Raw genomic sequence first — 72,089 nt, 5'->3', positions numbered from 1 at the left:
ACTAATATATTATACACTTTGAATTTATGCCTAAATACTCAATTACTATTACTGTTATTTTTTAAATATATTATTTGTCCCATCGTGCAAATAACATATTTTTAAATTCTATGGAAATCGCATCATCAGAAACAATAGCACAAAATAAACACTGAACCTGTAGGCTGCGGAATACAAACTACTAACTGCGGAACAAGAGTGATTAGTGAAATTTTTTTGAAAAATGAGTTTAGTGCTTATTAATTTTAATTATAAAATTCTGCACATTATGCACAGACAATAAATATTTAATATTTACCCTGCTAGATTATATTTAATATCAATATTCAATATACATATTATAATATGTACCTACATTATGTTGGTTAATTTATTCGATATTATTTATTATTAATGATATTTTTTATTAATACAGTTGAAAATAATTATTAATTCCCCTGAAAATAATTTCTCTAATATTCATAATGATGTACAATATTATAAATATTGTTTCTGTTCAAAGGCCATAAAAACTGTAAGCTGTTCATTACTCACGGAGGATATCACAGTCTCGTGGAGGTCTTGCACTATGGTTTGCCGTTGATTGGATTCCCGTTTTATACCGACCAGTTTTATAACATGAGGTTTGTCATTGAAAACGGTTTTGGAATAGAAATCTTACTGGAAAACCTAAACGTAAAAGTCCTCGTCGATGCTATAGGAAAAATCTTCTCCGATATAAGGTAAGACAATATTCATAATTTAATATAGGTATACATGGATATAATATAATAATACATATTAAAGACGCCTACGAGCTACGTGAATACGCTTTTGTCCAGAGCTTGAAATATAGTCGAAAATTGGTTTTAACATTAGATTTAACTTAATGTCTGAAACTCTGAGAGTACCTACTTTTATCAAATAATTTTTTTTTTAAATAACCATGGAAGTCTCTCGACTGTATAGTGTAATAGTGTATTGCGAGTGTATACTTCGTAGTTTGTCATTGACCATTTACACAATGGTCACTGTAATAGATTTGTTACATTTGAATTAAATAATAATAATAAATCATTTCATACCTATATAAAAGAATACCCAATAAAATATGGCAAAACTAATATTTCGTTTTTAGTATTCATTTTTTAAGAAATTTGTTTTCAAAACCAATTTAAACTACTTTAAGAAATCATTTTAATTTTTAAATCACTCGATTTTTACACCTTGCTATGTGGTAATCTGTACATTCTTGTAATACATGTTATTGATATGTTTTATTTCAGTTATAAGAAGAACGCACAAACAGCTTATAGCAATATTTTCTTAGACCTACCAGTTTCCGCGATGGATACCGCAGTGCATTCGGTCGAACACTTAATCCAAAACGGTGTTGCAGATTACAATTTGCCCACGTCCACGAGTATGAGCCGATATCAATATTTTCTGATCGATATAATGGTTTTGATTGGCGCTATTGTAGCTTTAACCGCGTCAATTTTATATGAACCCATCGGTTATTTATGGAAGATAATTAATTTAAAAGATAAAAAGTCAAAATAAAACAAAGACACAAATTTCCCGTTTTTCCTTAATTTGTATGTTGTTTTTCCGAGCGCCTTTAAAAACTATTGGGAATTTTAAATTTTGACCTCCTCAATGCACCAACAATATTCACTTTCCCATCGAACAACATATTGAAGTTTATAATCAAAGCATTTTTTAGACTACTTATCGTCTACAAAGACACAAAAAAAAAAACACACATCATGGTAAAATCAATATACTAATCCACTCAGAATCTAAAAATAGAATTACTAGGCCATGTTATTTCACAAGAAGGTATTAAACCATTAAACACCAATATTAAAGCCATAACTAAATTTAAACAACCTAAAACACAAAAAGATGTCATATCATTTTTAGGCATGTATTCATATTATAGAAAACACATTAAAGACTTTGCACAAATTGCACATCCCCTCACAGAACTAACAAAAGGTGACAATAAAAATAATTGACTAGAAGTTCATGAAAACTCTTATAATATACTAAAAAAAACGCTTAACGGCCCAAATTTGCTTAAACATTTTGATGTCAATAAGAAAGTGTTCTTAACAAATATTATCAACCAGTTGTTCCCTGCAGACACAAGGATTTTTGGAAAAAATAAATTATGTATTATGTAACTCTATTAAAAACTATATTGATGAAAATGATCAATCAAGATGGTCTTACTATTTACCATTCATTACCTTAAGTTACAATGCTATAAAGTTTACATATAAAATGTAGTAAAAATAATTAATAAAATATATCAAACATCAAAATAATAATTATAAATTTAAAAAAAAAAATAATAATATAGTTTTGAAATAAAAACAAAAATAAATTAATAAACTACAAACAAGAAATATAATACAATAAAATAAGAATAACATAGGTATAAGAACAAATTTGATAAACAATATAATAATAAATAAAAACATATAAAAATGAAAGGCAATAAGAAAACACAAAAATACAAAAAAAAAATAATGACAATAACACAATTATTTAAAAACATGTCTTTATAGTAAAACAATTTAGAAAAATAAATATTTAAAATAATATAAAAATAATAATAGTATACCAAATAAAAAATAATAAAAAAAAGGATTAAAAACACATTTTAAATGATAGGTAATAATAACAAAGAAAAATATGTAAATACCTACTAAAATATTAATATTAATTTGTATACAATGTAATAGGTACTATAAGGTTTTTTATGTACACAATAATTAAAAATAAAAATATTAGAAATAACTAATAAGTTATACTAAATTATAAAATATTACAGATAATACACATTTACGATGCATCCACAATTAACCATCATGTGTATTATACTAGCATTGGTGCCAGTTTATGGATTCATAGCATATAACTGCAATGAAAAAAGAATAATGGTAACATCATTCAACAGTTTAGAAGTTGATCACTGCAAAACTCCACCACCAGAAACAAGCATGAAAATTCCAAGAATTAAACTAATACAAAAAGCTGACACCCGCACAATATCTCTTAAATCATGTCTAATTTCAGTAGACTATTTAATTACTAAATGTGCAACCTTTGATGACGCACAAGCAGTCGAAGACGAATATTTTTCAGAATTAGTACTGTTGGGAAACTCAGGTTGCACAGAACATTATGTCTTATAAAAGGTAGGTCGTAAGATGTCTTGTATTTATGGATAATAACTTTAGTTATAGTTTAATAAGTAATAACGGTAAACGCTCACTTTTCATTGTGTATAATGCATAACGCGGACACTTTGTATATACGGTCGGGTAAAACTTTAGAATTGCAGAACGCGTACATTTTGTACACAAGTCTGAAGTCGTGAGCAGACCATGTTATTAAGTTTAAATTTGGTAAATCTAATAATTAGATTGATTTTAATATTTATACGTTTTTTTTTACATAACGGTAGCCTACAGCCTACTTTGCTATAGAACAGTAGCACAGTAGCTCAGTCCGGCCCTGATTTAATTATATGGTAAATTTATTTACCCTAATTCGACGACAGACTTGTTAGGTATTCGATGAACGAAGGAAGAAGAAATAGGTTTAATATTGATTTAGGTACTTATAATTTAATATTAATCAAGAACACAATTGATATAGGTATTAAAGATATTTGGAAAATTGAAAAAATGCATTTATTATTTAAAACAAAAAAGTATTATACTGAATATATATTATGCAGCTCATATATGACTTCCGCCAAGGGCGTACACAAGAGAGTTCCGTTGTGTAGATCGAGCAGATGGTCGATGGGTGTCGTCCGAGCCGATGAAACAGTTTAGACGAGGACGTAACAATATAATATGATATATTACAATATATAATACAATATATTATGACCACAGATGTCTATTAAAATATAAACATCTGTGTAAGTGTGTGACTGTATATACAATATTTAATATAATATATATAAAAGAATATAATTATGAGTTATGACACTTTTTTTAGTATTACCTAGTTATGCAGATTGGATATCATTACATACCTTTTTATGTTATGTCCTTCATAACGTTATAAAATAATTTTGCATAAAATTAACAATAGAATCAAATTACATAATTTTGCAATATAATATTTAAATTTTATGAGTATACATTTTTTTTATATAAAATATATATTTATATATTTAATCGATTATATAATAAAATAGATTTAAAACTAGACTAATCTAACCTAAATATACACATGTCACATGTGTGTGATGTTAGTTAGTTGTACATTTACTATAAATATGTCGTAAGTATAAAAATTCTTATTCAGGTATATGTTATCGTTATGTATCTACCTATGCGACTTCTCTTTTACATAAATATAATATTATTGTTTTCTATACATTTAGATTTTAAAATCAATATTCTTAATAATGAGTAATATACCTGGCGCGGGCACTCGCGACTCACTCGCGAGATTGTATTGGATAAATACAATCGAAAACATCCCTCGACTCGTTATGTAAAACCACCATGGATGGGTTTCAGAATTATTTTTACACCATAATTTTTAAAACGTTGATTTACATAGGTTTCAAAAAAAAAAATTGAAAATTTGTTATAATCGTGGTACCTAAACTATAAAAGCATCGTATAAAACACCGAAAATTGTGAACTTCGTAAAGGCTAGCTATATATCATAAAAACTTATGATTTCTGGCAATTAATTTTTGCACCATCGTTCTTAACTGGTTGTAATACATTACAAAAAAAATTACAAAATTTACGTGGGTGCTAAGCTAGATTTATAACGACAAAATTTAACAAATATAAAATTGGATCTTAAAAAGAGAAGAGTTTAGTAATATACCTATAATGAGAATTTTAGCCGAAAATGAACACAAGAATTTTCCTTTTATTTTTTTTGAACTTTACAAAATAAAATCGTTGATGTTCGTTTTTGGCTAATTTCAATTCAACAAATGTATATCACTAAACTCTTCTCTTTTGAAACTATTTAACAATGTCAATACCAGATTTTGATTGTCTCTTAAGGAAGTTATTTAAATTTGCATTTTTAATTTTTTTTCTTTGATTTAGCATGACTATTGCATGTTTAACTGTAGGTCTAAGGGTCTAACAAATCCAGTGCTCCTGGATTTTTATTTCATAATAGGTATTATAATAGTTGAATAATAAAATAATTTTTATACAAATAAAATGAACAACTCAAATATTTAAACTTAGATGCTTCATTCGTAATTATATAGTATTAATCCAACCACACATATCGAAACAGGATACCTTCATATTAAAAATAGGACACGATTTATTCTAAAGGCCATAAGAAAAATCTAATGTTTAATGACTACATAGATCTACATTAATAAAATCAATATAAAATCCACTTACCTATGATACGCACATTTTAATCGAATACCAGATACGATGTCCTTGCAGTTTCATAAAACTAATTATTATTATTTTGATATAATGTGGTACATTTTAAATTATATTCTATTTTTCTATGCATATACTTACCATAAATTACAATAACCTACAACAATTGATTGCATGGCTGTAATTGTGACTTTTATGATTTTATTTTGTGTTGAACCTATAATGGTGTCATACATTTTTATTAAAAATTGACAATTCAAAAATTATTGTTTTATAATTAACTCAAATATGATCTGTTATTCAAAATTCAAATAATTACGTTTATTTAAGATTAATTTCAGTTAAAATAATAGTAAACCCAAAATCATTCATTTTAGTCTACATTCTACACTGCAGTTCAAAATGTAAACGTAGACTTCTTTTAGTATTAACAATATAATATAGATTGTCTTAAATCTTTATATATATAAATGAATGTTTGTCTGACTGCTGTCTGTCCTTTTTGCATTCCTAAACCGTTCATCCGATTGAGATGAAATTTGGTACCTACAGAGAGAGATTAGACCTCTGGGAAGAAGATATGCTAATTAAAAAAAAGGGTAAATTAGAGGTCCAATTCGGGGAGAGGCTCTAATAGGGATTTTGAGATTTACGATGAAAATTTGTGTTTGTAAATAGTTGCTATTAGTTTTAATAATAATAATCATTATTAAAGTGGGGTAGCCTTTTTAATTGTTCTTCTTTATCTATACCACGGTAGATTATAATCTACCGTGATCTATACGTACGAATTTTTGGTTTTTTTTTATTCATTCGGTTTTAGACTTTAGTACGGTTAGCTTAGGTTAGGATTTTGTATTAATTGATTGTATTCCGCCATAGGTTAAAAACGACCAACTTGGTATAACTTTGATATTTATACTAGTTATACTATATATTTTGTTCCTTCATATCAGGTTTAAATTTGTTACAGCAGTACACCATATTTGACCGATAATCCTAACCTCAAAATCTTTATATTGATATTTGATTTAGGTACAAATACAAATTCCATCAAATACCCAATATTATATATTTATATGTTATTATTTTAACTCCGAGACCCAAGGTGATTTTACATAACAAGTCGAACGTCGAAGGATGTTTTCAATTTTAATTGTCCGAGCAAGGGAAGCAAGCGAGTGACCACAACAGCCGGTGTATGTGAAAATACCAAAAATTTCAATAAGCTATAATTTTAAATAAAGTCTGCCCACCAATTTTAGACTTCCCCGCTTAACTTCATAGGTACGTTAAAACAAAATAAAAGTTATTCAGTAAAACAGAAAAGTTCTAAACGCGGCACGCGCGGTAAAATACCTATATTGAGTTATACGAATGCCTATGAAACACCGAAAATCGTGAACTTTGTAAGGCTATAACTTAAAAACTAATGATTTCCGGCAATTCATTTTTGCAACATCGTTCTTAACTCGTCATTGTCATACATGGGTTTCCGAAAAAAAATTGAAAATTTCGCGTGGGCTCTACTAGACTAGATTCGTTTCCAAAAATTATTATGATAATATTTAAGTAGGTACATGTAATAAATTTGTAGAGGACCCGTGGGGGGAGGGGTTGTTGAACGCCCTAACCCTCACTTAAAATTGATGATATAATATTTATCTATTTCATAAGATTTTAAACATATTAAAATGCTGATGGATCACTAATTAATTATATCCAATCATAATAAATTAATAGCTCATTTATTTACTGTAACTAACGACAACTATATATAATATTATATAAATTTACAAAAAAATATTCGATTTCTGTTTTTACTTCAAAACAACGATGTATAGTTAAATAGTTAGTTCGCTTTATTTCGAAAGAACAGTCCTGTATACTTTTTATGGCTAGTAGAATCTCGAGTGGTGAATTACGTCGTTGGTTTTTGTAAATAGCTGGTTTGCGTGGTACGGGGACAATTTCAATTTATTAGCATTATCGGTCTACTCCCCTACTAATATTCTTATTATAATGTGATCGCTATAATAATACGATTATATCGTTTTTATCACGTGACAGTCATTGTTAGCCGTGTTTCGTATATCATCTATGTGGAATCTTTATCGTGTACAATAGTACCTACAATACGGTAAAGAATTAAATCGCCGTGTTGCATTTAGAATGGTCGTACCTATATCTGGTTAAAATGGATTTTTAAAATTATGACTTTCACATTAGATCGATTTTAACATTTATAATTTATTAGATATTAGATTTGTGAAATTTTAATGACGAATAAATTTTATGCGGTATATTTGTATGTATGTAGTATGTATTTAATTTAAAGTAAATACGTAAGAGATATATGAATTTACTGCATTATAAATAAGAGCATAATATACATAATATTATTATATTGTATATACGGTGCCCAGCGAACTCCCAAATCTTACAAACGCACCAGTGTCGTGCCCAGGGCCTGTTAACCACGAGATAGACAATAATATTCTGACGTTTAATCGTTATAATACATCGAAATACTCAAATACATATTATATAATCTAACCTGTCCTGTCTAACCGATCAACGAAGAGCCTAAACTATGATAGATAAAGATTTGGCATTTTGACAGCACCTTATTATTCGTAATTCGTAACGCCACAGGGTTACGCTCAGAAAGGATTTTCCGAAATTCGCATTTTAAAGAGAACGTTTGAGTAAACATAATACATATACTGAAATAGGTACCTACTCAAGCCCCTACTATTGAAACCCGTCATGGTAAAAAGTGCATTATAATTGGTAGTTTTAAATGTAGTGAATTTAAAATAAACAAATACGAGCGCAACATTTTTTGTTGTGCAAACTAAACATAACTGTAACATAACATGAATAAATTTAAATAAAAAAATCATGAATTTAAACTTGACAATAATATTAAGAAATATTTATGACATCACGGTCCACGTTATATCGGATAAAATAAAATTTTATAATTAATAAGATAGCAGTAAATAAAATCAAATACGATTTTTGAGTTAAGTAGATTTAGTATTTTTGTAATGACCTAATATTATGTAATACAAAAAATACTTTTAAAATAGTTCGATTTTTGAGTCAATCTCTCCGTGGTGTCTCCTGGGTAACGCTAATAGACTCTAAAAAATAAAATAGAAAATAATATAACGGTGTACGGTGTACCTAAATGTATTGGTGCTCAAATGTGGTATTATTTTAAAAATATGATGTACCCAAACGTTGCATTTATTTCTGGTGTCTGACAAAATGTGTACTTAAACGTGTTACTTGTGTTCCCAATTATTTTCCCAATCTGAATGTAAAAATATATTTTTGAACGTTTTTCGGCGTTTATTTTTACAAATAATTAGTAGGTATACAACTGTTGAAAAATGGCCATATATAGGTGCTCTTTTTAATTGGTTTCACATTGACAATATTAATGTTATAATGTCTATTCTTATTTTATTGCGTTTATCAAGACGTAATAGAACGGTTGCCGTTTTTTTTGCTTTGCCCCCCCTCCATTAAAAAATCTTATTTCATAGTTTCAAAGTTTTAATACAAAAACATTGTTGACGCATTTGCTAATTTTGTAATTAAAATCTAATATAAAATCACCAGGCCACCAGGCCATCTGGAAAACTCCTATTTCCAGACCGGCCACATTCCTAACCTGTGTGTTGCCTATAGACTCAAAAACTACTCGACCGATTTTGACGAAAATTTCACAGATTGTTCTTAGAGATATCAGTGAAGTTTAGCGAGTAGTTTTAATTACGTTTGAAAATATACCGAGAGCTAAAATATCTGAACAGAGAGGTACACTAAAACTGAGATATTACACCGATATAATATAACGTCGTATTTTATATTTGTTCATTTTTTTCCCGGGAATAGTCAGGTTATACAGCTAGTAGATAATATATAATATGATAATATCATGTATGTCATATCTGATATTATAGTTTCGTTTTTGAAAATAATTGTTTACAAATGTATTGAAAATTAAAATTTTAATGTAATATCCATACTGACATACCGCATTTCTTTACTATGGTATACTAAATAAATTATAGTGACTTCCTCAATGACGAGACCACGAGAGGCACGAGACTACTATATAGTGTCACTGTGTCAACTATGTAGTGACAGACATACAACTACAGCTCTCTGTATAACAGAGAGGTTTCCCCCTTCATACAATAAATAATTATGCTTTATGCCGTTGTCAATTATTATACATGTACCTATGCACGATTAAATTAACGTTGCCATTTTTGGTCCGTTCCGCACCGATTACATTATGCGACATCTCCCACACAACAGCAACAACAACAACGACAAAGGGGTAATTCAAAATACCCGTACTTTTATGACATTCGAAAAGGTTACGAATGAATGAGCGTGCAGTGGTAATAGTGGTATATATATTATCATCGTGTATACTGTACCTATATATTTGTATAGTTTCCCGCGACGTTGTTTACACGCGATTCGCAAACGGAACGAACAATATAATAATAACAATAATAATGATGATAATAATAATAAGACATGAATATATTTTTAACGGGAGTTTTCGGGAGTTTTCGGTCGTTTTTTCCCCTCTTTTTTCTCTCTTTCTTTTTTCCGTGTACGCAATAATACTGTACAGACGCATTAACGGTCTACGGCGGCGGAGGGTAGGCGTTTAGATTGCATAATAATAATATTATAATATAATAGCGCAGTAATGCGACTAACCCGCGCGGCGCTAAAGGACGTTGACGCGGTAACTGTGTAAAAAAAAATCTGAAAATAAATCCATGCATACTTATTATACACGTGGAAGTTATACACTCGTAAGTCATAAGCGACTACCGGAATAGTGCGTCACATCGTCCTAGTTACGATTTTTCCAAATTATACGGAGAGTTAATGATATAATATTATTATCGTTGATAAACGAGTACTCCACGATTATGATAATATAATATAATATTATTGTACAAACTACAAGTGTGTTCTACCGCGAATTCTACCGAACGAGACGTAAAAAAAACATGACCGAAAGCGCCGAACAAGATCAAGTAAGTCGTCGAAAATGTTCAGTTTAGCCATGTATTATAATCTATATATTATTATAATGATACGGTAATCGCGCATGAGTATTGAGTTATATATTATAGTTATTACTTGTCGTATTAGTTATTACACATTCAGATGCGCCATCGTCACAATGGTACCTAACTAAAATTCGGGATACTCTACATAAAAATACAATTTAAAATAATAGGTAGGTAGTTGATAAATTATTATTTATGTAATACGTACTGCTTTCGCGTAAAACTGTTTATGCAGTGTTTATGGTACTGTTACACTCGTAACTGATATAATATAATAACTATGATATAATATTATTTACATGAATACGTGATGGTCGTTAATATAGATATGTGTGCACTGTGCACACGTCTGCATGTAATGATATTATTATGTTGACGTGTACACGTGTGGATATGTCTACAGTATGATGTGATTTTCGTAAATATGATTTTAATAATAAATATGCAATATATACAGGCCAAAGGGTGATTGTTACGGGAGATATATATGGGAATTGGGAACACTCGTTATTTCAAAAAGTATCAATTAAAAATTTTTTTTTTACATAATAATTTAAATTTATCACAAAATAAACATTAAAATCAATATACTATATGTATATTATTTACTATTTTTTATCGTTTTAACTTTTTGGAGCGCCACAGCTAGCGCTATGGCGAAAAACAGCCGATTTGTGTTTATTTCGCTCATCTAAACCGTAAATACTTAAAACCAAGATTGTGAATCTAATACACTCAAACATAAAATATGCATGTACTTATACAAAATATATATGCCCAAAAAATTACTAAATATGTGAAATGATGTAGCATACATATACATAATAAAATAAATTATGTTTATAATATTATAACTTGCAAGAATTAAAGATGCTGATAAATAATCCTCGTAAAATATTGTAAATAAACAAAATAGTATAAGTATTAAAGTATACATATAGTATTCTAAAAATAAATAGACACCTAATCAAGGTCCATAATGAAAAATTATTTGACCATGTGCCCCACCCCACTCGTAAAACTTTAATAAGGTTTGTACAAGTGGGCACTTTTCTGCAGTACAGTACCTAGTTGTCAAGTTTGTCATTAAAATGGATGTGTTATATTTGAATTCAATATGATAAATCATTGCATACGAAAAACTATTCTAAGTGGAGAAGTATTGTGTCATATTCATCCTAGCATACATGTATAAATAATCTAATTAAATAATTAAAAAAAAAAAATTAATAAAAATCGAAAATATCTCATGGCTATAAATAGTGTAACTTTCCTGTGAAATCTTTTTCTGTTAAAGGTAGAAAAATGTGTGGGGAGTCGTCTATTAAAATGTCTAATGTTAGGTATGAAAAAAAAACTTTTATGCATTTCTAACTGAAAAATAATTGCTCATGGCTATACGTTAGGTTAGGTTACCTCAACAAGAGTCAAAATAGTTTGAAATTTGTGCCTATGGAAAATTATAATAGTAATAATTTGTGAAAATTTTAAGTGTATATTATGGTCATTTGTTTTACAATCGCAACGAAATATCAAAAATCGACTGATGGGAATTAGTTAATTTACCGCTAAATTTCAAATGTCGTAAACATTTTAAACTCAAACGCTCATAAAAAATTAATATTACTTTCGGTATTCTTTTGTTTAAAATAGAAAACATGAGGGGAATCTTTAATCAAAAATTATAATTTAATAGTTTTGTAAAAAAATTTATGAATTTCTAACTGAAAAATAATTTGCTAATTTTCGTGTATACAAATAATCGTGTTATTATGGATCTTTAATACCTTTGAACTGCTACCGAAGCAATTTATAAAACCCTTTGTATGTACCCCTTCATGATTTTTATAAAGTGAACATTTTTTTATCTATAATAATTTTAAAAAAATTTCAAAATAAACTGCCTAAAAAGAGTCAAAATAATTAGAAAATATTAGCAAAATATATGAAATATCCTAATATAATTATTTCGTGAAGATTATAAATATTATTAGTTTTCGAGTTTCACGAAAATAAAAATAAAATTCAATTCAAGAATTGGTTTTACATATAAATTCCCATTTTCTTTTGTTTTTCTCGACACTTTCGACTGAGAATTTTGATCTCCCGAATGCACCAACTATATTCACTTTTCTTCAGGAAATATGCTGATGTCGAAATTTGGAGCATTTTTATTACCAAAAATGTCTATGATATGCAAAAAATAACACACAATCATTGTAAAATGTAAATATGCAATACATTCATTCGCTATACGCTCATGCAATCTAAATAACATTAAACTTGGTATTGTATACCTCTAAATAGTAAATTCTAGTAGTTGTTATATTTATTATTTGGTTAAGATGCTTATTTAAAAAATAAATAAGGTTAAGTGAAAAAAACATTCAAGTTATTTTTAAGGGGGTGTCATCGGGACGCAATCAAAACATATTGGAAAGGAATAAAAGGACGCAATTGGATAACGTGCAAAATTTGGCCGGGCGGAGGCTAGGAGGGCTTAACCCCTACTCCTAGATGTTTATAACTTATTATGATTGTTTATTAACCAATATCAATACCGAATTATAGCCGTACCGTATAGAATATATTGTGATTACTGATTTGTGAATAATAGTTTGCATAGAATAAATAGCTTAAAATGAGTCTAAATATTTATTTTGACGTACCTATACGTCTACCCATTTGTATATTATGTGATTTTCCGTCGTCTCAATAGTTCACAAACAGATGAATCATAATTTATAAAATATACCGTTGGCCATTTTTTAAATTTCAATAATACAGATACAATAATATGGGTATTCGGACACGTGGGCGTTTCGAGCCGAGATGGTAACAGCATTGCGCTCTACCGATCGATCGTGGTCGGTCGTAAGAAGGCCGGGTATAACCGGACGTCACCGCTAGAGAGTGGTGTCAGAGCTCAACCGACTCTCACCAGTTGCCACAGATGGCTATTTGTATAGTATATAATATACAACCAAACCAGCAGTAAGGCGCTCTAAATAGTCTACTTCAAACCAGCCGTACGGCAGATTGACGGAGTATTGTGCATGGACGTTAATGGATATCTCGCATAGTATACTTGTGAACTCATTAAGATGCGAAGTCTGATAGTCCTATACGTTGTTGTAGGATTACTACCAACAGCTCTCCCACCACTGTGCACGATTTGGTGTGGTATTTCCTGAGCACCGGAGTCGTTTCAACGAAAAATTACTTTAAAAATTAAGTTATTTTTTCCCAATTTTTCTTTTTTTTTAAACCTCCCGTTTTCGGCCGCCAAGAGAATCGTAATAGGTAATATATTATAATTATACGTTATAATCGTCGTTATTGTAAATATATAGGTATACCGGTATTCTAAAATACCAAAAATACCGGTATACCGAAAATACCGCTAGCCCTACCTGCAGGTTAATTGTCGTATCCAAGAACCCCGAGCGACAGCTGACGACGCCGCGGCTTCTGAAGTCGACTCGACAACCTGAAACACCTTGCAGTATATGATAATCATACGTGGACTTCGCACGCATCGTGTATTCGTGTGAACTGTTTAATTAAAGTTTTGACTCTGAAACGTAAAGGTACGGTTTCCCTTGCGCGATCGCGAACGCAAACCGCGAACGCGAACTGCGAACGCGAACTACGAAATAAGATCGCGTTCGCGTCATGTTGGTTTGCTCTAGACGATTCTACGTTGCGACCCAAAGATTTATAATTTATATTTTAACAGTCGTCCGTCAGTCGAACTCGATATTTTGAAGTGCTAAGTTCACGGTGCACGAGTACTGTTCGTTTTTAAAAATTATTTTAATGGATACAGTCGATAAAGAAATCTTAAAAATTCTTTTGCTAGAAGAAGAAGAAGATGATGAGATCTTACGGTATTTGTCGGAAGAAAAAAGAAAGCCGCATGATCCATTATTTACAAAGAGGAGTACCGAAGGTTATCATGAAATACTTATCAACGGCCATCTGAAAAATAATGAAATTAAGTTTAGAGAATTTTTTAGATTAAACCGTAATCAGTTCGATTTTATTTTGAATCTAATAAGAGATGATTTAACATTAAATCCAACATTTTTTATAAGGAAACCCATATCACCAGAAGAAAAATTGGCGGTTACATTGAGGTAAGTACAATTTTTCAAATAGGTACAGATAAAGTAAAATGAAATAAGAACTCAGATTTATAAATTTATTTGTGGAATACTGTTGTTTTATTTTAATATACAATTTGTATCAAAGTTAATAATAAATCAATTTTTTATTGATCAAAATAAATAAAAATAGTTACCTTATCATATATTTCATTGACTTATGAACAATTAATTAAAAAAAAAATCAAAATACCTTATAAGATAATATTTTAAAATATATTGTTAAATTTCTTGAGAATTGGTGTTCCATTCATTGTTCATATTTTGAACTGACTGGAAAGGCGTAAATGTAGTTGGATTTTCTGGTCCGAACTGTTGTTGAATATTTGAATATAATGGTGAATCTAGTGAAGGTGGACTATAACTGTATGGAGTAAAGTTGTTAGAATATGGGGAACTACTAGTAGAATTATTTGACTGTAATGATACTCTGCGATTGCCAGGTATGATGTGGACGTTATGTGCATGATTATTTGCAGCTTGAAGTTCCAAGTCAGTCACAATTGTCAACATTTTCAATTTCGCCTGTGAAATTAAGTGTGGTGGCAACTTTTTGACAGATAGAGTTAAACTTTTGAAAAAATGATCAACATCATCGTACTCATCCGTATTTTTTTTAGCAATTAGTTGTGTCATCAGCTCTGTTCTTTCTTTGGATCTTTTTTCTAATAATTCAGTGACATTTAAATTTTTTCTTTTATTAGTCGATTTTTGTGCTTTTGAAGTCGACGGAGATTGAGGACATTGCGTTACTGGTAATGACTGCAGTATAATATCATCTTGTGTGATATTTATTTCCTCTTCGTCTGAGCCAGAATCTTCATTATTATCAGTATCATATATATTTGATGTTGTGCTGTTAAAATGAATAATAAATATTAATAATTTGTTATTATAGCCAAATTAAAATTAACTACAATTAATAAATAATATGTATCAAAAAATTAAAAAAAAAAAATTTTTGAAAAAAGTTAATAGTTTGGGAAATAAATAATAATTAGTGTTGCGCTTGAAATCAATCACTCTATCATATGTAATAAGGTACTTACTTTCTTTCTTGTGGTATTGTATCCAAAAAACTTAAAAATGGTGCTAAATGCCATTTTGAGGGTTTTGAAGAGGCACTTGCTCCAGTATTCATTATTCTTGCCCGTTTATTTTTTAAATAGGCATCTTTAATATTCTTGTACCTTCTCTTGCAGTCTTCATCTAGTACAAATAAATATTCGTAATCGATTTCGAACAAGAGTTATTAAAATACTGATTAATAATAAAAACATAATTAATAAAAAACAATCGTGTTATTTTTATATAAAAATTTATATATATATTTTTAATATTTTATATAATTTAAATATAAATAAAATAAATAAGTAAATAAAAAAATAAATAAATAAATAAATAAAAAATAAAATTGTATTATTAGTGTATTTTGATTCAAATAAATAAATAAATAATGACATGCATATAATATATATTATTTTTTTTTTTAGATTTTTAGCTTCTGGAGAAACGTACCGTTCTTTATCTTTTGCTTTCCGGATATCACACAGCTATATTAGTATTATAATACAAAATACCTTAAAATCTATGAAAAAGCATCTGTTGACACATTTTATACCTAATCCGAGTAAATTAAATATGAAAGAAAAAGCTCGAGAGTTTTGGACAAGATGGAATTTTCCAAATTGTATTGGCGCAATCGATGGTAAACATATTCGAATGAAGTGCCCAAAAAATACCGGTTCTTTATATTTTAACTATAAAGAACATTTTTCACTCGTCTTATTAGCATTGGTAGATGCGAATTGTAAATTTTTAGTCATTGATGTTGGATCCTATGGTAAAGAAGGAGACAGTGGCATATTTGGAAAATCAAAAATGGGCCAACAAATTTATTCTGGCAATTTTAATTTCCCAAGTGACGAAAAACTACCAGGCTTTGATAATTCTACACCGTTTGTTATTGTTGGCGATGAAGCATTCAGACTTCACAGACATATAATGAAACCGTACTCTAGATCTACGGCTAAACAAGATAGAGCAAAAACTATTTTTAATTACAGGTTGAGTCGTTGTCGTAGGGTGACGGAAAATGCATTTGGCTTATTAGCACAAGTTTTCAGAGTATTTCATACTGCAATAGCAATTGATGTAGAAGTATGCGACGATTTAGTTATTGTCGCATGTTGTTTGCACAATATGCTGAGAGATGCGTTTTTAGAAAAAGGTAATAAAATTTACTATGAATATGACGAAGGACAAAGTATTGAGATGGGCACTTTATGTAGTAGAGGTGGCTTTGCGAGTGCAGATGGTTTTGATGTTAGAGAAAAATTTAAACAATTTTTTATTCAAGAAGGTGCAGTCTCGTGGCAAAATCACCAAATTTCAAGAATATCATCTACCAATACTTCGACCAATACTTAGTGTGTGTTTTTTTTTAAATAAATAAATAATTAGTTTTAACAATGTTTAATATAAGTAACCGTCTCACACAAAAATGCTTACATTTTTAAAATTATTTTACTATTTTAATATTTTAAAAATAATTCATAATTCATTATAATGTATATCACGGAGATTAAAATTAGTTTTGATATTATAATATACACGATAAAAATAAATGTCCAGAAATTATAATTTATTTTTAGCTTGTTGCTTGTTGTATAGATGTACCTACACGTGCTTTCATCACTTCTAAAATACTCAATCATAAATAGACAGTGTCATGGTCTTATCTTGAAAATAATCATTTATTTTAAACTTAAATAGTTAAATTATCTGTTGTACACTTGTTATAATCGTAATATTATAATAATATATTATAATTTCAATGTAAAAACAAAGTTATTTATATTCCTACAAATTTAATACTTTTTACAAACAATATTTATAATAATATTTTGCTTACCACTTCGTCCAACGTTGCAACTTATATCTTTCCAAATTGCATCCCGTATGTTCAAATCTTTATAATCTTTGCTTTGGGGATTATAAATTGGGGGGTGTTTAGCTACAGATTCAACCAATATCTCGTCTTGCTCCTTAGTAAATTTTACCATTGAAGAACTCATGTTTTGAACGACCGATGTCAACGAGTGTTCAATCATAAATGAGTTGCATATTATTAATATTAAATAATATCATCAAAACAACACATCGATCGCGGTGCGAACGCGATTTGTCTGCTCGGAGACCAGTCAGTTCGCGTTCGCGCCGCGAACAAATTTAGATCGCCGACCGCGATCGCGCAGGGGAAACCAACGCTATTAATTTACATTGTATCAGCAGTCGCGCGATCGGGACGCGCGATCTTAGAACGCAGATCGCGTTCGCGATCGCGCAAGGGAAACCGTACCTTAATAAACGAAACCGCAGAGCTGCACGCACCGCGGGATGACGATTTTGGCCGAACGTGTCTTATGTTATTATATTTTGTCGCGCGTACCTAACTATTAAATTTTATAACGTGTTATAAAATGCCGAAGTGGGTGGAGATTCATTCTGGCTTGCTATAAACAGTATTTTGAATCTGTATATAAAAAAAGCAGATAAGTGGGTAATGCTCTGCTGTACGTTAGGTGTCTGTAGGGTCACTGTAATGGGTGTTTTAAATTTTAATTCAGTTATATAAAATCATTGTATACGAAAAACGATTCAGATCGAAGACGGTCAGTCAGCCTATAATAGATATTACTAAGTAGGTATATTTTATGACATTATTGTAGTAATTTCTTTTACTATTAGGCATTAGTACCGCAGTAGGTTAAATTAATTTTTGCCGAAAAAATTGCATTCGAATTTGTCATTGTGTGTATAAAATATAATATTTAATAATAATAATCAATTTGATAAATTTTGTTAAAAGTTGGACTTTAAATGCTTATACCTATAAAAAAATTGCCTTTGTATTTTTAAACTGATATTCTAACAATGTAGCCTGCCTTGTATTACATTTTCAAGCTTTTTGACGTATTATATGGAAAAAAAAAAAACTAAAAAAAAATTGAAACTTGAAAATGCCTGAAAACAGCTCAAAATGAATCAAAATATTTTTAAAAATATGTACAGAAACAAAAAATAACAAACATCATTGAAAAATCAATACATTCATCGCTCCGGTCAGAATCTAATACTTGAAACTACTAATATACCCGCACAGTATATACTATTTTACACTATCATTTGCAGACAAATTAATATTTATTATATATTGCAGTGTGGCAAGAGTGGATAGTGAGGTATTTAAACCGCGGCCAACGTTTGTAACACGAGCCATTGGCGAAGGCTGCAATTCGGCCAAAACTGACATTGCCTATTACCACACTAGCATTTTTTTGTCACTCACTTCCCGTTTCCGAGACCATTTCTATCGATATTATGGTTATGATATTCCATAATATATTTTACTGTTCTAGCCGTTCTCTGTATGTATAGCCCAACGACCCAGCCCCCCCCCCCCCCCCCAACTGTTCCATAGAATAGTACGGGAATAACCCATCTATCAGCTAGGATTTGATGTAGATATTATCGACAGGCGCATGTAATAATAATATATTAATCTGATTTGGACAGTAAAGTGTCAGCCCACCGGGTTAGTTAAAGCCTTTACTGTCCGCTATAGAAGGAAAAAGGTTATTTTTCAACGTCTCAACCGACATTGGAAATTCAACTTTCGGTGCAGGCGTGAAAATAAAATTGTTTAATTTTTTATTTTCACAAGTATAATATATATATTATTATTTAACCTACCTATATGTATTAAGTCCAGACATGGTTTGACTTAATCATCATTCATCAATACCGATTTATAAAATGTATTATTATTAAAATGTACCATCTTTTTTTCCATCAAAATTCTTCGCTAATGTCGTGTTCTTCATTTTTTTTTCAGCCAACATGATACTTTTATTACCCGTACCCCTTGTCATCAAACCAATTACGGTGTCTAGTCGTGTCTCGACACCCGTCCTTTAAATAAAGTAGGTAATACAGACGGATTGTTTTCTAAAAACCATTGTTGAGAGAAATTTCTAATTTTTCAATATTTAAAGCACACGAAAATATTCGTTTGTTTGTAATAACTAATAACTAATAACTAATCATTTTACTCGTGGGATGAACTTACTCTATTATAATACCATAATTTAATATACATTCGAGTGACTATGGTGAACTAGTAATTATTATAGTAAATTATAGGTTTAAATAAACATTAAGGACATGAAGTAAACTATAAGTATATAGGTAGGTAGCCCAAGCTGTAAAAAATACACAGGGTCGGATAACAAGTTATCCATCTCGGCATCTCGGTAAATATTTTATATAGGTACCTACGCATAATATTTCGTCGCGTATACTGTAATATTGAAGTTTCTTAAAAATGTACGAATTTGACGATACCTATAATAAGTGACAATAGTGTCGTCGTCTCCACTACCGCGTGCCACTGTCGATGACGAGTGGCGATCTTCACCGTAGGGTTTACTGAATTTAAGTCCCGGATGGCGCATCCATTTATTGTAGTTTTTATGGTCGTTGAATGGGTATATTCAAGGGTGGATAGGTAGTATTTATGTTACAGAGAAAAATTTGAAGGGGCCCCCAAACTGAAAAAAAATTTGGTCGCTTCGCTCGCATTAGATATTCAATCTAACACCTTTACCTATAAATAAAATGTTTCGTGCAAAAACGTATTTTTAGTTTGGTGGGGAGCTGGGAAAACGGCAAATGAGGAAAATGCTTTTTTCGGTTGTGAGTGATTTTTGAAAAATTTCGCGTAAGGTCGAACAAATTCCGTACTAAATATCTGCATAGAAGTTTTACATAAATAAGTAGTTTTGGAAATAGGGAGGGGGGTGGAGAAACGTTTCTATAGCCCCCCACACAAATTCTCGTATAACTAACGAAAAAAAATTTGTACAAATTGAGGGTATTATCGTACAAATTCTGTACTAAATATCGGCTAAAAAAAAATTGCAAAAACACAATATGGAGGGGGGTGTTAGGGAAATATATTATGAGGATATTTCGGTCTTCGATAAACGATGAAAATTTAAAACACTATGTTAAAGATCCGTAAGCAAATTCTTGACTTGTCGTGTTAAAAATAACAGTAAGTAATAATAATTTATAAAAAAAAAATTAATAGTTTTAAATTTAAACTATTCCTATTTGGTGAATATTTTATTCTGCAAAAAAACAATGTGTAGACCTGAGTGGGCCCCTTAACATAAACATAGACGGGAGCCCACAGGGAATATGAATATCCCTTTTTCCCTATGGGACTATCCACCCCTGGGTATATTATTATGTCGTATTACTGAAAGCTAGCTTGATCCAAAATCAACCATCTAGTAGTTAACTAGGTAATTATTGTTATCGTCGTCGATAAACAGCGTACAGCATGCAAGTTGTTTACTGAACTGTATACCTTATAATTTATAGATAATTTTCTTTTTCATAATGATACTTTTGCACCCCCTTAAAAATATCCGGCGTTAGTTTTCTTACCATCCCACTATACCTGTGTGGATGTGGATCGAGATTTTTTACTCCCGTGCGCATTTCGCTCAATCATTTATGAACAAATACAAATAAATACAATATATAATATACAGGCATACTGCAGTACCAAACACCCTAAAGTAACACGAACATTTAAGTAGGTGGATTGCCTTAAATGTAAATGAAAATGTTTTAGGAAGGTAGTAACTAGTAATATTAACATATCCATGGCCAATTTTCAAAAATTCAACCTTTTTGGAGTGGTTGAAGGTAATGAAATTTGTATTTTTTTTTAATGGCAGAAGCAACTATTAATACCAAATTTAAAAAGCCCTATTTTTCAACCAACTCGAATGAGCAACCTTTTTTTACCTTAAAAATTGACTGACGAACAATCAGTTTAAAGTTTAAACATATGTGGTTTTCCTAAATTTTTCAAAACATTAGTAGGACGCCTTTATTTTGACATGCTAATTTTTTTACATTCAACAAAAGTAATATTTTATCTACATTACAACTTACAAGTCATCTTTTCATCAGGAAACAGTTTACAAGGTGGAGATTAAGGATTATTTAAGTTAATTAAAAAAATAAATTTACATTGACCTATTTTATTAATAATATTATAGTTTATAACTTTATAAGTAAAGAAATATTAAATATAATACAAATTATCTGATATCCGATGTATCTAAATTTACTGAATAATTGTGTACTATTTTGATTAGTTATGGGTAATTATTGGTAATAGCATTGATTATAAATACTAGTATTTATAAATTATAATCAATGGTATCAATGGTAATAGTTATACACTATTATATAATATACATTAGCAAATCAAATTTAACCTAGGATAAAGCTTTTTGTATGTACCTTACGATCTTTAACAACGAAATAGATTTGAAAATTAAACAATTTTTTTTTTTTAAATAAATAATTTTTATGGAAAAAATGTAGTAGTTTTACTAAATTATAAACAATTTAATGATTATTATTAATAGAGCCATGTTACACCATTTAAGGCGTATGCTAACTTCCCCTTATATCTGTTTGTAATTCAATAAAAAGTCTTGTGCGTGTGTTTTAAATGTTTTAATGAAACCCACAATAAGCATCAGTCTAATTATTATTTATTATAATATATAAATATTATAATCTAGTCGTTACTTTGGAAATATGATAATAGGCTGTGTCGTGATAAATTAGCAACATGAATACACGATTCCTGTTTATAAAAATGCATATTAATTACCAAATAACAAAAATATATTTTAATATGGCATGCAAGATGATTCACCAATCATGCTAACACACATTTTCCCTTTAATTCAAAATAATTAAAATTAATAATTAAATAAATAATTACAAATAATAATTAAATTAATAATTAAAAATATGTAAATAATATAATATATTATGATTATTATTGTTATGTGTAAAGTGTAGGTTATGTGTTATTCATTTTTATTGGGTAGCTGCAGGAATAACGGTTAATGTTTATAACGGCACATAAAACTTTGACGAAATGTCAAAAGAAATTAGACGTAGGTAAATAAAATATAAAAAAAATTCGAAAAATGATAAATCATAAAATATACCTAGGTACCTAATTAATAATAATAATTATTATTTAATTGTCAATATTAGGTGCATTTTGTTGAAAGTTTGAAACGTTTAAATGGAAATAAAAATATTAAAAATTAACATTGTTATTTATTTGTATTTAAATCATAATAATTTAATGGTTATTATGAATGATAAATGCCCAGTGAGCATAGATTGATTCAGAAAGTAGATATAGGTCATGAGCGTATGCACGGGGTGATACCTTTTTTGTATATTTAATATTAGTGCAGGGGGCACTAACCTGCGATTTATCTTAGATATAATGAATATATATCCCCCCCCCCCCAAGAAAATCCCTGTCTACGCCACTGGATTAATAGGTACCTATATATTGTAATACACTCGTATTATTATGATTTAATATGCCATATTATAAAGTAACGAGTAATAACTTCTCAAGTGGTGTTCCTGCAGTGAGAAAAGTGTAGTTTTATTTTTATATTACACAACATTAACACTTTGATTCGTTGCGCAAATGTCGTCATGGGAACTAGGTGATACGACGAAGTAAGAGTGATCGGTAAAACACCTTCGCAACAGCAGGGCGGGGTGCAGGTAAAGGCGAACCACTATCTGCAGGTGTTTACACAATAGCACTACCGCGTATATTCAGCTGAATCTATTGTTATACAGTAGCTGAAATCGTTAATCATTCCACCGATCTTACCGCGCGGATAATGGCTCTATATACATTTAAACTGTATGCGTATTGTGCACGAGTAACGAATATTGCAACGTAGTATTATAATATCACACTACCTACCTATATGATAGTATAACAATACCACGTTCGATTTCACGTCATCGATGTCGTCAACGGCGGCGCCTTTCAACCGTATTAAAAGGCGTCGGACAAAAGTCAAAAGGTTAAACTCCGACGCCCAGGTCAGTATACACGAACACACGTATATTATATAGGGCATCCGATTTCGATCTCCGAGTGCGGTGAATGCACTAGAGCGTTTTTATCGAGTAATAATTGGATATAGTGTCCTGATGTACGGTGCAGAGACATTATGAAGGAATTGAGCATTTTGGCGTTTTCTATGATCTAATTTTTTAATAAAAATAAAATTTTCTGATGTATAATACATTATTATAATATTATGAGTACCTATACTTTCGTAGAACTAGTCCGACTTTATGCAGTGGCCAGCGACTGATATAAGGCCAGGGTATGTCAGAGGTTTGTTGAGTTATTGAGGGTTTGAACATGAAAAGAAACAATGTATATAACTTTACTAATGTAAATATGTAAGTATGTCGTATGCATTTACATTTAATTTATAAATTAACGTTAATAATGTATGATAATTTAATTATTTTGATTAGTAGCTTGTAACTTTTCGGTCACTTTTGTTTCTAAACCATAATCTCGGATATGTGTTAAGAAAATTTCCTGCAAATGGTTCTCCTCGTATTTAATTAGTGGAATTGAGAAGAGAGGAAGGAAAGAGGAAGGAAAGAGGAAGGAAAAAGAAAGTATTTGAAAAAGTATAATATTTTATTAAATTACAGCGTATAGAAAAAAATTTGTAAAAATAAAATGTTCTTGATATAATTTTTCTTTATTCACTATTTTCTTATGTTCTTATTCTTCACATTTTATTATATACGATACCTTATCTTATCTTATTTACAATATCATATACATAAAAATTATATAATAATATGACCTTTTTTTTTTTACATTTTGGCTTTTCCATATTTATTAATTTATTTGGTGGCTCGCGAGTCTCTTCTCGCTGGCCACCCTTGCTATAATATAATATAAATCTCCGGCAGTTAAGTGAGTGTTTTGCCTATGTATGTATTTTAAGGTGCTATTTTCTTTTTATTTTAAGACGATCTTTTCTTTTTATACTTAGCGTTATATGTCATTGAAACCACGGATACGTGTATTGGCATAAAAGTAACAATAACGACGATATATATAAATACCTAGGTACTTATATTATAATACATAAAATAAATCTGTTTTTGCGTATATAATATTATACCTTGTGTGGTGTACGCGTACCTAGATAATGATTTTCGTTCGTAAAGTTTGACGTCTCAGTACACATTAATTCTTATATACACATAATAAACGTGCAGCAAGTCCGTATATTATATTCGGTTGTATATACATATAAACACCCAATCGTGTTTTCAACGACAAGCGAATTATTCACTGCAGCCGTCATAAAACGCCGCACAGGTATAATGTTCCATGTGTACACACACGGAAATTCGCGTGCTGGTTTGGAAAATAAATGATGGGAATTTTTTTTTTCATTTAAGTCACTATGCGTTTAACAATACGAAAACTGTATATACATATATTATAATAAAATATCTGTCTACTGTTCTATACCTATGTATACCGCACATTATAATATCTATATTATATACCTATACATACTGGAAATGTACCTACACATAAAATATCGGTCTGTTATATTACATATGTATATACATATAACACATTAAAATATATTATATACTTATACGGCTATATATACACATAAAATCTTGGTCTGTTATTTAATATGTACACGTTATATTATTATGTACACACTGGCAAACTTATTTATAATATTATACCTATACAACTTACTACTGATGTGTGTTCTATGCATTTTATATAAACCACACACGTCATACCATTATATTATTATTATATGGGGACGGGAAATGCATTACGCCGGGGGTTCAGTTGTCCGACGGGTATCAATCGCGCAATGATAGATAATATATATATATCGTCTCTGTATATAATATATATATATGCATCATTTATCATTTATATCATATTTATTATTTTTTTTTCGGTTTTTCGTCGCGATACGCGCTCTGTCGTACCTACACACACAATGTTTTATACTATTGTGTTTAGTAGGTATTTATACTTACGCGTGACTCCGTACCACTGTGCGTCCGAATCCGATAGCGTCCACGCGCACAGACTTGCCCGCAGCTGTCGTGGTGTAGACGACAAAAATAATTGATAGTAGAACATTATTATAATATTATCATAATATTAGTGCGGTTAGAAGTTATCGTTCGAAATGCTTTTGTCGAATCCCGATGACGACCCCGAATCAAAAGACCAAGACATAGACTTCACGTCTTTGCCATTAAACGAAGCGTTGCAAGTAAGTCACTGAATAAATTGATGTTGTTTTCAATATTGGGTTGAGTGCCAAACGAAGCCCGAACAGTCGTGTAACGTGTATGTTAACAAATTTAAGACTAGAGACAAATGAAAAACGGATTTTATTAACTACTCACTACGACAGACATATTTGATTAATTTCATTATTACATTTTTTTAAAATATGCAATGCATTAAAAATGGGGGTCTAACAACTTCTCTATAAAAAATATGCCGTATATATTGGCTACTATTTATATCATGGCTATAGATCAAATAGCATGATGTGTGCATAAGCAAAATTTTTTTTTGGGGGGGGACTTTAAAATTTGTACCCCAATTTTTTTTTATATTAATTTATATTTTAATAGTCACTATGCAAGTCAAAGCTGGGCATTAACGAGTTAACATTTAACATTTAACTTAATAAGTTATTATTTTTTTCAAGATTAACGTGTTAACTATTCAAGTTAATTTTATTTTAAAAGTATCTAAATTAAGTTAATACATTTTTGAATAAGGTTTTTACTTTCCTTTGTAATTTTCGCGAGCGTAAAGGAAAACTATCTAATAAATCATATTATGCGTGTCTAGAATTTTTATTTTTAAAATTAGCAAATTTTAACTTTACACTAAGTTAAGTAACTTTTAACTTAACGAGTTAACAAAAAAAATGCAAGTAACTTTTAACTTAATTTAACTTTATTATTTTAAAATAACTTAACCGACGAGTTAAAACAAATCGTTAACCTGCTGAGCCTTATTGCGAGTATCCATAACCATAAGGTAATATGAAAAAAAAATAGAGGGGCTTTGGCACCTACAGTTTTTTCATTTAAATTGTGCCCCTGGACGTGTGTAATATATTACGATAATATTGTATGTAAACGACGGTAAACTTGTATTAATTTCAAAGACGATATATTGAATATCACACATGATTTTATATATATTTATATATATATAAGTGAAACATTTTGAAAAAAATCAATCAAACAATTAATTGCATAAAAATTTCAAAATGTTGATGTCAATTTGAAGTCCATGTACCATGTGTGGGGAAGGGTTAGGGTTGTTCGAGCTGTGCCAACTGCCAAGTTCACGGATAATGTCGTGAAAATAAATTCTTAAAAAATGAATTGTACCTACTATTGTTATATTTAGCTCAGTGTATATGTTTATTATTTGTAGTTGTTGACTTGTTAGTGTTGTACACTTATTCAAAAGTCTTGAGAGTTCAATTTGGAGAAAACTTAATTCATATTTGGTCCTATGCTGCTGAAATATCTACATTTTCAACCTTCAAGAATTTAATATTTTCCACCGCTATTCGAACGCGTTTCGTTTATCGGTTTCAGGAAATAAGCATTACAATTTATAATAATAATAGTAAACAGTTTTTACTAGAGTCTAGTGGTAGGTTGACTCAAAAAAATGGTCTCAAACCAAACTCGAACAGCATTTTTTAATCGTAGTCGAACCGAAGACGACCGAACAATTCTATGTGATGTCGATCTCGAACCAAACGTTATGTTCAACATCGAATGCACCCGTAGCAAAGATTTTGTTTAATACCGAACTGAATTTTAACCAAGCTTTTGAATTTAATTACGAGTCAAACTTTTTAGTTTTATGTCAAATTAAAATATCAAATATAAAACATATTTTGTACCAAACATATGACGTGTTCCAATTTATTTTATGGAGTTCGTACATTTCTTTGGAGTTTGAACTATGGTGGATTTCGGATTAGTTACTAAATGTCAAACTTTTTGTTTGAGTTCGGTTCAGTGCAGCTTTTTAAAATTATGTTCGACTTTCAAACTTGAACCGTTTGGTTCAAAAACGTTTGGTTTGATTTTTCAAACTTCAAACATATTGACCCACCTCTAATTTCTACCGAATATAAAATTATCTTTTTCAAAAATAATTTTTTGTAGAGACGCCGAGAAGAATGCGAGCGAAAAGCGAGAAGGGGGGAAATGGACCCCCGGCTGGAGTTCACGTTCCAATTACTCATCGACCACACAGGTCTGCCGAGAAATTCCGTCATGGACTATGTGTTCGAATCCAATATGGTATACATTCCTATTAAACATATTATGTTAATAATATACTGGTTGTATATACTGTATACCTATAAAACGTTCTGCGTGAAACTGTCAACAAATAAACTATGTCTGACAACTTTTCTTTATATATTTAAGTTGGACCAGATCAACGAGTTATTTTTGCCACATGGCAGATCGAAACTCATGTGGTTCTATCAAGACGTCGAAGTCGAAGATACCGAATCGTTTGAAATGACGGTAATGTAATACGCATAATAATTAAAACTATTAATTGACACAAACCGTCGTTCGATATTTGTTAACTTATCACATAATATTTATTTAAAGAACAAATTGCACGTAAATACATAGTTTTAAAAATTAACAAAATAATGTCTACACCTATCTATATTAGATATAAATTATAAATACAAAATTTACCAATTAATTAAATTATATTGAAGTAGGCGTGTAGAATATAGGATAATTAATAATTTGCATTAACCCAAGTGCCCAAGTGCAGGTAAAAACCAATAATGTATTTGTAGTGTATTGCCGTATTACGAATAGTTACTCTGTTTTTTTGTTGATGCATATGCTCATAGACATTGTCTCTAGGTACGTCTCTAAGAATTTGTATTCATTCATCTTATTTCAAACGAATTTTATAATTTATCATTATCGTGGTTATTTGTTTGATCACAATCTGGGGTGGACTAGAATAATATTTCAAGCCAGATATTATGTCTTTTGGTAGGCAGTAAGATAAAAACATATTTTATTGATAATACTATTAAGAGGAATTAAAAGAATTAGATAGTTATATTAAATCAAAATTTACTACCATCTACTGAATAATGCGAGAGAGGATTTCTTTTCTGATCTCAAATGTAAATTAACAATAAAAAATATATTATCTGACCTCGTGTATATATAAACACATATAAACCACCCACTGCCAGAATTGAATCTGACAGAGCGTTAGAATATGTATAACTTGGATATTTGATATTGTACTCGTAAATCTGTGGTGATGATAGGTTAAGAAAAGTCCCTCCTCAGAATTTGGAAAAAATAATTAGTTAAAGAAAATTTTTTATATCATGAATTATTTGTTAATTGTAAATATTGTGTGATTAAAATTGAGATGAAAAGATAGAGTTTGAAGTATTCAATTTTTAAATAAAATATTTCTGGTGAAAGGGTAGTTCCCCCTCCCACCACACTATAAATATAGATTTAGGTACCTATTATTTACCATACAGCCAAATTTTTTAACACCCTTGGTTAAAACTGAAGTTTTTCATTGTTAAATTGATAATAGTTCCTCTGTCGTTTTCAGGTTCAGTTGAAGCCGACCAACAGCAGTAGAAACCTCCAACGGCGACTAAGCGTAGTGTCAAAGCCGAAAAAAAAGAAGCTCTTCCTCACAGATGGATGGGAAGTTGGGCTGACAGGAATCTGCATCTACATCATCCGCCTGAACACCGCCAAACAGTTGCCAGAAGAAGGGTTTCACAAAGATTTGATCTGTGGCACTCTGGACGCGGAGAAAAAGGGATTGGTCAAGAGCATTGCCAAAATCATTGAATACGTGTTTATACCGGCATTGGCCATACCACAAACAGGCGACGAACCTTCAGACGATCAACCAGACTGCCCGTTGATCAAAAGCCAATTGCTTCCTGAGCTAAGATCGTTCTGCAGTTGTTTAAAAGGTATAATTTATAATTGTTTCAATAATACATTTTCCTAAAAAAAAAAAAAATAATATCACAGAATCATGCTAAGGTCTATCTATGATATAAGTAAACAATGATGAGTAGGTATATATTAGTAGGTATTAATAACAATTTATTATACTATTTAATTAACTTTTTGTTTTAACATTTTAATTATTAACAACTAATACTATTGTTTACTCGATTTTATATTTCATTATTTCTTTAATTAATATAATATTTTTACTCACATAATTACATATTATTTATTCAATAAAATGTATTTTCCTTAAATCTTAGGATTTACTTAATATCTTTCATTCAGGTCTTTAATATAGAATGGTTTATTATTAATATTTTTTTATAATTTTTAGTATGTGAAGAAGTTTGCGATCAACCAAACATTTTTGCTGATGGTATGAGTTTAATATCAAAAGTGCCGTCTTACAGAGAGGCCAAACATATTGCTACAAATCGGGATGAAATATTGATTTTAGAGAAACGAGTAACAAATTGGATACGGAAAATACGAGAAGTAAATTTGTACATGTATTTTAAAAAAAAATGATAATAATTGTGATTTGGCATTAGATATTATTAGAAGACGAGAAATTAAAGTACGAAAGTGATACTAGTGGACCGCAAGATGAATTGGAGTTTTGGAAAAAACGTGGCGCACAATTTTCACAAATTGCTGCTAATCTCAGTTGGGAAGAGGTATACCATTATTAAAAGCATTTGTTTATATTTTTTATATTTTTATAAAAAGATCTACCTAATCTAACCTACTGAGTTTAATTTAAATTTAATTGGTAAAATATTTAATTATTTAGGTGATAATGACTATTTGTTGCTTACAACTCTCGCGTTCTCGAATGGTTGACCGGTGGAGACGTACAGACAATCATTTGACACTGTGCTACAACGAAGCAAAAGATAACTCAAAATACATTCAAGCGTTGGAAAAATGCTGTCATTCACTGTACCTTGATAATCCAGTTAAAATGAGAAACTCGTTAGTTCGTATGCTTCAAACTGTACGTCTTATTCATGACGTGTCGATGTTCTATAATACTACAGAAAAAATATCGTCTCTTATGGTTAAAGTAATTACCTCCAATTCCATAACATAAACGTTTACCAAAAATAAATGTTCAATGTACTTAATCTAGATCACAAACCAAATGATTGAAAGCTGTAAACTTCACATCACCAATAGAAATAAAGACACAATATGGTCTCAAGATAGAGCAGCTCTCACAACTAAATTAAATGAATGTATTACACTAAACAAATTATACCATAACACTTATGAAAGGGTGAAACATCACCACGGCGCCGGAAGACAGTTTAGTTTTTCTGAAAATTACGTATTTGGTAAATTCGACGCGTTTTGTGATAGATTAATCAAAATTTTAACGGTTTTCGATACAATTGACGATTACAATGGACTGTTTGAACGAAGAATGGAGGGTTTGATGTTTGGGGATGGTATGATAATAATATTACCTTAGTTGTTGTAGTTAAAACACAAAATATAATTAGTAAATAGTAAATTATAAATTTACAACATATTTCCAAATAAAATAATTTAATTATAGCATTAGACAATGCAGTGCGGACTTTTGAAGAAGCCAAATTAGTGGTGATGAACAAAAGTTACGATTATTTAGATCAGAAAAATAGAGAATTTGATCATGATTACACAACATTATTTGTTATGGTTCAAACTTTGAAAGATGAATTAGCATTCACGATAGAAACTAATTTTAATTCTGTCTGGGAGACGGGCCAAGGAATAAAATTCCTCGATAAATTTGAAAAAGTATTTAATGTTGTGTTTTGGTTTGAATTGTAATGTTTTATTATTTGTTTAAAATAGATTGCTACAAAAATACCAGTGACACGAATGGATATAAAATATAGTAGAGTATTGAAATATTGTGAAAGTCAAATAGATAGAACATTAAGATTGTTTAAAAAACGAAAAGGCAATCCTCCAGTACCTAGGAATTTTCCACCACTATCTGGTAATATTTCATATATCAGATAGTGTGATGTAAATAATATTAAAAACACTACACGATTTTCATTAGGTCGTATTGTCTGGGTCAGGTCTTTACGACAACGTTTGAGTTATTTAATGGAAGAAGCAACCGATCATCCAGTGTTAAAAGTCATGCCAGAAATGACAGAAGTGCAAAAGAAATTTGCCACCATGTCAGTAGCTTTGCTTAATTACGAAGAAGAAATTAAAAATATTTGGATGAACCACAATGTAAATATTATCCATACCACATTATTGTTCAAATTGTTATATATTAAATATATTTGCAGGTTAAAGTTATTGAATACTGTTTAGTGCAACCATTATTAAAGTTTAAGAATACTAATAATATGGTTTATGTTAACTTCGATTCAAGATTGAACTTACTTATACTAGAGTCAAGTTGTATGTTGAAAATGGAACTTAAAGTTCCCATTGTCACTAAGGCTCTATTTTTTAGAAAAGATCACTTTACACTAGTGTGTGGCACATTACAAGTACATATACAAAGGAAATATAGAGTAACAATTATTTTTATATACTAATTGTGTAATTCACTGACACCAACAGTGTATGTTGAACAAAATGAGAAAAGTAGCAAGCAGCATTAACCTTGATGTTAGACCACTTTTTGTCACACAACTTGTATGGCTCCTGGATCTTTTGACACCTGGCTTGCAAAAAATTGATTGGACAGATCCAGAGTGGAAAAATTTTGTTGAAAAAACTAACTCTGCAATAGATAAATTTCAAGTTTTGGTAACTAGGTAATTTATAAGAAATATATATTGTATAAAATTAAGTATTACATAATTTTTTAAATCTTAATTTTAGAATCCATGATGTATACAATAACAGAATACTTCAGGTTCTCTCTTCGATGCAGTTAATTACACTTCATACTTTTCCAGAGGACGGATCTACTTGGACCGCTGAAGAATTCTTAGATAAAATAGATGAAACTTGTCGCCAAGCATCTTTGGTTTGTGATTGGCTTTTTTTTACCTAACAGTTATTTGATTCAATTATAATGTTATATCTGAATAGGAACTGAATCGAAAGAGTATTCTAGTTGAAGAAGCAGTTGAAGAAGTATTGTATCTCGTTCAGAAGGCTAATGAAAGTGTTACAATTCCAAAGCTAGAACAAGAACATAGTCTTAAAGTTAAAACTGGTAATACATTATAATACGCTTCTTTAGATATTTGAATGGTATTAAATGTGTATGATTCTTGTAGATAAAACAGATACGGATGTTACTAAACAGGAAGGAAAGTCGAGTGAAACTCAAACAGACTGGAGTACTGTATGTGAATTTTTTAATAACCCGTTTGTCTTGGCAGCATATGAGTTGCCACCAACTATTTATACCCTCGCAAATAGTGCTGTTAAAGAAATGAGACGATTCTATAGTCGCAAAGTTATAGACGTGCTCATTAAAATAACAAGGCAGTCGATCGATGCGTTAAGAAAAAAGTTTTCTCAAGAATTTAGTAAGCCTATGAAATTATGATGTTATATAATATATACCTAATATTATTATTTACACTAATAAGAATTTATTAGTCTAAAATTTTAAGCTATGTAATATTTTATCCAGGTGAAAATCCTATTTTTGAAGTTCACGCAATACTTATGATTCCGTCGATTGTGATTAGACCAGGTATAAACGAATTGCAAGAGTTGATGATCCAAGCGGGAAAAATTATGATAGGAGTGGCCAAAGGAGTCGGACAGTGGTCTGGTAATAAAAAAACAAAGGTAATAAGGATTGTATAGAAAATAATAAAACACGAGCATCACAACGAAGACATGATATTTACTCGGGGTATACATATTTGGTGTTGTTCTGTGTTGTCCACGTGTTTGTCTTCGTGTGCGCGTCTCGTTTGTTTTTCTTCCGGCAGGTGTTAGCAGGAAAACACTGGAATCAGTTAAAGAAAGACTGCAGCGAGCGTAGAGAAAAATTTTTTTCTAAAGTTGTTATTTCTGATATGGAACAGAGTGTACCAGCCTCCGTACCCACTATAGAAGACGCAAGAGCCAAACGTCGAAGGTTGTATAAATTGGCGTCCGAGAGAAAACCACCATTTCCAGTAATGCACAGAAATTTCTATTCACATGTCACTGAAAATAAAGAAATCATCAAGGCCCTTTCGTTACTTTCTATATGCGTGCAACCGTTAAAACCAGTAACATTCTATAAACCTATCATGATGAACATTAAATTACATTATTCATTTTAATCCATATATTTAGATGCTGTCCGACTTCTTGAACCTTTGGGTGCCATACAAGATTTTGTGGAATAATGACCTATCAGAAAGACGAGACCTGTCAACAGTTTCACTTTTGGATTCAGAAGCATATCTTCAAAAACACCATGAACTCTTGGAACGTTTAAAAGTAAAGCCGGATACTTATGAATTTGGATCTTGTGTCTTAGTATCTGTTGGTGAGTATAACTGATGAATGTATCAAAATACTTGATAGTTGTCCAAATACAAATGTATTCAATGTTTTAGAAAAATTAAAATATGGCTTAACCATTGAGGTTAAATCATGCAATCGTCGAATCGGTCAGTTGTTACGCAAAAAATACCACCGTGAAATGGATTACGTATATGCCGTGATGAATGAAATGGAAAGAAAGTTGGAACGACCTATTAGAGATTTAGATGATATTAGAATGGTCATAGAAACATTAAAAAAAATAAGAGAAAATGAAGTGGACATGGACCTTAAAATAGAACCGATCGAGGAAGCATTTAATGTATTAACACGATATGATCTACCGGTAGATAGGGAAGATTTAGAGTTGGTTGATAACGTTAGATATTGTTGGCAACGAGTGCTAACACGTGCTATGGATATGAATATATATTTATTAGATTCACAACCTCAACTTCAAACAGAATTAGCTGAGAATCTAAAACATTTTAAATTAGATTGTATACAGTATTGTCACGAGTACAGAACACTGGGACCAATGATGCCCGGTCTTTCACCTAGAGAAGCTTCAGATAGACTCATTATGTTTCAAGTAAATATATTATTTTATTTACCTATTATAATTATTTTTTCTATTGGTATATTTTTAAATGTTTACACAATAATAATAAATCTTACAGAATCGTTTTGATGGTATGTGGCGTCGTTTACAATCTTACCAAAGTGGGGAAGAATTGTTTGGTTTAGAAACTACAGAATATCCAGAGCTAGTCCAAATACGTAAGGAACTGAATCTTCTGCAAAAGTTGTACAAGCTTTATAACGATGTGATAGACCGGGTTAGCAGTTACTATGATATTCCTTGGGGAGACGTCAATATAGAACAGATAAATAATGAACTAATGGAATTCCAAAATAGATGTCGTAAATTACCTAAAGGATTAAAAGAATGGCCAGCTTTTCATGCATTAAAAAGAACTATTGACGATTTTAATGATATGTGTCCCTTGTTAGAACTTATGGCGAATAAAGCTATGAAGCAAAGACATTGGCAGAGAATAATGCAAATCACTGGTTACAACTTTGAATTAGAAAGTGAAGGATTTTGTTTAAAGAATATACTAGAAGCGCCTTTATTGAAACATAAAGAGGATATAGAAGACATATGTATATCAGCTATGAAAGAGAAAGATATCGAAGCGAAACTAAGACAAGTCACTAATGAGTGGTCTGTACAAGAGTTAACCTTTTTGACATTTAATAATCGAGGAGAATTATTACTTCGAGGTGACACGACAGCAGAAACTATTTGTCAACTGGAAGATAGCTTAATGATTTTGGGATCACTTATGTCAAATAGGTAAAAACTACATTTTTTTCAAACATAAAATTATGTTAATTAATTATTTAACAATTTAGGTACAACGCACCATTCCGAAAACAAATACAACAATGGGTATATGATTTATCTAATACAAATGAAATTTTGGAACGTTGGCTGTTAGTTCAAAATATGTGGGTGTACTTGGAAGCCGTATTTGTGGGTGGTGATATAGCAAAACAGCTTCCCAAAGAAGCAAAGAGGTTATAGTAAATATATTTATTGATTCGTGTAACTATTGAAAAATCTAATAAATTAACATAGGTATATATATTTTATTGGATTAGATTTAGTAAAATAGACAAGTCGTGGCAAAAAATTATGCAACGTGCACATGAAACACCAAGTGTAGTTATTTGTTGTGTCGGAGATGACATGCTGAAACAACTTCTACCTCATTTACAAGAACAACTTGAGTTGTGTCAAAAATCTTTGAGCGGGTAAGTTCTTAGAATATTATATACCGGGTAATGTTTAAATATAAATAGTATAAAAAAATATGTTTAATTGATTTACAGTTATTTAGAGAGAAAACGAACAATGTTTCCTAGATTCTTTTTTGTTTCGGATCCTGCTCTATTGGAGATTTTAGGACAAGCTTCAGATTCGCATACAATCCAAAATCATCTTTTATCGATATTCGATAATACTAAAGCTGTGAAATTTCACGAAATTGAATATAATAAAATGACAGCCATTATTTCAACAGAAGGAGAGACTATACCACTTGAAAGAGCTGTCAGAGCTGAGGGCAGTGTAGAGACTTGGTTAACTAGCTTATTGCAGACATCTCAGCAGACAATCCATTCGATTATTCGATCATCAAATCATCAGATAAACGATAATAATTTTATTTTATTAGCGTTTTTGGAAAAAATGCCCGCCCAGGTAGTACAAAATACATAAATTCAATAACATGAAATGTTAATTGAACTAAATCGACAACTGTTGAACTTTGTTTTGTATATGTTTGATATATTAAATAAACTAAATATATTAACAGATTGGAATATTGGGAATTCAAATGATTTGGACCAGAGATTCCGAGGTGGCATTAATTCACGCACGAACGGATAGAAAGCAGATGCACGATACCAATAATCGATTTTTAGAATTGCTTAATACGTTGATCGATCAAACGACTAGAGATTTAACGCGTATTGAAAGAATCAAGTTCGAAACATTAATTACAATACACGTTCATCAAAGAGATATTTTTGATATTTTGGTAATGATTTCAGATTTGTGGCGTTGTAGGTTTTAAATTTGAAGCCTCTATTTTTAAAGATATTTATTGTACTAATGATAATTTATATTTTTATCATGTAATATGGTATGATAATCTACATCATTTTTTCTAATACTATCGCATATATTATATTATTTTTGAAATTCGAACATGTATTCTCAATATTTTGTAGCAAGAAAATCTTATGAAGAATCATGAATTACATTTTTAAGAGGGCGTATCACAGACATTTGTCTCCGTCTTAGAAGTGCGTAACATCACAAATTTAATCTCAGCAGAACACGTTTAGCTTTGTTTGTTTAAAAATTAGAATAAATTATGAAACATGATAAGAACATTATCTGCGTTTGTACGTAGGTTTTTTACGAAAAATCTGTTTTTAAATGAGTTCTGAGGATTTTTAATTTACTCTATATCGTAAACGCAAAACGTGCTAAAAATGTGAACTATCGTAAAAAACGCACATACAAACACAGATCACGTTCTTACCACCAAGTTTCATAATAGATCGATTCACTCTAATTTTTAAGCAAATGAAACTAAACGTGATCTGCTGAGCGTATATTTGCTATGTTACGCACTTAAAAGACGGAACCAACAAATTACCGTGTTACGTCCTCTTAAGTTATTTGAGGAAGGAAATTCAATTTATTGACATAAATCTAGTCTATAAATATCTCAAAAGACACAAAATATTAAAAAAATTATCTCCTGTCTGGAATAATATAGTATTATAAGTATTTGGTGAAAATTTAAACATTTATCGTTATTCATTTTTTAATTATCCATAAAAAAAACCAAATCAATTTTATCAAAAATGGGGTACTTATTGAGTAAATATTCCCATTTTTCCGTATTTTATTTTCCTGATTATTTTGAAAAGTACTGAGAATTTTATTATTTTAAAATTATCATTATTTTAATCACCAAAGTACAAAGAACATCCAATTTGTTAAAAATATTATAGCTAATATTTAAGGGTTATTTTTTGTTGTAAAAAGTGTCTTCGGTTCAATCCCACACCCATAATTATAAAATCATTTATTATCGATAAATGTCAGATCACTGCACTCAGAATCTTAATACAAAATAGGAACGGGAGGTTATTTTTGTATACCTAATCTGCACTGAGTCACAACTATTTAAGACTATCAGTATTTGTAAAATGGTTTTAAATGATTTTTAGTGAGCTATTATTGAAGATTTAAAACTCTTAATAATAATTTGTGTATCACCTAGTGTCGACTCAATGTACGTTCTGTTAATGACTTTGAATGGCTGAAGCAATGTCGATTCTATTTTAAAGAAGACTTGGATAAGACTTGGATTTCTATAACTGACGTTAATTTTAATTACCAAAATGAGTACTTGGGATGTACAGAACGTCTAGTTATCACTCCACTTACAGATAGGTAATTGTTTTACGTTATATATATATAAATACGCGTGTTTACAAATTATGAAACCAATTTTTATTCCATAATGCTATACTTAGGTGTTACATTACACTTGCTCAAGCACTAGCGATGAGTATGGGTAGCTCGCCTTGTGGACCAGCTGGTACTGGAAAAACGGAAACTGTCAAAGACATGGCAAAAACTTTGGCCAAATATGTGGTGGTTTTTAATTGCTCTGATCAGATGGACTATCGAGGCTTAGGAAGAATTTATAAAGGCCTAGCGCAATCGGGAACATGGGGGTGTTTTGATGAATTCAACCGTATTGAGCTACCTGTCTTGTCGGTTGCAGCACAACAAATAGCGGTTGTGTTGTCAGCAAAAAAAGAAAAGAAAAAACAGTTTACGTTTACTGACGGAGATCTGATAGACCTTTGTCCTGAATTCGGAATATTTATTACAATGGTAAACATAGGTGATGTTATAGCCGTAGTTTAAACTAATGCACACTTATTTTTTGTTTGTAGAATCCCGGTTATGCTGGCCGTAAAGAACTGCCAGAAAATTTAAAAATTCAATTCCGCACAGTGGCTATGATGGTTCCAGACAGACAAATCATTATCAGGGTTAAATTAGCTAGTTGTGGGTTTTTAGAAAACATAACGCTTGCTCGTAAATTTTATACGTTATACAAACTTTGCGAAGAACAATTAACAAAACAAGTCCATTATGATTTTGGACTGAGAAATATTTTGTCAGTGTTAAGAACTCTGGGTGCTGCTAAACGAGTCAATAGCAAAGATTCAGAAAGTACGATTGTTATGAGAGTATTGCGTGATATGAACTTATCAAAACTTATAGGTAAATTATTATTAGTTTAGTATGTATATTTTTGTTGTTCGAACAGTTTTTTGAAACTTTCTACCTCGTGAATTTAATAGATGAGGATGAACCACTCTTTCTGTCATTAGTCACTGATTTATTTCCTAATCAGATATTAGAAAAAACTGCATATCCTGAATTGGAAGAAGCAATTGAAAGCCAAGTGGAAGCAGATGGTTTAATATATCATTCTCCGTGGGTTTTGAAGTTGATACAAGTAAATATCATATAATAGTCAATATTAACATTATTATTACATATATTTGTAAAATAAAATAAAATATATAATGTCCACTCATTGTTATTTTCAGTTGTACGAAACACAAAGAGTGAGACATGGAATAATGACTTTAGGCCCTACTGGATCTGGTAAGACCTGTTGTATCCAGATTCTTATGAAATCTTTAACAATTTGCGGCGAAAATCATAGGTAAACATTTAAAATTTTATACCGAAGATCTATAGTTTTATTTTATCTGTTTGACATTCTAGGGAAATGAGAATGAACCCAAAAGCAATTACTGCAGCACAAATGTTCGGCCGCCTAGACGTGGCCACTAATGACTGGACTGATGGTATATTTTCTGCATTATGGAGAAAAACGCTGAAATTAAAAAAAGGTGAACATGTATGGTTGGTCCTTGATGGACCAGTGGATAGTATATGGATTGAAAATTTGAATTCAGTATTGGATGATAATAAAACATTGACATTGGCTAATGGAGATAGGCTTCCTATGGCTCCGTGCTGTAAAATTATATTCGAGCCTCATAACATTGATAATGCTTCACCGGCAACCGTATCACGTAATGGTATGGTATACATGAGTTCGTCTGGATTAGATTGGAATCCCGTTTTAGCAGCCTGGCTAAAGAAGAGGAATAAAAGGGAATCAAAATTATTCAGGCGATTGTTTGAAAATACTTTTTCAATTATATACACATGGGCCTCACAAAATTTGAATATGACCATGAAAGTCTTACAGTGCAATACTATTCAGCAGGTATTTTCAAACGATATTCTATAGTTTATTTAATTATAACTTATAATAGTCTAAAATATAACTTTAGATGCTAGTTTTGTTACAAGGGTTAATACCCAAGAAACCAGAAGAAGAAGAAGGAAAAGAAGAAGTAGAAGAAGAAGAAGAAGAAATCGAAGATCACGATAATAATTCTTCAGAAGAAGGTGATGGCGCGGAAGGCACAGAAAACCACTATCTAAAACCAGATAATTTATTGTAAGTTTAATACCGACCCTTTTTTCATAAAAGATTATGTTAAGTATTTATTTGAAATTTTTTTTTAAGACCAAGTAAAATACATTTACAACGTTTGTATACTTTTTCATTGGTGTGGGGACTAGGAGCTTTATTGGAAACATCAGATAGACATAAATTCCATAGTTACTTAAATGAAAATTTTGGTCAAAGCCTTGATCTTCCTAAGCTAGTTGATCAGCCTGATGCTACTATATTTGATTTTTTCGTAACTGAAGAAGGTATAGTAATATAGTATGTGTTTTTAATTGTGTCAACTGAAATTGAAATCAGTTTTATATATGTTAAATTAGGAGAATGGGAACACTGGAATGTTGCTATGTCTTCTGCTACTCCAGCAGAATCTTCTAGTACTGATTACAGTCAAGTATTGGTTCCTATTTTAGAAAGTGTTCGTATCACATATTTGATAAATATCATAGCTACACAAGATCATCCAGTTTTATTAATTGGAGAACAAGGATCAGGAAAAACTGTTATGATGAAATCATACATGAGATCTGCTAAACCAGAGCTTTACTTAAATAGATCGTTTAATTTTTCATCTGCAACTAGCCCCTTTCAATTTCAAGTAAATTTAATTAAAATTACTAAATGGTAATTTCACTCCTTACTTTATTTTATTATTATAGAAAACTATTGAAAGTTATGTAGAGAAAAGATTAGGAAACACATTTGGGCCACCTGGAGGTCTTAAGATGAAGGTGTTCATAGATGACATAAATTTGCCGGAAGTTAATGAATGGGGTGATCAAATTACAAATGAGATCGTTCGACAGACAATGGACATGAAAGGATTTTATAGTTTAGAAAAACCTGGTGAATTCTATACTCTGAATGATATTCTATTTGTCGGTGCTATGGTGCATCCCGGTAAGATACCGACGTATTTAATAAATTACTTGTCATTCAATTTTTAAATTGTGTATTATATTTTATAAAATCAGGTGGAGGACGGAATGATATACCGTCAAGATTAAAACGCCAATTTTGTATATTCAACTGTACTATGCCATCAGATGCTTCAATTGATAAGATCTTTCGAGTAGTTGGTGAAACACACTATAATGCAAAACGAGGATTTTCAGTAGAAATACGAAACTTGGTTAAGAAACTAACTCCCATAACTAGAGAACTTTGGCATAGCACAAGGGTAATATATTTTTATTAAAAAATTACAAAAAAAAAACGAAATAATGCCATAACCTAACCCTTAGTTCCAAAATTAGCTTAGGTATTTGATAGTTAGTTGTTAAATTTATTTTTGATCGGGTATTTCAAATCAATTACCAAAACGTGTTCATGACAAATAATTGGGATAAATATAGTATGAATATATAATATTTTTTTACATAAATAAATTATAATTACAATTATATTATTTTGTGTTCATACTAATAATAAAAAATATTTTTAATTGTAGATGACTTTGTTGCCAACACCAGCTAAATTCCACTATGTTTTTAGCTTAAGAGATTTGTCTAGGATCTGGCAAGGAATGGTTGGAACATTGAGTACTGTTATTGATTCTGCAAAAATATTAATAATGTTATGGAGGCATGAGACTACTAGAGTATTCTCTGATAGGTTTGTTTGATTGAAGTGATAATTATTTTTAAACAGTTAAAGTAAAAAAACTATAAAATTGACTATGTGATAACAATAATATTAATATGTTTAATTATATTAGATTTACATCGTTGTCTGACAAAAGTTGGTTCGATCAAGAACTGAATAAAGTGGTTGAATCTAGATTGGGCACTCAATATATAGCCATGTTGGATGCAGATCCTCCATTTGTTGATTTCATGAGGTAAGTACTTTTTATTTTGCACAAGTTGAGTTTAAATATAATTTTAAATTAATATTTAAGAGACGCTCCAGAACCAACTGGAGAAGAAGGTGAAGAAGCTGACATGGAACTTCCCAAGGTGTACGAACCTGTTATGGAAGAAGCTCAACTGAGAGAACGATTAGAAATGTTTTTATCTCAATTTAATGAAATGGTTCGAGGTGTTGGAATGGACCTAGTATTTTTTCCGGATGCTATCCTTCATTTAGTTAAGGTCAGTTGTAATTCACTATTTTATAATTAAAATGATAAAAACTATTATTATTATGTTTTTTGTAGATTTCAAGAGTTATACGACATCCGCGTGGAAATGTAATGTTAGTAGGTGTTGGTGGTTCAGGTAAACAATCTTTAACAAGGTTGGCTTCTTTTATAGCTGGCTATAAGACGTTTCAAATAGCTTTAACTAGGTTTGTCTCGATCATTAAATGTATTGTTTGAATTTTGTATGAAATATTAATTTTTTTTTGTTTATAGATCCTATAATATAACAAATTTTTTGGAGGATCTCAAACTGTTATACAGAACCTGTGGTGTTCAAGCAAAAGGTACAACATTTATTTTTACTGATTTGGATATTAAGGAAGAAGGTTTCTTGGAGTACTTGAATAACATTCTATCATCTGGTAATAATTTGTTAAATTTGATTTATTTTCTCATTTAAATATATGTTATACATTTATTTTTAGGTGGAATTACCAATCTATTTACGAAAGATGAACAATCTGAAATTATATCAGAATTAACTCCTATTATGAAACGAGAAAACTCAAAACGAAGTTTGAACCATGAAATAATTATGGATTACTTTTTAACAAGAACTTGTCAAAACCTTCATGTTGTGTTTTGTTTTTCACCTGTAAATAGGTCTTATTAATAATTACATTTTATAATTTAATCATGCTTAATGTATGTCTTAGGTAGGAGAAAAGTTTCGAAATCGAGCTCTTAGATTCCCAGCATTAGTATCTGGATGTACCATAGACTGGTTCCAACCATGGCCCAAGGATGCTCTCATCCAAGTAGCGGAACATTTTTTGGTTGACTTTGATATTGAGTGCACGGTTGAAGTTAAACAAGAATTAGTTGGCGCAATGGGCACGATTCAAGATATAGTTGATCATACTTCAAGTGATTATTATCAACGATTTCGTCGAGCTACTCATGTCACACCAAAATCGTACTTAAACTTTATTGGCGGATATAAAAGTATATATCATCAAAAACAAAAAGAATTAGGAGAAGGAGCTCACCGCATGGACACAGGTTTGGCAAAACTGGAAGAGGCTTCTATTTCCGTAGAATTACTGAAGAAAGACTTAGATGATATGGAACAAGAACTAGCAAATGCCTCTCAGAAAGCAGAAACCGTAAGTAAATAAAAATAAACTAAAAAATAATATTTGTTATCAGTGTAAAACAATATTTTTATAAAAAATATTAACAGGTATTAGTTGAAGTTACTGATCGTGCAAGACAAGCAGAAATTGTGAAAAATCAGGTAATGAAAGTAAAAGTTAAAGCAGAAGCATTAGTAGAATCAATTGCAAAAGAAAAGGCTATTGCTGAAGAGAAACTAGAAGCAGCTAGACCAGCACTTGAAGAAGCAGAATCAGCGTTGAACACTATAAAACCTGCACATATAGCTACTGTTCGTAAACTTGGAAGACCTCCACATCTCATTATGCGTATAATGGATTGCGTTTTAATATTATTCAAACGAAAACTACACCCAGTCATAAGTGATACAACAGTGAGATGTCCAAAACCATCTTGGCCAGAATCGTTAAAAGTAAAATATGTTTTTAAAAAAAAAAAATTTAATATTGCTGTACAATTTCATGTCAACAGATATATAGATAAAGATGAATATCTAAAATTATAAATTAATTACAAATAAACATAATTTTCTGTTTATAATAATTTAATTAAATCTATAAGACGCACTAAAATTCTTAAAAAAAATTACTTAGTTTACATACACACTACTATTTAATATTTTGATAATAATAACATAAAATAATTGAATGTACTATAATTTATTAAGACAGAAACTAAGATAATTAAAAAATTTTGATATCACATTTTATAGATGATGGCGAGTACAACTTTTTTGCTCCAGCTACAAAACTATCCTAAAGATACAATCACAAATGAAATGGTAGAATTATTACAGCTATATTTTAGCATGGAAGATTACAATATGGATACAGCAAAAAGGGTTTGTGGTGACGTTGCCGGTTTGTTATCATGGACTAAAGCCATGGCATTCTTTCATAGTATAAATAAAGAAGTTTTGCCACTTAAAGTTTGTATTAAACGTTTTTTGAGAAGAATGAATGAAAGCCTTAAAGGTAAAATGTATATTATCGTTTAGGCCAATTTAACTTTACAAGAAGCTAGACTAACTATTGCAATGGACGATTTGTCGAGAGCTGAACTTCAACTTTATGAAAGAGAAGTGGCTTTAAATGAAGTTAAAAGCCAATATGATGCAGCTGTTCAAGAAAAACAAAGGCTTACTGACGCGGCAAATGTGTGTCTTAGAAAAATGACGTCAGCAACTGCTTTAATTAATGGTTTAGGTGGTGAAAAAATAAGATGGACTCAACAGAGTAAAGAATTCAAGAAACAACTCGGACGGTAATATTTAAAATAATATTTACTATAGGTATCTAATGAATCGTATAATAATATTGTTTTATTTTAATAAATAGACTTGTTGGTGATGTTTTATTGGCAACAGGATTTTTATCATATTGTGGGCCATATAATCAAGAATTTAGATCTAATTTAGTCCAAAGTTGGATGAAAATTTTAACGACTCAAAAAGTACCGTTCACGGTTAAACTCAATATAATAAATATGCTTATTGACAATTCTATGGTACGAATATTGCTTACATGTATAATAATTGTAATTGCGTATATAGCTCAATTAAAAATACTAAATGTTGAAGGTATCTGAGTGGACATTGCAAGGTCTTCCTAATGATGAGTTATCGGTACAAAATGCACTTATTGTAACCAAATCTAGTTCGTACCCACTTCTCATCGACCCTCAAAATCAAGGGAAAATGTGGATTAAAAATAAGGAATCATCTAATGAACTTCAAATCACTTCATTGAATCATAAATACTTTAGAACACATTTAGAGGATTGCTTATCTCTTGGAAGACCATTATTGATAGAAGATGTTAGTGAAGAACTTGATCCAGTAATTGATAATGTATTAGAAAAGAATTTCATTAAATCTGGTTCAATTGAAAAGGTGAGCAAAATAAATATAAGTATATGTCGGCCACTTTTCATGATGTACAATAATAATTATTATATTAATAGGTGGTTGTCGGTGATAAAGAAACTGATGTAATGCCTGGGTTTGTCTTGTATATAACGACAAAATTGCCCAATCCTGCATATTCTCCTGAGATTAGTGCTAAAACTTCAATTATAGATTTCACAGTCACAATGCAAGGTCTTGAAGACCAACTTTTAGGTAAAAATAAAAGGTAAATATTTACATACATTTTTATATAATTTATAAACATTTATTTAGGCCGAGTTATACTAATGGAAAAATCAGATTTAGAAGCAGAACGTGTGGCGCTATTTGAGTCAGTTATACAAAATCAACGTTCAATGAAAGAATTTGAAAGTAATCTACTGCATAAATTATCATCAATTCAAGTAATGTATCATGAATGATAATTCTATTACAAAATTAAAGTTATTGTTTTTACCTAGGGTTCATTGGTAGACGATGAAGATTTGATTAGTGTACTCCAAGAGACCAAAGCCACCGCCGAAGCTGTAAATGCCAAACTTCAAGTTTCCGAACAAACCGAAATTAAAATTATGAAGGCCAGAGAAGAGTTCCGTGCCGTAGCTGCTCGTGGATCAATACTATACTTTTTGATAGTTGAAATGAGCAACGTAAACGTTATGTACCAAAATTCATTAAAACAATTTTTAATGATATTTGATAATTCTATAAACAAATCGATAAAAAGTCCAATAACCGAAGAACGTATTGTAAACATTTTACAATATTTAACTTATGAAGTATGGATGTTCACGATGAGGAGTCTATACGAACGCCATAAGCCATTATTCACATTAATGTTGGCTATGAAAATTGATTGCCATAAGAACCAAATTACTCATGAAGAGTTTATGACATTTATAAAAGGTTATAACTTATGAATTATAATCCATAATTCTTTTACAACATAATTATTTGCTAAAATACATATATAATATTTATATATATTATAATCAACCTACAAATAATAATATATTTATGTATAAAGGTGGTGCATCATTAGATTTGAATGCAGTTGCTCCAAAGCCATTCCGATGGGTATTGGACATAACTTGGTTAAATTTGGTTGAACTTAACAAGTTATCAGTATTTTCAAACCTTTTAAATAAAGTAAGTATACATTTGGTTAGTCATTATAATAAGTATACTTATTATAGACAAATCACTGTTTTACTTTATTGTGTGATAAACGCAATAAATTTTTTAATTATGTATCCTTGATTGATTTAGATAAAACAAAACGAGAAAGAATGGCGCATTTGGTATGAAAAAGAGAAACCAGAAGAGGAAGACATACCTTGTGGGTATAATAAATCTCTAGACGTGTTTCGAAAACTTTTGCTGGTCAGGTCATGGAGTCCAGACAGGACATTGTCGCAGTCTCGAAAATATATTATGGGTATTACTCACAATTCTGTGAATTTATTGCATTTGCATTATCATAACCTACTTTTAGAAGAAAATTTGTTTCGTCAAAATCGTTTTAACATTACTATTAAATAAATAATATTTAGGTACTAAAATTTAAACTCGCTGCCTTGGGTAAAAAAAATATAATAAAATGTATATAGTATAGTATAGTATAGTATATAGTGTATAGTGTTATAGATAAAACCATTTGACCACTGTGTCTTACAGATTCTTTAGGGTCAGAGTATGGAGAAGCATGCATCTTGGACTTGGAAAAAACTTGGGAAGAATCGGAGCCACAAACACCACTTGTTTGTATCTTGTCCATCGGCTCTGATCCATCACCGCAAATCACCGCTCTAGCCAAATCCAAAGACATTCGTAATGCAAACGAAATTTATACAACAATAATTAACTGTTTTTTATACATACATGTATATATATCAAATATACTATTGTTTTAGAAATACGGTCGGTTTCTATGGGTCAAGGTCAAGAAATACACGCTAGAAACATGATATCCGATTGCATAGCAAACGGTGGTTGGGTGCTTTTACAAAACATGCATTTGTCTTTGCCATTTTGTACAGAAGCTATGGACGCTTTGTCAGATTCGGAAGAAATACACAGTACATTTAGAATGTGGATAACTACCGAAGTGCATCCTCAGTTTCCGATTGCACTACTTCAAGTAAATGAACCGCCTTTAAACGTCTTAAATAATAGACCATAATATTTTATATGATTATAATTAAAATATAAAAGGTGATCTGTAATGTACTCAGTGGTATACAGTAGGGGTGATATTTTCGGGATAAATAGGATGGACCGACTGGACCGAGAAGTGTCGTGATATTTTATAGTACCTACCTACAAACGTAATCTAAAATGATAGAATAGTGTTGGATGAACTATGCAGCACTGAATTCTTCCAAAAAACAGAGCATGTCTGCCATTAAAATCCACCCCTTAAATAAATTAAATGTACGCAACCGAACGTACTAACTATATAATTAGGGGACGGAGTGGCCGAGCGGAATACGGCGTCCGTTATAACGCGTACCTTCGATGGTTCGAATCTCGACCACAGGCAACTGTCTAGAGCAGAGATTCCCAACCAGGATTCCGTGGCACCCTAGGGTGCCGCGAAATTATTTGAAATATATTTTTTAAGAAAAAACGGTTTCATGAAAAATATATCACTGCGAGTAATAAAACGGACTATAATATTATAAAACCTATTATGTGTTTCATATATTGTGTAGAAATATTACGATGTTCAATCTATTTTAATGTTCATACCAGTTTGATTGCTATTGCTTCGGTGTCTTGTGACTTTATCTTATCTTAATTTTTATAAAACATATATCGACAATAGTACCTAATTTAATAATCTACTAACAATTTCAGTACGATCAGTCTGGTTTTAGTCATCATTGCAAAACATATAATATATTTCAGTCGTGTCTAGATATTTTATAATTGTATATAATTAAATTTTTGTTAAAACAATGGATAAATTTATTTTTAAAAAGCAAAAATTAGATGAATATGAAATTTTATCTAACCATAATATTGAATCAACTTCTGAAGAATCAAATCAAGCTATTTCTAGTTCTACTGGTAATAAAATACGTTTATATATAGTTCCATAAGTTCCTTAATTATAAATTAATATTGTGAATCAATTACTAAATAAAAATAAATAATAATTATACATAAAAATAAATACAATGTAATAATTTGTTTATAAAATGTAATGTGTATATAGTATATACCTACACCTTACTACTTTTGTTTATACTTATGCACTGATAAATAAAACCGAAGTAGTCTATATAGGCTTAGAGCATAGGGTGCCTCCGGATTTTTAGAAAATGACTAAGGGTGCCGCGAGTCAAAAAAGGTTGGAAACCTCTGGTCTAGAGAGAAAGGCCACCATCCCCCGACCGGGCATGGCAGAAACCTAATACGGATGCTCAATTTGAAATTCTGCCAAAACCAAACACACGTGTTTACTAAAACCTACAGTACCTTCCTCCACAATTTAAAAAAAACCCATCCAATGGCCTAAGTGTACCGTTACAACAGTAACAATCGTAACCCCCACAATAGCTAATGGTCATAGTTGCCGGGCACTAGACCAATAAAATAATAAATAACAATATAATTAATATTATACATGATATTATTATATATATAGTATGTGTATTAATATATGTCACTTATAGATGGCAATTAAGTTCACAAATGAACCTCCACAGGGTATTCGCGCTAGTATGAAAAGAACGTATCAGAACATTAGTCAGGTTGGTTAATCAAAACTTAAAATTGTGGTAATAATAATAATATAATTATTTAATCGTTATGTTTAAACTGCAGCACACGCTTAAAATATTATTATTTCCAATATTTCTTGTACAATAGGACATGCTCGATTATTCGGCTCAACCGCAATGGCCCATTTTATTGTACGCCGTAGCATTTATTCATACGATTGTACAAGAGAGACGAAAATTCGGACCACTAGGCTGGAATGTACCGTACGAGTTCAATCAAGCCGATTTCGCTGCGAGCGTTCAGTTCGTGCAAAATCATTTGGACGATATGGATCCCAAAAAAGTAATCCTGTGGTTAATATATTGATGAGATACAAATACCGTGTGTCCATAAAACAGGGTACACAGTAAGAGTGGAATAGGTAATGTTGCACATGCAACAATACAAGAGCTAAACAATTTTTATTTATAGGAAATTAGAACCAAATTGTCTCATGTCCCTCAAGCAGAATTGAAAAATAAGTACAAGGTATACTGAGTGGTATAGTATAAGACGTAACTGAGTTATAGAGTGTATACTCTTTTTGTGGATACATGGTATTATAAATAAATAATATAGGTATGGGCGTATGGTAGTTACTAGTTGCAGTTATAATAATATAAGTAATATAGTTATTATTATTAATGCCTGCTGACAGGGTGTGTCTTGGCCAACTATTTGTTACATGTTGGGTGAAGTACAATACGGTGGCAGAGTTACTGACGACTTCGATAAAAGACTTTTGATCACGTTCACTCAAGTAAATTTTAATTCACATTTATTGATACGAATACTAATTATGTATGTATACCTACTGTATAAAGGTATGGTTTTGTGATGTATTGTTGAGGCCAGGTTTTGAGTTTTATAAAAGCTATAAAGTCCCCATGAATCGTAATATACAAGTACGTAAAATATCGATTTATTGTTTTTTTCTAATATTGTTGGGTATTTATTTTATTATGTTTATACATTTTCAGGGTTGTATTGATTATATAAACAGTTTACCAGTAACGGATTCGCCAGAAGTGTTCGGACTTCACTCAAATGCTGACATCACGTAAACAATTATTTTAATATAACAAAACAATAATGCCTATGTTTTATATTATCATTTCAGGCATCAAATAAACACCGCAAAAGGAATACTAGATACAATTTTAAGCGTTCAACCAAAACAGGGTGGAAGCCAAGGAGGCGAGACTAGAGAAAGTGTGGTCTATCATTTAGCTGATGATATGTTGAAAAAGTTACCAAAACAGTATAAAGATTTTGAGGTGAATAATATACTATACTATTAGGCATTTTCATTGATTTTGACAACGATGGACGATGATATTTTAATATTTCTGATCGTTGTTTTTCGTCTGCAGGTAAAAGAATCGCTGCAGAGGATGGGCGCCCTTTTGCCCATGAACATATTCTTGCGACAAGAAATCGATCGTATAAAAAAAGTAATTGGAATCGTACAAAAGACGTTATGTGATTTGAAATTGGCTATCGATGGTACAATTGTTATGAGCCAAGGATTGAGAGAAAGTTTGGACGCGATGTACGACGCCAGAATACCACAGAAATGGCAAAAAGTAATCAGAATAATATTATATTATATAGATAGCTATAGGTTACTCGAGTACTCATCGTATACAATATAATCGCCACCAATAATAACCTAGCCAAGTATACAGCGGCGTATTTACAGAGTGTCCATGGGATCTGGAATTTTTAATATTTTTCAAATGTCATTGAAACAATATAGTAGGAGCCTTGTATTACATTTTCAAGCATTTTTACCCAACAAATAAAGTTTATTGACATTCATAGAAAAAAAGACTAATAAAATTGGAAAACAGAAAATTTTTCTAAACAGTTCAAAACAAATAAAAATATTTTGAGAATTTTATCGTACATAGAAAATGCAAATATAAACAACCATTGAAAAATTCAAGTACAATACCTACGTTCATTTGTTTTAAAATTACACCAAAACCTAACATTTTGCGTGAAAATTCCCGTTTTTCTCTACTATGATCGATTCTGAGCGAAGCGATGAATGTATTGATTTTACAATGATGTGTGTTTTTTTTTTTTTTTTATTCTTGTGTCTGTCATCACCTTTTAGGACAGTAAAAGTGCTTGGATTTTCTTCAACAGTAACTTTTCTGATAGGAAAGTGAATCTAGTTGGTACTTTGAGGGGGTCAAAAGTAAAAATTTCCCAGTAGTTTTCAAAAGCGACGTGAAAAACAAAAGAAAAATTAAGGAAAAACGGGAATTTTCACGCAAAATCTGTTTTCGAGAAAATGGATTTTGGTTTTTGGTGTAACTCTAAAACAAATGACCGTAGGGACATGAAATTTTGACTGAATGTTTATGTTAGCATTTTCTATACACCATACAATTTTAAAAATATTTTGACTCTTTTTGAGCTGTTTACGGACATTGTCAGTTTTCAATTTTTTTAGTTTTTTTTTCTATAAATATCAATAAAATTTTTATTTGTTGAGTAAAAAAGTTTGAAAATTTAATAGAAAGCTCCTAGGTTATTGTTCAAAGGCATCAAAGGCAGATGAGAAAAATTAAAAATCCTTAGTCACAGTTTTTATTTATAAGCATTTTAAGTTCAAATTTTGACAAAATACGGAAAAATCACGAAAATTAGCAAATTATTTTGAGTTGAGAATTCATAAAAAATTTTCTTTTTAAATCTAAGATTTGAAAATGTAATATAAGATTACTCATAAGTTTGTCTACCTTTATCAAAAAAAAATGTCTACAAGAAACTTAAATTAAATTTTTATGAGCGTCTGAAATTCATATTTTTACAACATTTGATATTTACTCGATTTCTCATGTAACAATTTTCTTATTTTATTGTAATTAAAAAACGAATGACTGTAGATACTTGACAATTTCACTGAATGTTTATATTAGCGATTTCTATACACCATAAAATTTTGAAAATATTTTGACTCTTTTTGAGCGGTTTACGGACATTGTCAGTTTTAAATTTTTTTAGTTTTTTTTTCTATAAATATCAATAAAAAAATTTTTGTTGGGTAAAAAAGCGTGAAAATTTAATATAAGGCTCCTGATATATCGTACTAATAGCAGTTGAAAAATATTAAAAATACATAGGCACAATTTTTTTTTATAAGCATTTAAAGTTCAAATTTTGACAAAATGTATCACTTTTAAAATTTAATAATTATTTTGTAGTTAAAAATTTATAAAATGTTCAACTTTTATAGCTAAGGATTGAAAATTTAAAACAATGCTCCACGTAAATATGTTATATATAAATTACTTTATTCACAATAATATCATCAAATATACTTGGTAATATCATAGGCTGACTGACCGTTTCGCTCATAATCGTTTTTCTTATACAATGATATTATATCATTGAATTCAAATTTAACACCATCTATTACAGTGACCAACTTGTAACCTACTGTACAGCAGAGCGACATCCACTTATCCACCTTTTTTATATTGTTTTTCCTGACGCTTTTAAAAACTATTGAAAATTTGAAAATTTGACCTCCTGAATGCATCAACTAGATTCACTTTCCCATCAAACAAGATATTGTTGAAGAAAATCGGAACAGTTTTATTGCCCCAAACCGTGATGACAGACATAAAAATAAAAATAAAAAAACACACATCATTGTAAAATCAATACATTCATCGCTCCGCTCAGAATCTAAAATGTATAATCCATCCCGGTCTGCCAAATGTAAAACATCAAAATTGATGGTTATTGAAAAAATATATATAATTAAAAAAAACTTATAAATAAAGAAGTAAAATAAAATAAATATATTTTTCTTATAATAATAATAATAACAGTATAATATTCAGAATATAAATACCTACAAGAAAAGTAAATATTTTATTATAATTTTTGTTCATGGAATATTGTCAAAGGGATTGAATCATTTGTTGCAAAACTACAAATTATTAATACTATTATTATTATTATTATTATTATTATTTTAAATGGTTGTAGTTGGTTACGTTACACATGTATTTATTTTGCGTCATGCCGTTTTCCATCATGACATACAAGTTCGGAGTTGATCTTACCACCAGGGCCCTTTGATTTTTAGGCCAATAGATCTTTCACATCAATAAGTCGGAAAAAATACACATCATTGTAGAACCAATACACTCATCGGAACGCTCAGAATTTAAAAATCTAGTGCCGGATTGCACAAAACATTTAATGAATCAATAGTGAGCTAATCGTCCCTTAAACAAGATTTAGTGGCCCGTGATTAGTCCATTAAATTTTTAGAAAGCCATTAAATTTAATGAATTGTTTATGCAACCCAGCATAAGTGTCTTATTTTATAAATGATAAAAAAAATTTTATTTCTTATACTTAGTATTCCCCATTGTCTGAATCAAGATAATATATAATCAGTCGATAGTAGTTTAGTACTTAGTAGTATACTCACTATAATGCCCAGCAAAATATTTAGTTCGTGTGTATATATTATACTCTATTTAGGTGTCTTGGGAATCAGCTACTCTTGGATTTTGGTTTACCGAGTTGCTGGAACGGGATAATCAGTTTAGAAAATGGATAAACAGTGGTCGACCAAACGTGTTTTGGATGACAGGTTTCTTTAACCCACAAGGATTTTTGACGGCCATGAGACAAGTAGCTACCTAATTTTTTTATTATACTATATGTACATGTACAATACTTTGATAGTTTTGTTGAGGATTTCTATGCTTACATAAATATAAATTATATATTATTTATGTAATTTTATTGTAGGCATACAAACAAACAATTGTTAAAAAGAATAACTTTTAATTTTTTATTAACTTAACTAGTTTAGGTGTGCATTGTATTATTAGCTTATCTAGTTAATATAAAACATACATATTACATAATATTAGGTAAGTACCTACCTACCTACCTACGCATTAAGTTATATTAACTTTTGTTAAATACCTCTATAACCATGGTAAAAATTTTAAAATATTTGATATAATAAATATTATATATACTATGCGTATAGGTAATAGTGATTACACAAGTTAGGTACCTATATAATATCCTTAAATTGATTGTAAATAAAAAATTAACCAATAAATATTTATTAGTATAGGTAATTATTTAGTGATTTGTCACTATAGTACATATTATGATTGCTTAACTATACTATATATACTATATAGCTGCAATAATATAGTGCAATGACTTAAGTATAGAATTAATGCTTGATTAAATGGTTAATATTACCATGTTAAAAAAAATTGAAATATGCACATTTACTAGCTATTTCACTATGTATCTATCGGATATAAGACGTTAAATAAAATATACATTAACTTTTTTTTTAACAAACTGAAGTTAGGTAATTATTTTCATTAATTTTCCTGCCTGCGGTGAACTTGTATTTACCATGTAAGATGTACTTACCTATAATTAATATATGCACTCATTCTATTCCAATGCGTACCTGTGTTTTAATCCACACGGAATATTTCACGTTTTTGTAGGAAGTAACAAGAGCACATCGGGGGTGGGCGTTGGATTCGGTGGTGCTTCAGAACCTGATAACTCGCCACAACAAGGAGGAGCTGAGTGACTCACCACCGGAGGGCGTGTACGTGTGTGGCATGTTCTTGGAGGGCGCCAGCCTCGACCGGAAGACTGGCAAACTGGTGGAAAGCAAGCCAAAGGTGCTGTACGAGCAAATGCCAGTCATCTACGTGTTCGCCATCAATACGACCGCAGGCAAAGATCCAAAACTGTACGAGTGTCCGATCTACAGAAAACCGCAGCGGACGGATCTCAAGTACGTGGGTTCAATCGATTTCGAGACGGACAATAATCCTAGGCACTGGACCTTGAGGGGCGTCGCCCTGTTGTGCGATATAAAATAAATAATACGATCGATAATGAATTATATTATTACCTATTTACCGATGTAGGTACATGACAAATTAGATAGGTAGGTATCATCCACGGACTAAGATTAACAGGTCTAAAAACCTTAGATCCAGTCTTGTAAAAGATACTTTTAAAAAGTATTCAAGTACAGATACAGATACTTTTTTTCATAAGTATTTACAGATACTTTCAATTCATTTTTTTTTTAAATATGTTTTACCTTTTTATATTGGCCTAATGATCATATAGATAAATTGAATTATTAGTAAACTGAATTAATTTTTTATTTTAGCACTATCTAGTTTTACTTGAATTAATTAGAATAAGAATAATTCAGCATTTTTTGGTCTTTGATGTATGTACCATCAGATGTATGTGACATAGTAGATATTGTTATAATCATCAAGAAAATTATCAATCGACTATCGTTATGTTTTGTATATACATAATTCGAGACTCGAGTAAAGGTATTTCCAATTTTATTAAGAAATCAACGGACTATATACATTAAATTTAATGGATACCTAGTATAGGCCACTAAAAATATTACAATATACCTACCAAAACACACCATGAACGATCTATAAATAAAAATCTTGTACAATTTCAAATTTGCCTAGATAGCCTTTATAATATTATACTATTATACCTTTATGATAAAGGCTCTCTAGTATTGTCTATCAATCATATACATACATATATAACATAGAACAAAATCAACCAATGAGAAGTGGAGAACTACGAAATGGGACGGAGGTGAAGGAGATGCGCATACTGTGCAAAACTAGTACAACTGTGGTCTGTAATTATAATACCTATCTAATTTGTCATGTGTGGTATAAGGTACTCGAATCAGTAGGAGTTAAAAGATTTTATCATGGGGGGAGGGGGGAGGATGGGGTATGGCTGATTTTTTAACATTATTATTTTACCATTAAAAATATAATGTATGGTTATGTTTATGTCTAATATCAATTTATAAAATTATAGTAAATACAAACTTTATTTATAACTTAGGTATACAGACTTTATAAATATATTAAAGTATTAACAATATTTTTATTATATTAGTAAATCTATATTTTTGTTTTTTTTTTTGCTAATTCGTCCAGTACTTTGTTGGATGTTATATTTATAACCCCACGATGAACAGCCATAGTAAAAAATATTACCACCAAGTCCACAACTTGATTTTCTGTAATGATATTAGTGATCTTACTTATTTTTTCATCCGCCGAGCGTTAAGAAGTAGAGCAACTTGCATCAAAATAGCTAATAATTTTCCTTTTATTAGACATGGTAATTATTATGAAAATGTAAAATAGACAAAATAGTCAATATTACAAAAGACATCGACCGCATAATAGTAATATACTTTAGGGCCTTTCTTACGATGTCCGGTTAAAGTTAACTGACACTTGACCGGACATTGGAAGAACGGCCCTTAGTACACTACACGGACACACAGTAGAAAACAAGAGTACGATAGAGTAATGACGAATCACGCCGCATTGACGTAGAATGGTGGGAGCTAAGGGGGCTATAGGGGGTTTAGCACATTGTGTAAAAGTTTACTGTTTTATACGTCCATATTATGTGAGAACTGAAAACATTTTCTATTATTTATTTTGATGTCCGAAGAATATTTTATTTGATAATTTAAATTTTAAATAAAAAATGCTTATTATGAAGAACTGTATTGATAAAGATGATTTTGACATAGATGCTATTGTATCAGAAATTAACAAAAAACATTTTTCCACATTTACCAATACCTATAAGCTTTTACAAGTAGCACTTACAATTCCAGTAAGTTCTGCTTCTTGTGAAAGATCGTTTTCAGTAATGCGGCGAATAAAAACATAGCTAAGAAATTCTATGATTAACGATAGATTTTCAAACCTATCGTTACTTCATATTGAAAGGGACTTAGATAATATTATTAAATCTGAAGAGGTTCTTAATATATTTGCCCAAAAAAGCAGGCGTTTAAACCTTATAGTCCAGCGTTTCTCAAAGTGTAGGTTGCGACCCACTGGTGTTATATAAGGCTTATACTATAGTAATAATTTCCTATTTAAAATGTTTTTTTTTAATATTTAATTCAAATACAAAATATGTATTTGATAATAATATGATGTATGGTATATTATTTATTTATATTTTACTATATAGTGTGCTTCTTTAGTCCTTTTTATATTTTGTTCCTTTACATTTTTGTATAGTGATATTTGTAGAATAAATGTTCTGTAGCTGAATCATTATAGCCCTAATTCGAATTAATTTCCAAGAATTTGTGGCAGGGTCGTTGATACTACAAAAATGGCTATAGCCTCCCACAAAAAAATCATCACGGTGATAACTAAATATTATGAGTTATGACAAATAATAAGGAATCGATGTTTCAAGTTTTCAACCAACTAATGGCCTGGGGCTGTAGCTACGTAATATTGTAAAATGTTCTGGGAAAGAGTAAAGCTGGTTGTTATTGATAATTATTCCCATATTATATTTTGTGTAAACAACTAAATATTAATAATAATAATATCCTAGTTCCTAGATATGAGTAGATAATAATATAGTCTTGTCATATAAACACGTATAAACATATTCTAACGCATTCTGTCGAAATTTACAATAGTTGATAATATGTTTTTAGAAAAAAAATAGAACAACATTTAATTCATTATAGAATATACTTTATTATAAATTGTTATAAATATTAAAAAAAAATTCACGGGGGATCTATACCCCTCATCCCCCTTCCCTTGTTTGACCACCACTGACTCGAATATAATTTCGAATTCAGATTATCTAATACAATAAACTATAGCTATATTAACCGACTTTGCCCGAAAAAAATAAACAATTATTATAGTGGGCTTCAGTAAGTTTTTAGTGATTAATATCACTCATAATATTTTGTTATTTTGATACTGGAATAGTTGCAGTATGACTACGGTACCTATATTATTTTTAAATCCTTTACTACGGTAACCCTCTTAATCACAAAAATCTTAAGCACTATACATATTCTCATTTTAAACTGGTGATCTTCTTAAATTCTTAAATATATAAGTCTAAATGTCTTAGCCACGTGTGTACCGTTCTCTCCTATAATTGTCAATTCATTTGTCCCATTATTCCCATGACGCGGACAGGTTGTCAGAAATCAATTTTGCGTAAAAATTCCCGTTTTTCCTAATGTTTTTCTTTTGTTTTTCACGGTGATTATGAAAACTACTGGAAATTTTAAAAAAGTACCAACTAGATTCACTTTCCTATCATTAAAAGATACTGTTGAAGAAAATCTAAGCACTTTTACTGTCCTAAAAGTGATGACAGACACAAAAAAATAAACACACATTATTGTAAAATCAATACAATCGTCAATCATCGCTCCGCTCAGAAACTGAAATGTATGACTATAAAATGCGTAAATTGTACGATAGGTATCGTACGTGAAAGTGCACTTTGAGTATTCAGCGGTAAGTTACTTGCATACGTTCTCCGGCCACCAGCGGTTGCACGACATGTCGCAGACACGCGAAAGTGCGAAATCCTCTGGTTGTATTACACCCTGGTGTATTGTTGTACTGATGAAAGAATAATTTATTCTGAAACTCATAGTATAATATTGGAAATTATTAATAAGCGTACCTATACCTACATTTGAAAATAGTTACAAAAACTTGTCATTATAAATTATTATAATATCATTCAGCGCTTTATTGAGTAGGTACCTCATTGTAACCTGCAGCTTACTTATTCACTGATATTATTAAATTATGTTCGCAACGTATGTTTACGCATGTAAACATTACAATATAGAGCTGTGTCCCCACTCCCCATTCATTACCTACTTTATTATTTAAATAATTATTTTTACTCTAGTTTCATTTTTATTTTATTATTACAAATGAAAGCGTTCTGATGTAGGTATTATCATTTAATAAGCTTATAAAACTTATAGGTAGGTACCTACTTAATAGGTATAATTTTAACTTTGACTGAATACATGGCGATCGCCCATAAATTAGAGTTATCGCGATGGTCAATTATAAAACTTGAAAAAAAATATAAGTTTTACAATTTATACCTATTGTGTAGTGATATCGTTGGTATTTACCTATATTATGTACTTTTCAAGTAGGTACAACATTTTAGTCAGCAATATGCTAAATGCTTATTATTATTGTTTGTTCATTTAAAATTTTTTAAATTTTATATATTGAAAATGACTCTTATAATTCATACGTTGAAGCTCTCACAACAACCAACTGCTCCTTATGGAAGGCAACCAAATCCCTACTACGGTTAAAACAACCTTCTCCCCCTCTTCGCAAAGCAGATCACTCTTGGGCTATCACTGACCTCGAAAAAGTTAACATATTCGCTGAGCACCTATCGAAATGCTTTACTCCTCATGATATACAGCCTAGTGCATCACAACTAGAAATAGTGGATAGCTCCCTCAATTCACCCCTTCCCATGTCACTTCCCGCTAAAAACATTTTATACATCTTTAGGCAAATACGCTGATGACACGCTAATAACCGCCTCCCACGAAAGCCACGTCACAGCCAGTGAAATGATCCAAAACCATTTAAATATGATCAGCTTGTGGGCAAACAGATGGAGAATCAAAATAAAATAAACGAAACTAAATCTGTTCAAGTAACTTTTTCACTACGTAATCTCGATTCTCCACCTGTTACGTTAAACAATATAACAATTCCTAAGGCAAACAAAGTTAAATGCCTTGGGCTAACTATCGACAAACGCTTAACATGGAGCCCACACATAAAATTTAAACGTAAAACTGTTAACTCTAGACTTCACATCCTTAGACCACTCTAAAATCCAACCTTTCCAATAAACTTACTATATACAAATCAATAATTTGACCAGCTTGGACATATGGTATCCAGTTATGGGGCTCTGCAAAGCCCTCTAACACTAACACGCTTCAAGCTTTTCAATCTATCTGCCTACGATTAATAACATCTTCTCCTTGGTATTTCACAAACAATAATCTTCACAAAGACTTAAAAATTCCTACACTCAATCAATTAGCAAAAGCCCATTACTCTAAATTTCACTCCAACTTAAATTCTCACAGTAATCCATTAATAAAGCAACTTTCTTCCACCTCACTTCTTGGCAATGTAATTAGGAGACTCAAAAGACAGTGGCCTAGAGACCTACTAAAATAATAAAAAAAAAAAAAAACCACGACATCTAAAATGTTCTCGGTCGGGTGGTGCTGCTGAGTGCTTGCCCACAAATGTTAAATTCTGTTACTTTATATTATTAAATATCCTATTTGCTCATTGTACATAATGTTGTATAGATTGTAAATTACTCAAATAAATAAAAAAAAATTTTATATATTATGAGTTTGAAGATGAATTTATCTTGAGGGGACTAAGGCTAAGACCCTAGCCACCCATTATAGTAGCGCATATGGCTTATTATCACGACTAATATTTAGGCTGTTGGAAATGTTCTACATTTCTACCACAATTAATACAAATCGCGATCATTAAAGATCACGATTTCAAAAGAGAATAAACCGCTTTAGCACATCGCGACCACAATTTAAAGATATTATATTAAAAGCATGACTAAATAAATTTGTTCAGTCATGATTAAAGGTACCTTAGTATAACTTTAATCGTGATCGCGATTGACGGCCCAACGTTAGGGACGTTGTGAAACTATCGATATGAATAAGTATCGATACTTTTTTTCGATATTTGAGTATTATTTATTTGATATTTTCATTTCGATATTTACTCAGTATCAGTGGAAAATACTTGTATCGAATCGGCTTTTTCTAAAATAAGAAATAATTATAATTGTGTCAAACCACAGAATATAACGCACTCTTTCTAACCCAAAAATAATCATTTATTTTGGCGATGTTCACTAACAAAACTGGTTTTTCAGAAAAAATACTTATCCACAATAGATTAGTATTAGGTACAAATTGAAGTATTAAAAAAAAAAATTAAAATTAAAAATAATATTGTCACATCTTGCCCAAATAAGTTTTTTTCAAAATAATTTTTGCCCCTTAAATTTATAACAAAATCACAAATTGAGGTCACATGAAGTCTTGAAATTATGACTGAGAAAAACCGAAAAAAATTAATTAATTCCGATATTTGCTACCGATAAAACAAACGATTAACGTAATGAGTACAAGTATCGATTCTATCTTTCATCACTACTTAACAGTCAACGGACAACGGCCGCTGGCGGCCGTACCGAGCCAAATTTCTCCCACTCTCGCGCTCGGTCGTGCACGACGGTCGCCGTTCAAAACTGTACGACAAGTATGCGCCGATTTCAAATAAAATTGTACGTACCTAAACGTTTAGCGCGAGAGTAAACAGTAATATAAACAGGTATATCATAATAGTGGTGTTAATTGGAACTGACTGTAATACTGTATCACTGTATTAGTCTGTAGTCTGTACACTGTGTATTGTTCTCAACGGGCTGACGGCGGTAGCGCGCACGTCGCGAACCGCCGGTTCTTGGTGTGGGATGCGCGCCGCTGAACGTAAATCGGTCACGGAAATGGTATAATAATATTCTCTTTTGAAATTCAAATTGAGATATTAGTCATATAACCAACGTTAACATAATACCTTGGGTCTAACATCATGTTGATGCGCGGAAACGTTTTCATACTCTTCTTTTCTTGTTTTCCGAATGTTCAGATCATAGGTAAACAATATTCTATGGTAAACAAAACCCCAATCAGCTGATCGAGTTTCGCTTCCATATTTTTCTATGGCCATACGATACCGGTAGAAATAGATAGAAACGTCCGCCATATCGGATTATGATTTTTACCATGGACTAAAATAGACTCTTTAGTGGCGTCGCCGTGATTATTACCGAGAATTTTTTTGCATTCTACGACTAGGACCTAATCAGCATTAGAAAAAACATTTTGATGCCATTGATTAAATCCAATTCTGATGTTTATTATTTAATATTTGAATCTATATATAATATTATATTATTCTATGGTCTTGCACTCTCTACTTGTGTTTTAAAAGGTAAGTTTTTAAATTAATTCATCCAGTCCTTGTTATTAGTGTAAGTATAAGCATTAAACATAAATACTAAAATACGTTATTATTAATACATATTATAGTTATAACTTGGATACTTGGTGGAATTTGGAAGAAAATTCAATTTTACACTATTCTATTATATAGGTATTCACTTTCTAGTTGTAAGTATTGAAACAAAAAGTATAATAATATTATTGAATGGATTTTTATTACAATAATAACTATAACACAATGTTTTGTTTTAAATATTATGTTTTACCCCATTAGGCAATAAATATGTTTACATCAATGTTTAAATTGCTTTTTAATGAATGTGAGAAGAAAACAAAGATTGCGACGCATGCAATAGAATTTGAAATAGCTGAAAATACTCAAAAATATGTCAAAGAACTACTTACTGAAATCAAGAAAGTAAACATAAATGCAGATAATGGTGATAGTTGTTCAGTATCAAAAAATAACATTATTGATGCTATTCAGATACTGCAAGATATTCTACATCATTTCTTATCTTCTAAGAGTCATTTATATGCTTTCCCAAAATATTCGAATAAAAGTACTTTAGTTGAACATTTTGACTACACAAAATGTGCAATAAACTCATTTGGAAAAAACCGACTAGTATCTGCCTTAGTCAAGGACCTCAATACCAAAAGAATTGTAAACCAAATAAATAATATTCAGTGTTTATTTACGTGGAACATAGAACCAATCAATAAGAAAAATGTAATTTTATGGATATGGAATAAATATGGAGAATATAACTTAAATATATCTTCCTCTGAATTCACATTAGAAAGGTATGTAAGTATTTAAAAATAAAATGCTATTTATTAAAACTGAGATTGAGATGAAACCATTTTTAATATTGATTAATACATTTGTTATGTATAACAATATACCTCAATAGATATTATACAGGTTATACCAATGATATCCTCATTGACCGTTGCATAATGTTGCAAACATTTTATTAAGAGATGTTAGCGCATTGTTTATTTTCTGTCTTTGGCCCACGCGCAACATAGGTATACAAAACTTTTAACACATTTATGCAGAATCATTTTTTTTTATTAATCCAAGAGTAATATAACCCAATAGAAAACCGATAGATGAATCGATTTGTCTTAATATTGTTTCAAAACAATTTAAATATCATTTAAATTAACAAAAAATAGTTTTTTATTTTGAAAGTCGAATACAAAGTCAAAGTCAAATAAAATATAAAACCAATATGTCATACCCTCAAAAATATTATCCTCTATAATTTTTGTAATAGGTAATTTTACTTTAAGATTACTCAAAAATCATACAAATAATTTTAGGTAAAAGCATTTTATCTATGTTACACATGGGTCTGAGAGAAAAAACGAATAATGCGCTGACATCTGACATCCTCAAATAACCCTACAAATTGTAGGTAGGTATCCTTAAAAAATGCTTGTACAAGTAGGACAAAGTTGTAATGAGTTTGCTTATCAATAAAAATATTATATTTTTAATTAATTTTTATAACAAATACTTAACTTCTTTTTAAAAAAATAAAAAATAATAATAATGATGATTGTTTTATTACATAGAAATTATATTTTATACAATTACATTGTATACTATAAAATGAACTAAAAATCAATTTTTAGAACGTTTGTATGAACAAATAAAATAACATCTCACTTTTATTTTTTTTTATGTCATGATAAAAGTACTACTATTATCATCTTGAAGAAATCCGGAGGGGCCAAGGCCCCGGCCTAAATACGCCACTGTACCTATATAATATTTGTTTTTCTAAATTATTAATTTTGATTTATTTTTTTAGGTTTATAGGTAATTTAATTATTTCCTATGAATTTTTTCATAAGGGTGAACACGAAATAGCCCAGATTAAAATATTGGAAATAGGAAAATGGCTTGAAGAATTAGATAAAGGTACTGATGAGTTTTATTTATCTATTAATACTGGTCTTCGACATATTATTATGGCTACCTTCATTCATATGTTATTTGCTACAAATCTTACAGAAGAATGTAAATGGGTAAGTTATTATGTATTTATTTGTTTTTATTTTAATACATAAAGTATATTTTATTTATATACCTACATATTGTGTATCAGTGATAAAGTATTTAAACCAAATGTTACTTGCATAGGCACCGGATGACTTTTAATTATAAATACGATAATATTAATGTTAATGTTTAACCGCCTTACCATAGAATGGGGTGAATAGGTTCATAATAAATATAAGCAATACCTTAAAATTGATCTCAATGTCAATCATTGTATTTGTATATATATTACGGGTAATGGTAAAATTTGGATAACGTCGACATTAACTGGATAATAAAACATCAGCCATATGTAATCATTAGTTGTCATGTATATTACTAAATGTTGGCTAATGTTAACATTGATATAAGCCAAGAACTTTTGGATAATGTCTTAACAATTATAAAAATGTATCATGCATGAAATAAAATAATTTTAAATTATTAATATTAAATATATTTAAGACACAAAAGATATAATATAATATAATATTATTATGAGTTATTATTAAACAATATGAGTTTATTTTTAATGAGTTACCTACTAATGATACAGCATTAAATCGAGTATTTTATTTAATAATACTATTTCAAATATAGAATTAAAATGTTATCCTTTATTATTACATGGCATACTTTGATGACATTTTGAATTGCACAAAATGCTAGATGATTTACACTTACATCAATTGGTGTCACATTTTCCCTTACATGAACACCTTTTGTATCCTTGATCACCACTATCTGACATTTAAGTCACAATTTCCCTCAATGATTTTTAACATGTACCACCTCATCTAGCGATATTAGAGGCAACAGACAAACACTAAAATGTTTATGATGTATAACTGTGGCAAAGTACCATATTTATTGCCAAGTTTATAGTATTGTCCATCCTGTAAATAGAATATTTCTTGGGTCTGTGGACATCAGGTAAAGAGACTCACACTGTCTCAATGTGGCTGGGGGAAACTTATGGATAGACCTAAATTTCGTTAAATGGTTTTGGTAAACCATAATAAAGCAAAATTCACTATCAGCTTGAGTTTGCATGTCAATGAGATCAACCTGACAACGACTATTAATTTCATGAATAATCGGTTTGAATTCAAGGCTTTTTCTTTTAGATGACAGTTATATGACAAGGGCCACAGAATTTTAAGAACATAATTACAGCTTCTTGAGTCAAGTGTTTGTATTTTTTTTTATTTCTGCCATCATTTGATATTTACCACCATGACCAATATTAACACGTACCTACCTCATTTAGTATATCATTTAACTTGTCATTTTTTATGTAATATAGTAAATTTGTACTACCTTTATCAACAGGCGCTATAAAATTTTCTCCAAATATTAATTTCAAATTTATTCAAACAACAAGATTTGTTGCCACCTTTCAATCCATTAATTGTATTTACTATTTAGTTTTTTTCATTTGATAAAGAAGTTGAATTATCTTTTCGTTTTTCGGACAACAGTTTTTCAAATAAATGATAAAATTCTGTTTTTCTTTCAAAACACTTGACAATATTGCACATTTGCACTCGAGAATATCACGTGTGAAAACAGAGAAATCTACAGATCGGCATCGTGTATTGTATAGCACATAAAATTATAAAGTTATAATAAAAATATTGTCCAATTAGGATACTATAGTATTATACCTATTACCATTGATTATAAATACTAATATTTATAATCAATGCTATTACCTACATATCTAGAATACTAGACCCATTTATTTTTCACTTTATTGTTTAGATAAATTGTTAGCTAAGATAAGATAAGTTAATATACTCTGGCATTTCAACGATTTATTACTGTGATACTGTAGTATAGAGAATGGTAACTAAAACTCTTACCTATTCTATTTAATATATAACTTTTAAGTTTCAACATTATCCAAAATTGACTGGTTCATGTTAACATTATCCGTTTAATGTTGATATTTCAGTTTTCTAAACAAAAAATTACATATTTGCCAAAAGGCATGGCTAATGTCGACTTTATCCAAATTTAAACATTAACCATAACATATATAAAGTAAAACAAGTCTCCATAAATGATATTTAGGAATAATTTAAATGTTGCTTCTTAGTTCAAATACCAAAATTTAACTTCAAATTCATAGAAAAAAATTGTGCTTATGGATCTTTAGGTAATATTTTTAACTCCAGTTACAACAATTTACAAAACACTTTGTATTAAAATTTTAAGCTTTTTAACAGAACTGAAACAATTTTATTGACATCTATAGAAAGAAAACTAGAAAATCGAAAATTTCAAATTGGTATTTATAAATAGTTCAATAAGTGTAAACATTTAGAAACTTATTACCTATATAAACATTGGAGAAAATACCAAGTATCTACAATATTTTTAAATTAGTCGTAAATAACAAAATAACAAAATCAATTATTGTCAAAAACTGGTTAAATTAAAATTACAAATTTTCTTTAATTTTTTTTTTTGTTCTCAATTTATAAGAAAATTACTGCACATTTAACACTCTAAAGTACTCAATAATAGTTATTATACCCAGCCATATTAACACCGTTCATTTTTTAGTTAATATTAGTTCAAAATATAGAAAATGCTTTTATAATTATTTGATGAAAATTACAAGTATCTATATTTTTCATAAAGTAAAATCAGTTTTTACTTTAATCTTCTAAATTACCAACAAGATTTCCTTTCCTACTTGAAAATATTTTGAAGAACTATAGAATTGAATTATAGAAATAGAATAATGATTCATTCTCCTCCACCTACATCATGTCTTATGTTTCACTTAGTTTACAATACAATATATTAAACTGAACGTTAATTTTTTAGTTATTGGAAGATATTTCATCATTTGCAAATATGGATTCTAAATTAAGAGCTTCTGTACATGCAATACGTGCAGCTGTATTAATTGAATACAGTGAAAATCTTGTCTATTTGTCAAAAGCTTGTGATATGGCCAAGAAAGCATGTGATTTAGATCCTACAACTTCTCATTGGTATTATATTCATTCACTTGCATTGACAGCTCAAAGACAATTATCGTCGACACATAAATTGATACCAGCTGATGATGAAATAAATGCAATTCATCAAGCAATTGTGTTGTCTAATGGAAAAAATCCTCTTTTCAATTACCATTGGTTGGTTATGGATGATATATCTATAAATAAAGAAAACCAAAAAATTGCAGATATGATCAAGTATGTAAAAAACTCTAATTATAATATACTATTAATCTTTTATCTAGAAAATTACTTTTCCAATGTAATTCTCTAAAATATTGCATTGATACACTGTAGTTAATAGTGCGATTGTCAATTTACTTAGTTAAAAATAAATATAATAACCTATTTATGAGAAAATTTAGGTGACTTTTAAAAGTAAAGTCACCATATTAAATCCAGTTTTAAATCTAGCATAGGATATAAATATTATTATTAATAGTAAATATTTACTAAAACAATTTTAATTTAGTAGTTTATTTATTTTTTTGTAGATCCATTATGAACATAGGACCAAAGGACCCTCATTTGGTAGTTAAATGTGCTAAAACATTGATGACTCTTCCACCTATGGATAGAGATTTTAATTTGGGAGTACAATATTTGATAAAAGCTTTTCAAATGTCACAAAATGATGGGACTGTTTTAAAGGCTATCGGACAAGCAATTGAATCATATTTTTTTGACGAAATTGTAATATAATATTTAGAAAAAATATTTATATCATATTTTAGTTAGTTTATAAATATATATATTTTAATTATAGCGTAAAAAAATGAATCTCAAAACAACTGAAGTATTACAACTAGAAACTGAATTAGGACTCATTGTGAAAAAACATAAGAATGGTGAAGATCCTGTTCCTTACCTAACTGATTTGGTTCCTAAATATAATGGACTCAATCAATCAAAAATTATATCTCAGTTATGTTCATATACATTATTATTTACAAACCACTTAAGATATAGTATTGAGCAATTTAATAAGTTAATTGAACAACCAGAAATTGTCAATAATGATATAATTGTTGTAAGTTTTTACGAATAAATGTATACAAATATTAAGCTTTAAATGTCAGCCTTGTTTTAAACATTGGTTTTCTTTGTTTAAATTAACCTTATTTTTTGACTAACATTTCATATTATTCTCAACTGTATAATATGCTTTTATTAGTAATATAAATTTATTTGTTTCAGCATCACATTTCATCATTTGGTTCGAAGAAATTTAATTTATCAGAGCTGATTTGTAATGAAATCAGATTGGCTACAAATGCTAGTGGTACCTCTTCTGATTTATCTTATTATTATGAAATGCTATCTAAAATCATAGAAACAAGTAATTTTAAGATAAAAGATGTTGACCCATTCATGAAGGCCAATCTAATAGTTAATTCATCTGCTAAATCAGCACTTACAATAACAGTTCAAAGTAAGACTGAATTAGCAGATAGTGACAAAAATGTAACTGTTCATAAAAATACTATTAAAAATAAGAAAAAAGGAAATCCTATGGCAAAGCAGTTGCAAACAACTGGTGCATTTATGCAAAAACCTACATTTGGCAATACAAAAAAAAACAAGTGGGAAAAAGTGGAGATTTCTTTAACAAACTAATTGCCAAGAACTTAGATTGGCCTAAAACAAATGCAACAGTCTCAAAATCTTTTTTTTTTATAGTGTAATAATCCTTAAACAGTTTAACTAAAAACTATTTTATTTTTTTTAACATTAGGTACCTTAATTTAATATACCTAATGTTTCTTTTGATGATATTAGTAGATATTTGAATTTAATTAATGCAAATTTTAACTCAGCAAATCGACAAATTTTATTTCAAAATCTACTTCTCCCCTATTTCCTACTTGAAGACTTGAGGTTTAAGTTTATTTTTTATTTTTTTGTAAAATATGTACAATTTGTTCAATTATTTCTTTGAAAAAAATTATAATTTTACTTATAATTAACTATACTGTTTTTTTAGTAAAACAAATGAAAATTTGTATGTGTAAAAAGGTTTTACTTATAATAAAAATTGCAAAGATTTTAACAATTATGAATTATTAGTAAATAATGAACACAATTATTTTGTTCAACAAAATACTTAATACATACTTGGTATATTGCTCCAAAATTAAATAATACATAATATACAAACATTTACAATATTCAGGTAATTTAATTTGGAATTTATATATATCTTTGTAAGTAACTACTAACTTGAAGAAACTCTTGATGCCTTAAATTTACGAAATAAGTCACTTAGATAGTTGTTCATCCTAATTGATCCACTTCCTATAAATGTAACTATACATCTATATTCTATAGTCTATCCAATGAATAAATCATGAGAAATGTTATATACAGACATTTTGAAAAGAAAAAAATGTTTTCAAACTTGAATCAAAACTCACAAACTCTGATCAAGTATATAAGTATATAACTAAACTCGCTCTGAAATTATTTTTAATTTTTTTTTTTTGATTGTTGTATGATAAGATATTTGGTTTAGAGTGAAATCACTTGAAAATGTAATTTAAGGTTCCTTAAAAGTTGTTTTAAAAATTGAAAAATTTGAATTAGTTTCAATTTTTTTTAACCATTCAAAGTTCAATATTTTTATGAAATTTATCAAACTACAAAAATGTGTTAACTATTTTGTAGTAAAAATGCATACAATTTTTACATCTAAAATTAATTTAAGTATAATTCATAGTATTTATAAGTATATTTTACTAGAATTTAAAGAAAAAGTTTATAGTAAAGCCACATACCTTTTTTATGAGCAACTGAAGTTTTTATTTTGACGATGTTAGATATTCAAACGTATATTATAATGATTAATTTTCACACAATTGTTGTTATTAATCAAAAAATATTACCAGTATAAACTTGAAATATCCCACTATTATTTATTTATTTATATTATAGTTTTAAACTTTACATGATGATATTAAAAGTATTAAAACTAATTTTAAGCTATTGTGGGCATTTTCAGTTTTATTATTTATTTTTGTTTTTTTATATATTCCTATAAATATTGTTAAAATATTTTATGATCTATAATCTGTATACATTTTGAAAATTCAAAACGAAGGTATCTATCTATTTAAAGAAATTTATAATTATCAAAAATACATAGGCACAATTTTTTTTTTTAATTTATCATAATCACTAAAAATTACAAATTATTTTACTGTTGAAAATGTAATACAAAGTTAGTTGATCTTACGCAGTAAACATGAAATATTGAAAATACATATTATTTTATTTTGTTTTATATAATTCAAATGTTTACGTTTTAACATGTTTCTTATAATATATTTTTCGGCTATAATTCAAGAGAAAATGTTTAATACGCATAAGTAGCTTATTATTGAACATAGAAATGAGTCATAACTTATATGAAAGTAATATTGGAATGTTTCAAGTATCTACAATTAATATTTGAATTACCTACCTACAATAGAATAATATCAAAAATCGGTTCAAGAGAAATTATTATTTTATGTGTAAAACTTATAAACATTTATATGGTTAATGGCTTTACGTTAAACTTTATTGTTAAACTCCAGTTTTTGACTTCTGTAATTACATTTTGAATAACATACCTACCTACCTAAATATATATATGTATATATTTATATAAGTATCTGCCTACCTACCAAATGTTTTTACAATATTTTTTTTTTTATTATTTTAACCTGACCCGTGGTAATTTAGGACATTGGGTGGTTTTTAACTGTGGGGGAGGCTACTGTAGGTTTTTGTAAACACGTGTGTTTTTAGTTTGGCTGAATTTCAAATTGGGCACCCGTAGGTTTCTACCATGACCGTTCAAGGGATGACGGCCTCTCTCCAGACACATGTCGGACGTGCGACGGTGCGCGTCATAACGATGCCTTAGTCCGCTCGGCCACTCCGTCCCCCTTTTACAATATTATAATTCAACATTAAGAAATATCTTCTTTATTAGTTAGGTATCTCACTTATTTGGTACAAGGGCGCCCATCAATCAGAACATAGAGGGTATAAAAATATCATAACAAAAAACTTAGAACCAACAAAATTGCTTTTATAACAGAAAATAGATATAGGTACAGCAACTTTTGAATGTACCATCTACAAATATAGTGTCCGAATTCCATAGCATTTTTAAATTGCTTAACGTAGAGAACCCTACTATATTTGTTTCTTTACTATTAACTGATAAAAAATTTTCATTTTTATTTGTTTTAAATTCCATGTTGTCAAAAATGTAGTGTAATTCCAAAAACTTACCGACTTCGCTCTATTATACGCTAGTACCTACAACAGTAGAAGTCGAACATTAATTCATCTGCCTGGTTGAGCTGTGTTTTAATAAGGGGTAGGTACCTATAGGTTTTTCATCCTATTGTACCGAAATATCCTTGTTTAGTTTTTGGTTAAGTATTGAATTAAGTGAATTTTTCCAATAAAATTTTCGTCTAGGTGTATTCCTAAGAATTTCACAGTCATCCATACAGTTTTATTCGATTTCTTGGTTGTTTATTTGTACTAATGGTAATTTTCCAAAAAGATAAAATTAAAAAATAATTTTAAATAATTTTTTGCTTGGTTAAAGGTCAAACGTTTAAAAATGTTGTATAAGGCTCTTATTATAATTTATTCTTATACCAATTGAAAAATATTGAAAATACAAGGTCCCAATATATTTTTATAATCGTTTAA

The 72,089-nt window shown here is 29.9% G+C and overlaps 5 protein-coding genes across 6 annotated transcripts in view; 4 read left to right on the top strand and 1 right to left on the bottom strand.

The window, feature by feature from the left end:
* Positions 1 to 1,542, top strand: part of LOC132939910 (UDP-glycosyltransferase UGT4-like) — a 6,628-nt gene extending 5,086 nt beyond the window's left edge. The window contains 2 exon segments of the mRNA XM_061007339.1: positions 503 to 722; positions 1,266 to 1,542. Of these exon segments, the coding sequence (XP_060863322.1) occupies positions 503 to 722; positions 1,266 to 1,542 (497 nt within the window).
* A 12,560-nt stretch (positions 1,543 to 14,102) lies between these two features.
* LOC132938961 (uncharacterized) lies at positions 14,103 to 17,571 on the top strand. Its single transcript, XM_061005937.1, has 2 exons — positions 14,103 to 14,640; positions 16,161 to 17,571. Exons 1-2 carry the CDS (start codon positions 14,321 to 14,323, stop codon positions 17,095 to 17,097), a joined length of 1,257 nt encoding a protein of 418 aa, XP_060861920.1. The 5' UTR covers positions 14,103 to 14,320; the 3' UTR covers positions 17,098 to 17,571.
* Positions 14,653 to 18,000, bottom strand: LOC132938962 (uncharacterized). The gene is made up of 3 exons (XM_061005938.1): positions 17,582 to 18,000; positions 15,717 to 15,876; positions 14,653 to 15,523 (listed from the first exon to the last, which is right to left on the bottom strand). The coding sequence occupies exons 1-3, from the start codon at positions 17,778 to 17,780 to the stop codon at positions 14,890 to 14,892; spliced, it is 993 nt and encodes a 330-aa protein (XP_060861921.1). The 5' UTR covers positions 17,781 to 18,000; the 3' UTR covers positions 14,653 to 14,889.
* A 7,833-nt stretch (positions 18,001 to 25,833) lies between these two features.
* LOC132939203 (dynein axonemal heavy chain 5-like) lies at positions 25,834 to 56,719 on the top strand. 2 transcript variants are annotated; one of them, XM_061006261.1, is made up of 65 exons: positions 25,834 to 25,943; positions 27,883 to 28,020; positions 28,150 to 28,251; positions 29,336 to 29,711; positions 30,089 to 30,249; positions 30,306 to 30,431; positions 30,548 to 30,820; positions 30,887 to 31,205; positions 31,316 to 31,539; positions 31,597 to 31,744; positions 31,811 to 31,992; positions 32,052 to 32,258; positions 32,332 to 32,528; positions 32,596 to 32,743; positions 32,809 to 32,935; positions 33,000 to 33,254; positions 33,362 to 33,522; positions 33,669 to 33,953; positions 34,021 to 34,216; positions 34,287 to 34,804; positions 34,893 to 35,572; positions 35,632 to 35,796; positions 35,881 to 36,033; positions 36,112 to 36,481; positions 36,597 to 36,821; positions 38,082 to 38,254; positions 38,338 to 38,704; positions 38,767 to 39,100; positions 39,181 to 39,338; positions 39,433 to 39,551; positions 39,614 to 40,124; positions 40,192 to 40,361; positions 40,431 to 40,621; positions 40,694 to 40,971; positions 41,033 to 41,273; positions 41,348 to 41,553; positions 41,824 to 41,987; positions 42,091 to 42,213; positions 42,274 to 42,466; positions 42,532 to 42,662; positions 42,730 to 42,878; positions 42,942 to 43,111; positions 43,173 to 43,622; positions 43,700 to 44,044; positions 44,345 to 44,560; positions 44,630 to 44,895; positions 44,970 to 45,138; positions 45,212 to 45,523; positions 45,595 to 45,751; positions 45,812 to 45,942; positions 46,000 to 46,444; positions 46,566 to 46,687; positions 46,808 to 46,976; positions 47,216 to 47,368; positions 47,452 to 47,678; positions 49,219 to 49,296; positions 49,415 to 49,609; positions 49,965 to 50,066; positions 50,131 to 50,211; positions 50,287 to 50,366; positions 50,427 to 50,583; positions 50,680 to 50,892; positions 53,822 to 53,974; positions 54,826 to 55,124; positions 56,332 to 56,719. In XM_061006261.1, the coding sequence occupies exons 1-65, from the start codon at positions 25,857 to 25,859 to the stop codon at positions 56,366 to 56,368; spliced, it is 14,058 nt and encodes a 4,685-aa protein (XP_060862244.1). In that variant the 5' UTR covers positions 25,834 to 25,856; the 3' UTR covers positions 56,369 to 56,719. The 2 variants fall into 2 exon arrangements, with proteins under 2 accessions (XP_060862244.1, XP_060862245.1); XM_061006262.1 differs by having other exon boundaries at positions 33,765 to 33,953; positions 54,826 to 56,719.
* A 2,750-nt stretch (positions 56,720 to 59,469) lies between these two features.
* LOC132938998 (uncharacterized) lies at positions 59,470 to 69,364 on the top strand. Its single transcript, XM_061005988.1, has 8 exons — positions 59,470 to 62,295; positions 62,394 to 62,474; positions 62,581 to 63,113; positions 64,133 to 64,349; positions 67,201 to 67,574; positions 67,871 to 68,069; positions 68,143 to 68,406; positions 68,574 to 69,364. The coding sequence occupies exons 3-8, from the start codon at positions 62,590 to 62,592 to the stop codon at positions 68,991 to 68,993; spliced, it is 1,998 nt and encodes a 665-aa protein (XP_060861971.1). The 5' UTR covers positions 59,470 to 62,295; positions 62,394 to 62,474; positions 62,581 to 62,589; the 3' UTR covers positions 68,994 to 69,364.
* Positions 69,365 to 72,089: the final 2,725 nt, after the last annotated feature.

Source organism: Metopolophium dirhodum, chromosome 2, assembly GCF_019925205.1.
Source record: "Metopolophium dirhodum isolate CAU chromosome 2, ASM1992520v1, whole genome shotgun sequence".
Classification (NCBI taxonomy): Eukaryota; Metazoa; Arthropoda; class Insecta; order Hemiptera; family Aphididae; genus Metopolophium; species Metopolophium dirhodum.
Note: the sequence above shows the minus strand (reverse complement) of the source record. Positions and strands in the feature narration are given on the sequence as shown.

What these genes read in the sequence shown, in the direction of transcription:
- LOC132938961 (XM_061005937.1), top strand. Translation starts at nt 14,321, where the DNA reads ATGGATACAGTCGATAAAGAAATCTTAAAAATTCTTTTGCTAGAAGAA. An exon ending in AAATTGGCGGTTACATTGAG is followed by an intron (nt 14,641 to 16,160) that starts GTAAGTACAATT and finishes TTTTTTTTTTAG; the next exon opens with ATTTTTAGCTTCTGGAGAAA.
- LOC132938962 (XM_061005938.1), bottom strand. Translation starts at nt 17,780, where the DNA reads ATGATTGAACACTCGTTGACATCGGTCGTTCAAAACATGAGTTCTTCA. An exon ending in TTGCAACGTTGGACGAAGTG is followed by an intron (nt 15,877 to 17,581) that starts GTAAGCAAAATA and finishes TATTTGTACTAG; the next exon opens with ATGAAGACTGCAAGAGAAGG. An exon ending in ACAATACCACAAGAAAGAAA is followed by an intron (nt 15,524 to 15,716) that starts GTAAGTACCTTA and finishes TCATTTTAACAG; the next exon opens with CACAACATCAAATATATATG.
- LOC132939203 (XM_061006261.1), top strand. Translation starts at nt 25,857, where the DNA reads ATGCTTTTGTCGAATCCCGATGACGACCCCGAATCAAAAGACCAAGAC. An exon ending in AAAGTTTTCTCAAGAATTTA is followed by an intron (nt 33,255 to 33,361) that starts GTAAGCCTATGA and finishes TATTTTATCCAG; the next exon opens with GTGAAAATCCTATTTTTGAA. An exon ending in CTATCCTTCATTTAGTTAAG is followed by an intron (nt 42,467 to 42,531) that starts GTCAGTTGTAAT and finishes TGTTTTTTGTAG; the next exon opens with ATTTCAAGAGTTATACGACA.
- LOC132938998 (XM_061005988.1), top strand. Translation starts at nt 62,590, where the DNA reads ATGTTTACATCAATGTTTAAATTGCTTTTTAATGAATGTGAGAAGAAA. An exon ending in TCTGAATTCACATTAGAAAG is followed by an intron (nt 63,114 to 64,132) that starts GTATGTAAGTAT and finishes TTATTTTTTTAG; the next exon opens with GTTTATAGGTAATTTAATTA. An exon ending in AAAATTGCAGATATGATCAA is followed by an intron (nt 67,575 to 67,870) that starts GTATGTAAAAAA and finishes ATTTTTTTGTAG; the next exon opens with ATCCATTATGAACATAGGAC.